Here is a 72,089-nt window from a genome sequence, read left to right as displayed (position 1 = left end):
CATTCTATAGCCATAAAAGTCACATTTTCTCAGATGTGTGATAAGAGAATGTAATATAAAGGTGAATTGCTCCAAAGATATATGCTTTCAAGATGGGTTTGATTATTTGAAGGGAATAAAATTTGAAAGATTGATCATCTGGGGTCTTTGTCTATTGAACATGAAACTTCCTATATAAGCACGTGCAGATTTTTATTATGTGATTTTTTTTTAGCTATTCACAAAAATTCCTCCTAAAAATGTTTCCATATTAGCACATGAGCCATAGTATGGGAACCATGATATTCATTGTTCAAAGCCTGACGATTTTGAGAATTAAACAGAGAGATATTCATAAAGTCAAGACAAGAAGCACAAAATGCATATTTAACCCGGGAAAAACTGAGATTAAGTCAAAACTGCCACAGCCATTTTGTAAATCTATTACTCCACTATGAAATTACCTTCTACTCCTATTTATCTATGACATCTCCATGAGCTATTGTTTTATTGTTTTTTAATATATATTACCATTGGTCTTTATGAACTGTCAACAGTCTTTGTTTCCTTGATATTAAGACATTCCTTTTAGTCTCCTTTTTAGTATTGTTTAAAATTGATGATCATAGTTATACAATATCTAAGATTATTTGATATATGCTAGGAATTGGACTAACCTCTCTCATGTATGTAAATCCACAGTACTATAATAAAGTAGACAGTAATCTAAGTTAAGGTCCTAAAATATTATGTAAATTACCTAAGAACATCCAGTAAATAAGAGAACTTATATCCCAAGTTGGGAATTTTTGACACAAAACACAAAGTTTTGTGTTACCTATCTCATTCTTTCAACTCATTTAGGATTTTAAATTTATCTGTGATGAGTAATCTTCTACATCAACAATCTTAACTTTTGTGTTTCAGGTTCATCTTATCTGTTAAAAAATCAGGGTAGAAAACAAAACCATCTCAGATGTGGTATAAAAAAACTTTCCTAGAGAGTCAGTTGGGTCACCTAAAGGAAAGATTGCCCAGTCAAAAGGGACAGGCATCTTCACCCAGCCACTCATTCAACTCATTAAAGCAACACCCCAAAGTGTAGAGATACATTAACTCAAATGACTGAATTCTAGGTAATGACTCCACCAGGAAGAATAAAACATTCTTGCCCTCAAAGAGTTTATTGTCTGCTCACATTTATAAGCCACATGCTAAATGTAATAAAAGGGTATGTGGGATAATGAAGAGCTAAATCTAAAGGCAGGTCGACTGTGAGCAGCATGGCCAGTGAGATAGGGGGGGTCAGGAACAATCTCTGGAGTATGAATACTATGCTGAATCCCAAGGGTGAGCTGAGAGTTTTTCCTGTTTGTGGAACTGGCAACTCTTCATTCTGGTACATTAATTAAGGAATTTCCCTGAGTTTACCTGAAGGCACAATCCTGTTTTCATCTCCCAAGAATTTAGTTATATAGCCAAGAACAAATAATTCAACACATACGAATTGCTTAACCACTATTGTAATTCCTCCTATTGGTTTCTCTTATTTTCAGTAATGAATAAGGCATGAGCTTTGCCTTCAGGAAAATACTAATCAAAATAAGTATGAAAATGACTCAGAGGGTAAGGATGTGATTTTGCCATTCTTGTCAAGCAAGCCTTTCACAGCATTGTGTACACTGCATATGTTGAAAAATGAGGACGGCTTGATAATGCTAGATCTTTAATGTGGTATTATCTTTGGGGATTTATATGAATAACACAGGCTAGTATATGAATAAGAACTCCTGTACATATACCTGACTGCAAGATCTGCCTACAGGTTTTGGGATGGTGTATGTATTCTGAAGCTGACTGAAATGCAGAGGATAAGAACACTATGACTTCTCAACTGAATACTTACATGTTTTGTCTATATAAGCAAAACAAGGCACTATCTCAAAGAATGTCCTTGCGTTAGCTTTCAAATAATTTAAAAAGATCAATTTAATGTTAGTTGAAAGAGGGGAAAAGAAATAACGATATGTTTAATTACTTTGAGGGAAAAAAAAGTTCAATGTACCAAGAAAAGTCAATATATTTCCAGAGTAGTTGATACCTTCCATTTCATTATATCCTCTTGACTCATGTTACCTGAAGGCAGAAAGTTTCTTTTTGCTTACTGCTATATCATCAGCATTGAACAAGTTTTTCCAGTACAAATTCAGTATTTAATCAATATGAATTGGATGAACTAAATAAGAGATGATTATATACATATAGTACTACATGATTCTGTTTATTTTTAAAGAAAAATATTTCAAATGCAAGATATTATTGAAAATGTATCTCCAAATCTTAGAATTTTGAATCCAGCCTAAAGAAATTGGCAGCACCATCTCCCTACATTATGTATCAAAGGCCCTTTATGTGGATGGAAATTAGAATTTTGCTGAACCTTATTGTATGAGTATAAATGTTCTATATTATATTTCTCTATTTTGCAAAAGAAAATTCTATATAATTTTAGCTAATCTGTTTTTTCTAATCGTTCTTAGGTTTTATTTTTTTCTTAAAAATATTTTAAGAAGCTGTCAAATTTTTAATACTATAAGCAGTAGAATTAATTTAGTTTTGTAGGCATGTTATCAGAAATGTAGCTATTAAAAAGAAGTACATAGAGGATACAATGTATTTTGTGTTTATGGTGTGAAAACAAATATTACTATCAATATAATTTTAAAATATTTTGTCTTAAATGCATAATAGTTAAAGATATAATTTGGTTCTTCTTTAAAAATTTAAAGCATCTAAGTTGGAAAACCCAGGTGGGGAGTTTTTTCTATCCTAAAGTAGACAGAATTTTGACAGGGGCAGGAAATGTGCTTTCTCTCCCTATTATATAGAAATAATCCACTTTCTAAGGAATCATCCAGCAGCTGTGCTCAGGTGGCTATGTAGACTGATTTGTGCTTCCTAGCATATCAGAACAAAGGAGAAGAAAACACATTTTAGCTATCATGCTGCAGATAACTGAAATGAAATATTGCCAAGCAAATTGTTTTTGGCAACACAGTAGTTTCCATTTTTCCATGAATGTGTCACAAGTTCCACTCTGGGTGACGTCTGAGATCCCGATTCAGGATGTGCACTAGGAGGGCTCAGGTCATGGTGACAGTACCCAACGTTGTTAGATTTATTAATGTATTGGCCATTTTGCTAATAAAAAAATTTTATATGAGTATATATTCTTTTCTTCTTTTTCATTATTTTTATTTTAGTTCAATTACATAATCTAACTTGCTTGAATCAAAAAAATATATTATTATAGCTAAAAACTAGTTATAATTGGTTTTGAGGAAGAAAAGCAAAAGACAAAAATAGATATGAAAAAGGACAGGGAAAATTATGTTTCAGGAAAAGCTCAACTTTCAAAATTTGACCATCCTGAATTTAAATCCAGCTCTAAACTTAGCTGTATGGACAAAAGGCTATTACTATGTGTCTTTTAATCCAACCTTATTTATATTCAATTTTGTTTATTTTTAAACTATCATTAGATTGAAACAGATTAGTAACAGTGCAGAGATTAATCCCAAAACAAACATTTTGAAAAAAGCAAAAATACTAATATGGCTAACCATATTATATATATCCAAGTATTTTTTAATCTTTACACTATCAGTAGATTAAAATAGACTAACAGCCATTTGTTGCTCAACTAAAGGGTGCTATAATCAGAAAATACTACATAAAAGTAAAGATGATAAAACAAAACTTCAGTAAAAATCAATTTTTATCACATTGAGATATGGTTTAAAGCATCACCTGTTTGCAACAGCAGTTGAGCTGCCCAACAATCAACATTTTACTTAGGATAACTGAAACCTAATTCTGCTACCAAAATTATTAGGTTGTTTTAAAAGCACTGATATAAGCTTCCTATAAATAGCTTTTATTGAAGTTTTTGTAGTAACAACAGAACACTTCTTGGCTTAGTGTAAACATGTATATCATAGGAAAATTCAGAGTTATAGTTGACATCCTAAGGCAAAAATTATAGCAAAATTTGGGGTGAGTATATATTTTATGGTACAGATTAAAACTGGCTATAAGGCCATAAAATGAATTTAAGAAGTGGTAGAGTATCCCATTTTAAAATATTAATTTTTAAATCTGAGTACAAAGGAGGCTATTGCCTGACATTTTCAAGAGAGAACAATCTGGTTTGATTTATGCTTTTAATAAGATCATGTTGTTATTTTGAGAATACAAGCACCTCACTAAGATAGGGCAGAGGGTGTAATGGGAAATTTTCATCTTCTCCAGTTACCTGTATTTTGAAATGAAGAGTAAACATTTCCTAACTAATCATATGTACAAAGAAGAAAGGAGACAATGATGACAGGGATGCCTTAGGCTGAGCACGGGTACCATGGGTTTCCATCAACAGAGATAAAGCCCCTGGAGAAACAGGCATGATGAATTCAGCTTTCAACATATGCACTGCTTTCTCTAAAACCATTATGGCAGGTGTGTGTTGTTTTTATTTTTGTTAATTCTTTGGTTCTTTTGCTTTTCTGCTATATTATCTGTTTCTTCATTTGCTGAGTTGCTCTTTACTGTTTGCTAGGTTCAAGACAAATATAAAGAAAATTTCATATTAAGGGGATTTGGATTTCCTCTAGAGTGTGTTTACTTTTGCTCCTAAAAATGACTTAAGTTATCATCAAACTAGGATGACCTTAAAATTATTAGTGATTGAAATTAAGAATGTTGCAAATGTGTTTCACCTTTATTCAGAAGTGTAGAACTCCAGGGTCACATTCAAAGCCTAGGGCATTTCCCAACACTAGCTGATGAGACTTTAACCCAGTTTTTATTTTTATGAAATTTTCAAAACCTCTCACCAATTTTTTGACCTTTCCATCACTTCTTCCAGAACTGGCAAATACCCCTAAAGGAAATCTGGAGCTAACCCCAGGTACTAAAACCAGGTATATGTCTTTCTACATTTTCTTCCTTTTTTTTTTCTTTTGAAATTTGACCCCATAATTGTCTTGTTAGCATCTCTCTCTCTCTCTCTCTCTCTCTCTCTCTCTCTCTCTCTCTCACACACACACACACACACACACACACACACACATTCTTAATCCTTCTCAATGAGAAGATTGAACCAAATTATCAGTACCACTGCTAGAAGCCAGACTCCTAGGCCATAATTTTTTTTTTTTTAAAAAAAACCTTAAAACCATGTGGTCATCAACAGACCCATGGCCAGCTGGGATTCCTGAGGATGATGAGAAATTACCTGGAGACCTGCTCTGTGCTCTTCCTTCCTCTTTGTCACTACACTTAAAAGAAATTTATTCTTGGAATGAAACCAGGATATTTATTTAATCTTAAACATACCCCTACCTGTTACACTTTTGTATGTGACAATCACTTTCTCTGAAGCAGTTGCTTATATGAAACATTTTCCCAGTAATACTGCTTTAGGAATACATGGTTTCCGTAAATTCAAATACAAAAAAAAAAAAAAAAAGACAATATTACAATGGAAAGTGAGGATAGGAAAAAAAATCAACATTAAATGTAGGGGTGCCATATTGAAATGTCTAGAACTAGGCTGCACCTCCCAGCAAGGTGGGTGGTGCAAGGTGGGTGGTACAGGAGTTCAGCTGTGCAATCCAGACCTGATCAGGATCTAGTTGAGAGTTGGTGCCACCTAGTGGCAGTTTTCTGCTTGTTCAAAATATCAAAGGAGATAGATGATTCTGGGTCCTTGTTGCTACCTTGTATTTTGTCTTGAATGCTTGTCTCAGAATTCTTGCTTAAAGTAGCCCTGCATGGAGGTGACCTAGTAAGGGTCTTTGTCTTATTCCTGCTGCTACCCCAACAATTAACTGTTGTTACTTAATATTGATGCAAACTTTATGGTGGGGATAGAGAGGTTTCTCAGTTGTCCTATTACAACCTCTCTTTTAGGTAAACCTGTGTGTTTCAGCTTTAGGGGTGGGGTTTCCTCAGCATTTCTTCATCCTCCCTGCAATCCCCCACCCCTCCAATCAGAGCTCTGCTGTAAGGATGCGCGGGTATTGCGCACGATTAAGTTTCCTGCCTGTTACCCATAGATTCATTTTGTATTGCTTCAGAAAGGCAGAATCCTGGCTATAAGCAATTTTGCTTCTGTCACAGCTGTAGGAAAATTCTACTTGTAGAAGAGAATGGTCTAGGATTTCCACCTATCCTTCTTTCTAGGAGCTCTAAATTCTCGTGATAACCATCATTCATTCTTCAAAAATTATTAAAATTGCAGATGCTTTCCTATATGTATATGACTACTGCTGCTTCTTCTCACACTCTGAAGACCAAATAGTTCACATGTTCTTTTGCAGAGGCTTTTTGCCTTGCCCTTTGTAATTCAGGTCCCTTAGCTGCCTCACAGCCTTCTCACTAGGAAAAAAAAATGCTGTATTTGGAAAATTATGCTTTTTCTTTTTCCTTTCCTTTATTTTCTATCCTATCTATCATTTATAAAGTAGGAATAACAGCTCACTTGAGATTTTCTACACCTTGAGGCGAAATGAAATGCACACTAATCCTATTGAACTATAATTTTGTATATGTCAGTTTCACCTCTTTAGTCTTGTAGACTGGGGCATTTTTATATTTTCACTGTCTAGTGGTATTCAATTATTATTTTGTTGTAACAAGTTGTTCATGTCTGTCTCTCTAACTAGACTAAGAATACTTCTGAGACAATGACCAAGTTTTCATGTCCTTATAATAATACAAGAACTCGTATCTATTGAGTGTTTGCTATGAACTAGAAATTCTATATATACTTTATATACATAATCACATTTAAGATCATTACCAAGCTTCTAAAGTAGGTTTTATTATGACAGTCTTATAGTTTAGCAAGGAAACACGGGGAAGGCTTTATCCATGTGACCTCTATACTACAGAATAGGGCCTTGCTCACAGAAGGGCCTTGTACTTGAATTAAAACTCTGCCGTCATCACCTTGAAGTTTGTTTTTTACTTGAAGTTCAAAAATAAAAAATAATTTTTATTTTTGAACTTCAAGTAAACTCTAGGAGAAATGGAGCATAAGATTGAGCAGTGGTACATGCTGGTAAATCCCAGTGACTACAAGGCTGAAGCAGGAGGATCACAAGTTGGAGGTCATCCTCAACAACTTAGTGAGAACCTTTCTGAAAATTAAAAAGAAAAAAAGAGCTGGAATGTACTGATTCAATCCCCAGTACCAGGAAGAAAAAAAAGAAGAATGAGCCCTAAAATAGCCCTGGGGGATCATGTGCAAGTGGAGGCTCAGGATTACTGACTGACAAGTAGCAGGGGCATTCAGTAATGACCTGAAGGCCCAGCACACTATAAAGGCCTCAGGGCAGTCTGGGGGCACCCTGGGAATTCTTAACGACCATATGAGACCCAGGTCAAGATTGGCAGCTATGATGAAAAGCAGTAGAGACGGCAGCAGTGGCTCCAGCCACAAGGGAAGGAAGGACTCCACATTCATTTAAATTTACACAATGATATTTTAATATTTACTCTGATGTTTAGTGCTGCCCAATGGGGAGAGGACCTTCCATTCCCAGAACCCATCCCTGTGGCAGATATGCAATTATCAACTGTTCCTACTAATGGGTGGGCAAGAACTGTCAGTGGCCATGCTGTATACCATGTCAGCAAATTGTTAAAAAATGAAAGGGAAGATTGCATTACATCATATAAGGAACCGGTGAAAATCTGCAAAGAGTTTGAAGTAATTAGTTTTGAAACTGCTAAAATATTGGGAAGCAAATATCTACAGCCTTATAAATAAAAATTAGCTGCATGTAGTATGCACACAACTGTAATCCTAGCTATCTGCAATGCTAAGGCAGGAGGTTGCAAGTTCAAGGCCAGATTCAGAAACATTTAATGAGACTCAATGATAATCACATTGACTGGACAGAGAAGAACATCATTTTCATGGAAACTTCAATATTAATCAATAAGTAATAAGAAAAACAATTTTAAAATTATTTTTTTATTTATGATTGAAGATGTGAAGATAAAATACACCAGCAGGTTTTTTGAATTATATACAAGTCATGAATCCACTTTTATTTCTTAAATTGACTCCACAAGTTACAGGAAATGTCAGGGTAAGTATTATAATATCATTGTATAAATTTAATTTTCAAATAAATTCAGAATTACATGAACTAGATTTGCATTAAGAGTTTAAAGTATTTTGAATGTTCTAGTAGTTACATCACAGAAAGATTCTTCTCAGAATTACAAATTACCAAAAATTACTTGCATGCACCAAGAGTGCCTGATGTTAGTTTACAATATATTATGAGAAAATGAAGTTGGTATATGTGTGGAATTTGATAACTTAATAAATAAATTTGGAGAAAAGTAAGCCACAATATTCTTCTAATCAATGAAGATACCACATTAATAAAGTATTATTTGTTATATTACCTAAAATTATGACACCAAAAATATTTATTTTTGCAGTTTTCAAGTTTCTGTTCATCATTTATCACTATGACCTCTATCACATTTTTAAATCATAAAATATTATTTTAACACTATGTTTCATATTTTTGTAACTTTAACATCATCTTCTCTGCCTTTTTACTAGTTATCCCACATTAATGTTTAGCAGTAGGTCTCACAAAATATATAGCCAGTCATACATACAAATATATTGAACAAAAGCATGCAGCTAGTAGTAAATAATGGAATCAGAATTTGAACCCAGGAAGTCTGGCTCCAAATTTGAGCTCTTAACAACTAACATATCAGTTATTTCTCCTGGAGCAAAACTCATGAAGGCTGATGAGAGCTAGGATGTGATGAATAAAAGCCATAGGAAGACATCTGTCTGGTTGGACAATACAGTCCTCATCTTTTGTAGCCTTGGGTTTCTAGAAGTTACTGGTGACTGCTAAAAACCACAAAATAGTACTAATAAACATACGAAAATAAAATTTTAAAGTATAGAAGCCTTTCAACTTAAGATGTGGCTATGTCATGATGAACCCATTACAAGTTGAAAATATACTAAGTTAAAAATGCTTTTCATACACTTAACAGCTGGAATGTCAAACTTAGCACTGCAGCACATGTGAAGCATCTGCTGTTTGTGCTCATGGGCTCTCTTGACTGACAGCTGTCAATACTGCCTCTGTCCAGCATCCTAAGAGAGTATCCTATGGCATAGAGCTAGCATAGAGAAAGGTCCACATTACAAATCCATACTATAATTCTATTGAATGTATATCAGTTTCACAATATTAGAAGTAAAAAAAAATGGTAAGCTGAGCCATTGTAAATTGGGGACCATTTGTATTTGCCATAGTTTGCTAGAGCTGCTGTAATAAGTACCATAAATTAGGGGAGTAAAACAACAGAAATTTATTAATTAATAGTTCCAAAGGCCAGAAGTCTCACATCAAGGTATTATCAGGGTCAACTCCTTCTGAGGACTATGAGGGAAGAACTATTTCAGCCCTCTCCCTTGGCTTGCCTGTATCTCTTTATATCTCTTTATATCTCTGTGTACAGATTTTCCCTTTTTAATTGGATTTCGAACCTATTGGATTCGCAATAGGTTCTGCTCTAGACACCTCATTTTAACTTGGTTAACCCTTAAAATCCTATCTTCATGGTAGTCAGGAACCAACAACCAGCGAACAGATATATATATATATATATATATATATATATATCTACAGCTTATATACCTACCCTCCTAAGGCTCACCTCCAATGAGCTATTTCCTCCAATTAGGCCTCACTTTCCACAGTTTCTACCACCGCCCAATATTTCACTCAATTATGAATTCACCCAAGGACCAATACATTGATAAGTTTAGAACCTTCAGGATCACTTCCCTAAAGCCCTATCTCTGAACATTGCTGCATTGGAGATCCAACTTTTAACACAGAAGCCTTTGAGGGAAATTTCAGATCCAAACCAAAAAGTAATCTGAAAAATATCATGTTCCAGGTAAAGAAGGGTTTTTCTTTTTTTTTTTTTTCTTTTCTTTTACCTTGAGAATCAAAATAGGGGATAGAAGAAAAAAAGAAAACTTTATTCAGAATACATTTTATCAGCCTCTTTTTTGAGCTAAAAATGAACCTGGAGATAGGCAACATGTTCATTCATGTAAAGTAAGGCACAAAAAAAAAAAAAAAAAAGGAAAGGAAATCTAGCAGGCTGTATACTCTTTACCCAGTAGCAGGGAGCCTTACTCCTGGCTTTGGCATCTTACATATTTTCTACTGTACTTGTATTGTCACTTGATTTCTAGAGGCTCTCAGTGGAATTGTAATGGCTGCAAGGAATTATTTATCTGCACACAAAACAAAACATGGTTAGTCCATTTTCTCAAACTTTGCATTCAAAGGGTAAAGTGTAAATCCATGGAAGAAAATCCTCTAAATCTAAGGATTTGTGATAAAGTAGAAAACATTCTCAATGCTTCAGTGGATAGTTATTTGGGTGCAGTTTTGGTTTTGCTCTGAATATTTAAAATAGAACCTTTAGTATGTCTGTTTTTGTAAAGGAAGTGATTTTGATAGTATTTTGATATTCTCAAGTTTAAAACATTCATTATTTTGTTTCTCAACCATATCTAACTAGGACTAAAATTTATGTTTAAAAAACTTTTAATATTTGCTAACCTAAATATTAGTAAAATTATTTTACTTTCAAATGGACATATTTTCCCCTCATATTTCTGAGCTTACTATATGAGGACAGTGATAAGTAACAGATTTTTAAAAGTGAATCTGGAGCATTTATTTCTCATTAAAGAGAAGTAAGATTACAAATCAATCAATTGTGCAGTTTAATTCAGTGTTTTTAAGCTACAGTGAATACTATGATGGAAACAGAAAACTTGAACTGAGTAAAAGTATTTCATATTGAGAGAATGTATGTCACTTTAGAAGAAACTGGGGTTCAGCTATTTTTTTCCTCCTCTACAATACAAGAGTAGATCAGCAGAGAGAGCAGGATTACTTTGCATGTCAGTCGTGTTAGGCAAAATTCCAAAAGGGGCAGCATGATTCCCACCCCTGGAATCCATAACTTGAATAATCTCTTCTCCTTGAGAGCAGACAGAAACTTTATTTTGCTTTTAATCAAGAGAACATGGCAGAAAGTAAAGGGATTACACAGAGATAATTAAGGTTTCTAATCCAAAGGAAGATTATCCTGGGTGCCTCTGACCTAATCAGGTAAGCCTCTTAAAAGAGCATCCAGCCAGACCCTGGAGGATGAGATTCAAATCAACAAAGAGGCCCTTCTCCTGGCTTTAAAAAAGCAACAACCACACTTTTGAAGTGCTTATTCTGAGGGCAGCCTCTAAGAATTGTGGACATCCTTCCTACATATAAGAGAATTTAAATTCTGCCACTAGCAGGGAAGAACTTGGAAGAGAACCCCCAAGCTCCAAATGAGAAGACAACCCTAGCCAACACCTTCATTAAAACCTCATGAGGACAGAGAACACCCTTAAGCTAGGCCCAGACTCCTGACCCATACAAACCACAAGATCATAAAATATGTCTTGCTATATAGGCCATGGTTTGAATTAATCTATTATAACAGTAACAGAAAAGTAATATTATGGTTATGAAACTCACTAAAACTTAATTGCAATGAGGTCATTGTAAAAAAAAAGGTATTGCCCACAATTTTTACATAGAACTTGAAGTCTAAATATCTATTTCCAGTTACTTATGCTTATACAAATATAGTCACACAATTATATGCAGATATTTGTATACTTAAGAATACCTAAACTGAAAATTTACTGCATTCAAATAACTGTCATTAAATTACAAATTTCATCAAAACTTGGCTGCAGGGCAAGTTCATCACAGCATTTGTACCACAACTTGTAGACACTTGCCTATTTTTAAAACATGACTGTATCAGTATGCTCTCTTTTCTATCTTAGGTCACATGGCATGAATTCAAGAGGAGATGTAATGCCATAATTTTATGTAAATATTGGGTGAGTTGTTGATGGAAGATTTTTGAAGTTTAGACAGATTAAAACTACAAAACCAAGAATAATTTTATGTAATTTGTATCAATAGAGAACAATTCATCAGTGAAGAAAGACCATAATTATTTATAGGAATAAAAAAAATCAAACAAACTGAGGTTCATTTTTGGCTTTAAGTAAATGATAAAATATTAAATAAAGCTTTAGGTAAAAATTTATGTGACTTTTATAGTTAATGTTGAAGAAATACTTCCATGATGATTTGAAATCTTTCTTTGTTAGCTCTGTGGGAATGTCTCCATCACATGATGTTTTATTCTTAATTAAAATACTTCAAAGTATTTTGCAATTAATATTTTCCTACCAGTAATATTCTATGTACATATTTATCTCAAATTAAAGTCTGGTAGGACCAAAATGCGATTTGTTTCACACAAAATATTTTTTTTTGAAATTCTAAAGGTGACACAATGATTTTTGGATCTAAAGAATGCTTCTGGATTGCTAAGCAGGACTAATGCCACTTCTACCTTGTTTTCCTCTGGTACCTTCTAGGGGTCTTATAATTATGCATTTTACATTTAGGTCTACTATTTGTTTTGAGTAAATTTCCATGAAGGGTATGAGTTTTATGGCTAGATTCATTTTCTGGTATGTGGATTTCCACTTGTTCCAGCATCATTTGTTGAAAAACTATCTTTGTTCCATCGAATTATCTTTATTCATTTGTCAAAAATTAGCATATTTCATATGAACCTATTTCTGGCCTCTCTATTAGAAAAAAGAGTATTTACATATGTTTTTTTGGATTCTTCCATAAGAAACACGTATCCTTTATCCCTCATTCATTCATTTAATCCATAATTCATTTATACCAATATGCATTCATGCATATTTATTTTAGTTATGAGTTATGATCCAGTGATAATTTTTTTAAATTTCTAAACTATTGGCCATTGAAAGTTCTTTCAAGTTGGCTCCTGGGTCATTCTGAAATACACAGCACCCCAATTATTTTTCAGTTCATCACCACTTCTGTTACTATATACATGATGACATGATGCTCTTTAATTTTCTCTGCCTTCATGGCAGAATTAGCCATTTCTCCAAAGAGTTCTGTATTTTTTTAATTAGGAAAAAAAGGTACACATTCTTCTTTAAACATCAATAATTTCTTTTCCTAGAGGTAATTCAAACTAAGAATCTCCTACAAAGATTTCTCTTCCCTAATCCTTCTCCCTGAAATACTGCTAATCTAAGATCTGCTCCTTTTTGTTCTATTACAGTAAATGTCACAACAATCCACCCTCTTACCCCCCCCCCCCAGTGAAAAAACCTGGGCTTTTCACTGGGTCTTGGTGTTGTCGTAGGCACATATTGAACAAAATTTTCTTCATTATATTTCATTGCTGTGGCCACTTATCTTATTGCTATATCGCTAACCTTGCCTTATTCCAGCCTGTGTCCTGCATTGCTGCAAAATCATGGTAAACTCTAATATCAAGTGACTAATAGATTCAGAATAATTTGCTCCTGCTCACCTCAGAGTTGCCATCTGGCATCACTTCCTGCCTGCCACCCTTCCATCCAGCAACATTGAGTTTCTTTAAGTCTCCCAAGGTGCTTCTCACATCTCACCTCAAGTCTCACCACTGTCGTTGCCTCTACCTGAAACATTCTTCTCTCCCCTTGACTTTGCTAAAAATCATTCACCTTCCATGTTCTAACTCAGGTTTCACTGCCATGCCCTACACGAACATATATTACTATGCCATCCAAAAAGAAAAGCAGTGATTTATGCACAGTTTGAAATTTGTGATTTCCTTTTTCCAATAATAGAACAACCTATGTTTAATAAATGTTACGTGTGTTAGAAACCAAGAGAGGAGTCAATAGAGCTTTCAAAAATAAATATTTTATGTATTTATGATCCTTTATTGTGTGCGTAATATTTTGTTATTAAAACAGAGCTAAGATTAGAAATAGGGGAATGAAGGGAATGGAGGGGAATAGGAATAGAATGAATTGGACATAACTTTCCTGTTTATATATGAATATACCACAGTGAAACTCTTCATCGTGTACAACTACAAGAATGAGATCCTAATTAGAATAAGTTATACTCCATGTATATATGTCAAAATAGACTCTACTGTCATTTATGTCTAAAAATAATAAAAATATAGAACTAGGATTTTGAAAATTTGTTTTTCTCTATAAATAATAAAAGGTACTAGAACAGCTCAATAAATGAGAATATATGATTTTATTAGTTATGATCATTTCTGGAAAATGGTAAGCTATTATGTGAATGAAACTCTGAGTCTCATATAATATATCATTATGTAACTAGTTAGAAATAAACTTGGTCATTCTTCCTGAGTAGTTGTAATCTTGTGCTTTGAACATTAGAATAAGAATGCTATATTTTCTTCAAAACTTTGCTGTGATAAATTGTTAGGCCAGGCACATGATTCTTACTATAATTGTACTGAGCATTCCTTTTAGTTGGACTTCAAGATAAAACACTGATACACATATTCCATTTTTTTTCATTTTAACCTTTAAAAGCTTGTCTGGGAATCAAAGTTAAAATAAGTGTGTAGCATAATTTAGTCATAAGCAAAGACTTGCCTAACAACAAATAATTTCTCCATCTGCCTTCTCTAGTATTCAAAATTGTTTCTATTATCATGATCTTCAAGTTTTCATAAGAAGACACATAGTTTATAAATATGATTAAGGCATATTATTTCCATTGAAAGGTAACCTATTAATTAAGAGCAAAGAGTAGCAGCCAACCAACAGAAAACATGCTCTGGAGGAAATGGGCTTGGGTTATACTTCTGTATGTATATATATATATATATATATGTGTGTGTGTGTAAAAGCTTTCACTAAAATGAGGGGTTAAAAGGAGTGGTCGAAAGGCCAACACAGCAGTATGTCAATAAATGATAAACATGGCATTTTATCATCAAAACATCCAAATGAACAACTAAAGACTAGTATAAATCTAATCATAAAGTGTATGTATTATGCATCTTTGAGAAACAGAACTATGAATATATGTAACATTTCTCAAAAAAATTACATAGCAGTTGGGAAGATGAGAAAAATACACATAAACCGAGTGCAAATAACACAATAAGGTGCAAATCAAGAGCAATGACTCTAAAAGCCCTAGGAAGTGAGTGGGAAAATATCTCTCAGCTATTGATTTAAAAAAAGAAGTTCATAAAGATCTTACAATCAACATGTTTCTGGAAGTATGAACGAACAGGATAGGATGACAGGGAAAGGGAAAACTATTTCATATGAAAGCAAAAGCCAGCAGGAAGGCATAGAGAACAGGATTAAACATGGCAGGTTTACAGAATAGTTGAATCTTTCTGAAACTCTCCTGTTTGTAAAACAATGTGCCGAGGCCAAAGTGTATTTATACTGACTTTTTTTAAATAACTTTTTCTATAAATTTAAATGTACATTAAATTGCCCATCTGCCTTGGATTCTGCTCTCATACTCCTCTAATTACTCACTCTAGGTGATCACCTAATATAGCTAAGCCTAACATGTTTCATCAGTAAAACTATAATAATTTTTTTCCTGAGGGTCTTGCAAGGTGACTTGCAAAAACTATGTGAGACTAAATATAACAATGTTCTGTGTGTCATAATTAACATTTGAGTATGTAATGCTAAAAATACTATTACTCATTAATTCTAACTTGGATCTTCACATATACATGTTTTAATGTCTTAAATAGGAAAATAAAATAATTTAAAAAGATTAAAAATAAAACAACATGAAAATGTGTTTCTGTCTTCTCTTTTATTTCTTAAGAAATTTGTCAATCTCAAATTCTAAAACTTCAATATCACCATAGCCTACAAAACTGCCTAAAAGTGTCCTTTAATAATAAAGATTCTATCATATCCAGGTGAAAATTCTTTTTAGTTGTTCCAAAAATATCATGGGAAACTTTCAGGCACAGGTAAAAGCATGTCTGAAATTAATATTTCTTTAATAAATAATTCAAAGCAATTATCTCTTATATCCATAGCATTTTAATTCCTTGAAATGCAGATTTTCATTTGAGAATTCAAAACTTTGATGTCAGCTTTCATTTAATTTTAGTCTGCTAAAAAACATGGTTACCTCACTTCAACTCCTCTTTCTCTTTAATCTTAAACAACAATTTATATAGAATTTGAAAGTTTTTTTAATGGTATGTAGTTTTAAAGGACTTTTACATTAATAAATTACAATTGTCTTTCATAATAGCTAATTTCTTTTAACTCAGTAGACTGTTACTGCTGTTTACTCCAAAGATTCTAACTGCTCAATAAAATTGCATAATTTTCCTGTCTGCTATGGAGCTGAGTAATCTATCTTTGTGATATAAAATCACCTACCCTACCACATATTACTTAAATTTCTGAGAAGTGTGCTCATAAACAATTGTTTGTTGGAAAAAGAGATTTTTAGCAATTGTTTTCACCAACTTCTGATCATATCCCCTTTTGTTTGGCACAGTTATTCTTTTAAATATTTGTTCCTTTTTAATTTTTAGCATTCCTTCATTTCTTATAAGCATGTAATCTAACCTTATTCACTGAAAGGTTATATTTTATGCTGAAAGGAAAAGAATTATCAAAAGTAACTGTGCTAAATCAAATAAATGCATGTGTCAAAGTTTCATGTCAGAATTCCCAGTATGTGAAAATATTCTAATAAATATTTTATATTCACTAATCCATCCCAACTTATGTGCAAAATACACACCACAATTATTCCATAAACTAAAGTCAAATTGAGTAAGTTAATTTAATTACTATTATGATTTAGGACATTCTTTTAAAGGTGATGATTCTTAGTAGGGACAATTTGGTCTCCCAGGGGCCATTTAGCAATGCTTGGAGAAACTTTAGGTCTTCTCAATTGAGGAAGTGTTAGTGGCATCTCATGTGTGAGTCCAGGGATGCTGGTAAACATTGGATAGTACTCCACAACCAAGAATTATCTAGCTCCAAATATTAATGTCTAAATTGAGAAACCCTGAAATAGAAGGAACTTATGATTTCCATTAATTCGTCAATTTTATTTTTTTTCTTGATGGAGAAGCCACATATTTGATGTTTTAGTTCCAATAGCTCTCTTGTACATCAGTCCAAATTGAGATGTGCAGTTTTCCACTTACTCATATCATTTACTCTGAAAATGTACGGAACAGGAAAGCTTCCTATTACCTAATGGCATGGTTCTCTCTAAGGTGTTCACACAGAGAAGAGGATGAGGAGCATTTATATGTATCATATCTCCAATCAATGAGGGCTATTACCGTATTATAAATTATGGTAGTGGGCAGTGGGCAGAAAGGCAAGAGAACTGTATTCTACATAATTTATACATTAGTGTAGCACTTAGTATCCCAAACATTTGGTTTGAATTTTAATGACAAAAAGGATGGATGACTATTTTTCCCTTAACTATGCTTAAATAATTTTTCTTGGGTCTGTAGTAAAATCTTGATCTAAGAAGATCTGCCCTCCCTAACCCAAGAGAATATAATCCTCATAGGTACTCCATCATCCTATGTTGCTAACCATACATCTCAAATTAGGTGCATTCACAAACAGTCAAAATGACTATTACCAGTCATGATTTGGTCTGAGAAAGTCTATTAGGAATGCCAGCTAATCTGTGCAAGCTTATAGATAATAAGAAAGTATATACAAGTAAAAATTTCATTGAAAAACTTGTCTTTTTTAATTTCAGCTTTTATATTTTCAATTCATGTGTGCTAAGTTCTTAAAATGTACACTTTAAAAATCCCTAGAGATTTCATATGCAGCACCACCTAAAGTTATTTTCATTTTTGTTTTTTCCTAGGCAAATTACCCTAAATTGTGAATTCTTTTCTCACAATGAGTTCAAAACAATGTCCCTTGTGTAAAACTCTATCCCCTTAAGAGGAAAAAGACAGCCTAAAATGCATATATGATAACCAAGAATTATGTGGGGTTTTTTTAGTCATTAAACCATAACTCTGTAAAAATGTAGCTTTTAATGATTTTCAGTCACTGAGAATAAAAAAAAAATGCAGCTTAACTTTATATGTTCACTTAGCTTCTGTAGTAAAGCAAATTAAATTGGTTATATAAGACTTCATAATGCTACTTAAATGATAAAAAGACAGCATGCTATTTCATTTTTAGTGTGTCTACTGTCCACATAATAGATCCATTATATGCTTTTTAAGCTTATAGTTAAGCTTTCTTCCAATTATAGTATAGATCAATCAATAAACAATTACTGAACACTTAAAATGACATTCTTACTAGCCAAATATTTCCTCATCGCCTTGAATGTAGATTATAACATATTTCAGCCCATGTTATACGAAATTATGCTGTGACTCCTCAGGTCTTTGCATTCTATGTTGACTTTTCGGGCCATATATTTTTATTAGCATATACCAATAAAAGGGTTATAATATAACTGAGTTCTGTTTTTAGACTTTTCTTCAGAGAAACACTATTCTCAGCCCAATCATAAACATTACATACTTCTAGAAATACTCTCTGATGCTTTTTGCTTTTTAAAATTTCCATTGACTTAAGAATAATTAACAGTTTTACTCAACTAATTTTGGTTAATTTAATGATACAGCATTTTGAAGGGAGATTTTTCCTGAATGTCATGTTTAGGCAATACCTTTATAATTCCCTGATGTTATGCCCTGATAGAATTTTCAGTTACTTCTGATGTTAAGAATCGTTACTTGGTATTTTTTTTTATGACTCAAACATGTTATGTATCCTTTAAAAGCCAAATGTGCAGCCAACTATTATTTTGACCTTTCTTTAAATACTTTTCAGATTGCCCCAATATAGGCAGAAGAGATATTATGAAACTTCATTTATTCATGGGTCTTTCCTCAGTAGTAGTTTACATTCCTTAAAAACAGAATACACAAATGTATTCTTACAAAACTCTTAGTTTTGTTATTATTCTCTATTTTCATAAAATAAAAGGGGTTGTTTAAAAATTAAAGGAAAATGTCTCAAAGCATGTCAAATTAAATAATATGTTTATTTGTGTTTATTAACAAATGAGTCATTTTCCTGGGTTTAATCTTAAGTGCAGCATTTGAAATGTGCAAGATATCATGTACTTCAATGGTTAAAAGCCTGGCTTGGAAAGTTTAATTGCCCGGGTTGAAATACCAAATTTGTAGCTTTCTCTATGATTTTGATTAAGTTAGTTAACATGCTCTTTGTCACAATTTTCTCATCAGTAAAATTAAGATATTAATAATGGCAATTTCAGAAGGTGAGGATAAAGATGAGTATTTGTACAATTCTTTAAATAGTAATTGGCATGTAATCATGGGCTTGTGGAAAAGCTGAAGAGGCCATGAGAAAAGTGATCAGAGGCTATCACTGAAAATTCTAGGACTCAAGACCTAGTTTGCAACAATGTGTACATGATATTAAATGAAAGGCAAGTTTCTGAATACAAAAATGTTTTGGAACACAGGAATTCTCTCGGATGGATTTCACAATTTCCCTTTCTTTCCCAGTCTCTTATCATTTCTCAAGAATACAATATATAATTAACTATAATTACCATGTTGTAAAATATACCTCTTGCACTTATTCTTTATATATACCTAAAATTTAAGACAATATAATTTTAAAAAAACAAATCTATTTTTCAAGCATAAAACATGAAAGTTGTACATATTAATGGGGTACCATATGATGTTTCAATACATGTATATGCTGGATAATGTTTAAATAAGGTTAAATATATTTATCCCCTCAAATATTTTTTATTTCCTTCTAGAAAACTTTCAAAATTCCTTCTTCTAGTTTTTAAAATGTGAAGTACATTGTTGTTATCTATAGTAACCTAACTCTCAGAAATGCAAGTCAAAACAACAATGTGATATCAGTTCCCCCAGGAAGAATGAGGATTATCAAAAAGATTAAGGATAATAAATGTTGACATGGAGTGGACAAAAGGCAACCTTGCTCACTGTTGGTGGGAATATAAATTAGTACAAGCATTATGGAAAACCATAAGGAGGCTCCTCAAAAATTAAAAATAGAACTGTATGATCCAACAATCCTATTACCAGGCACATATCCAAACAATTGAAATAGTTATATCAAAGAGACATTGATACTCCCATGTTTATTATAGCACTATTCACAACAGCCAAGAAATAGAAACTGAGGTGTCCATCAACTAATGAGTGGATAAAGAAAATACAGTAAAAATGTACAATGGAATATTATTCAGCCATAAAGAGAATGACATCCTGTCAACATGGATAAAACTGGAAGTTATTATGTTAAGGGAAATAAATCAGCCACAGAAAGACAAGCACTACAAATTCTCATTCATGGAGAATTTAAAAGATTGGTCATACAGAAGGTTAAATAAAGACTAGTGACCAGAGGCTGGGTAGGGAAAGAGAAGAAAAGTTGATCAGGGCTTCCAATTTACAGTTAGATAGAAACAAAAAGTCCTGGTATACTATTGCACAATGTTGTGATTACAGATAATAAGACAGTACAAATTTACTAATTCCCTCATTAAAAAATTAAATATTTGGGCTGGGGTTGTACCTCAGTGGTAAAGTGCTTGCCTAGCACATGAAAGGCACTAGGTTCAATCCTCAGCACCATGTAAAAATAAACAAATAAAGGTATTGTGTCCATCTACAACTAAAAAACAAATTTTTTAATTAAATATGTGACTAGTGTAGTATTCCCTTTTAATAGGAAATGCATGTATGTCAATTGTTAGTTACATATTTTTATGGTGGTGAGAGAATCAAACTTTATTAATTATATTTTTTGAAACCAATGATAGAATAATTTTTAGGCTAGAATTAACTGTAAAAAAATTTTGCCATTTAAATTCCTACCTTATAAATGTATGGAGACTACATTAAATTTAGAGACGAGGTATGAGAGTGTAGCTCTATGATAGAGCACTTGCCTAGCATGCATGAGGCCCTGAATTTGATCTCCAGCATTGCAAATAAACAACAATACAAAGTAGGATAAGAAGCAGAAAATAGAAGGAAGTCATGAAAGCAAATTTTAATAGCATAGGTGAGCTACAATAACCTGCTTAATATCAGGACTTGATAACTGATTGATCCATAGTGGGTTGCTTTTATAAATGTGAACTTACTCATTTAACAAATATTTATTGGTACTTAAACCTGCCTGAACTGTTTTAAGTCTTTTATAGCTATCAGGTCATTTACTACTCAAACCAAACTTATGTGAGGGTTCATCATTTTTCACCCTTTACATATGAAGAAACTTAGACATGACATGGCATTGTAGCATGCCCAGCATCATACATCCAGTGAATCAGGGTTTGGACCCTAGGAGTTGGTCCTGATGTCCATATTTTTACTTGCCACACTATGATGCCATACAAGGGGATTTACTTTTCATTATCCATCTACAATTATTTAAATTTTTTGATGAAGGCATAAAATCATTGGTCAGATTAAAGTCTATAATTCATTTTTATCTTCAATTTGACCTACATATTCCATTATCAAGTCTAGTTTCCAACAATGATGTCATCATCCTTACATCATCATCATCATAATTTTTCATAACATCTTAATAATTGTATTTCACTTGCTCACATTTAACCAAGCATTTCCAAAAATTCACTGGATATCTGGCTATCAGGTACTGTGGAAATTACTTTGACATATATCATGACCACTTTGGAACTTTTCTAAAATCATAGCAAAAACTTAAGTAGAGAAGCAGTTATACAATTGCTCCAAAAGAACCAACAGTGCAAAGTAATTTATGTTACATGTTGAAATGCATTATATGCGATGAGAAAACACAAATTTCACTTTAAGTGCTCTATTTCCTAGGCTTAACATAAAATTATACTATCATTCACTTCAGTAGTAGTTAATAAGAAGAGAAAGTTATTTTCCCCAGTGTGGAACTTTGCCTAATATGGAAAAGCTAACATTGATCAGAAAGCCTCAATGAGATGAATCCACAGTATAAATCAGTTACTAAAGAACTGTTGCTCTGTTTGATTTAATTATGTACTAGTTTCCAGAAAAATTTACATCATTGATAATTACACATGTAGCTTATTTCATTAACAGTGTCAGAATATTAATGATATTAATTAAAAATAAGATTACAAGTGAAGACGTGTTTCAATAGTGTTTGCCAGGCATACTGATGCAGAGGAAAATCAGTGATTATTTAAAGGTAACATTTAATTTATTACTTGCAAATACCTTTATGAAATCAAAGGTTATTTAGTCTCTCTCCACAACCTCAGCTTATTAAGATATTAAGAACTGCCAGTTTTATCAGGCAAGCAAACAGAATTGCAATTGATGGGGGAAATTATTAATAAAAGTCAATGAATTTTAACTTTATATAAACTGTTGGAAAATTACTGACAATTAACTTCAAGTGGAGTGCTCTGCTGAGCATTGTTTATAGAACTGTAACCTTCCAACCAGCTTCTGCATTGCCTTTCTCCTGTTACTGCTATTCAATCCATTCTGTATAGCAGGTTCAACTAACTATGTGATTATTATTAAAGCATCATTTTATTTATGGTACCTCTAATTTTTAATTTATAATTTAACTCTTGCAAACAAATATAGATGACATTATGACAACCACCCACATATCTACCAACTAGTTTAAGAAAAAATAATTATTGATGAAATGTAAGCCCCTATATATACTTATCCCAAATATCATTTCCCAGGGACTCACTCCTCTAAATTTGGCATATGTTATTCCATGTAGTTTTGTATTGAAAGCATGTGTGTGCATTCACAATGAAAATGTAAAATTTATTTGCGTGTTTTCGTTTCACGCTTTGTTTTGGAGGTTTATCCATGCCAATCTATAATTCTTTATTTTTTAATTTTTTAATTGGTTTTAATTATGCATTTATGCACTTTGATATATCATACATAGATGGGATATAATTTCTCATTTTTCTGAGTGTTCAGATTGCAGAACATATTGGTCATGCAGATATATATATATGTATATATATATACACACATACACACACACACACACACATAATAATATCTGTTTCATTCTTTTATCTTTCCTATCCCCACATCCCCTCCCCTCCCCTCCCATCATTTCCCTCTAGCTAATCTAATATAAGGCTATTCTTCCCTAGTGCCCCCTGCCTTATTGTGAATTATCATCCACATATTTGAGAAAACATTAGGCCTTTGGTTTTGTGGGATTGGCTTATTTCACTTAGCATGATATTCTCCAACTCTAACTATTTACTGGCAAATTCCATAATTTTACTTATCTTTAAAGCTGAGTAATATTCCATTGAATATATATTCCACATTTTCATTATCCATTCATCTATTGAGCAACACCTAGGTTGATTCCATAGTCTAGCTATTATGAATTGAGCTGCTATAAATACTGATGTGGCTACATCACTATAGTATGCCGATTTTAAGTCCTTTGGGACAATCTGTAATTCTTAGTCATTTTAACCAAAAATTTTTCCAATGAAATCCCATGTATAGAAAATTATCTATACATTTTCTTACTGATATTGATAGCTATAGATGGATTAATAGATGAATAAACAGATATAATTACAACAATATGATGACTTGTATTACACAAGTTGCTAAGCACACAAACATGTGAAATCCTGTAGGAAATAAATGCTGATCTTAAATTATAATATTCAGGTTTCCTACATGTTGCCAGATTGCTTTCTAAAGCACTATACCAACTTATATTTCTATCAGCACTTTATGATAAAGTTTCTATTTTTCCACAACCTTTCCAAAACTTTGAAATGTGGAACTTAGTATTTTTTCCAATTTTTAAAATTTTTCTAATTAGTTATACATGACAACATAATGCATTTCAATTCATTGTGCACAAATGCAACCTTTCCTTTCTCTGGTTGTACATGATGTAGAGTCGTACCACAGGTGCAGTCATAATTGTACCTAGGACATTTTCAGTCATTATTTCTCTAATGTAAACTCATTCCTGCTTCATGTTTTTATATTTTAAAACTCATTGATAGTCTGAGGATTGTGGGATTGAAGAAGGTATTATGGCTTATTAAAATTTATGAGCCTGTGCACACACTTGACATAAGAATTTAAAACCTTTTACAAACTGCTCCTAAATTGCTTATACAATTTTTGTTTTCTGTACTTGTAGTTCTTAATATGTAGGACTGACGAGCATCGGTATCAGCTGGGAACTTCTTATAAGTTGCAAATTACAAAGCCCTTTATCTACTGAGTCAGAACCATGGTTGGGGGGGATATAGTTCACAGTATTTATTTAAATAAGATGATTTTGATGTAACTTCAAGCTTCAGCACCACTGATGTTAATCATGATTGTGCCTGGTTTCTCCTGGTACCTCCTTGTGCTGCCCCATTCCCAGCCCTCATCAGGGCCACTGGAATGCTTCACCCATGCTCTCTCCTAGCATGATAGGCTTTCCTATCCATGTCCCACTAATTTTAAACTTTAACTGGACCCTGAAATCTTTGCACTCCCCCAGAAATAGAGTAAATTTGCTCTAAATCCCAGCCATCTGAGCTTATAGACCCCATATATAATACTTCTATTATATGTTTCTGGGCCTTTTACTTTGTGAAATGCTCTGCCTTTTATGGTCCATGAGAAACACCAGTATTTCACAACAGGTCCTCCCTGGATAGCCCTATACAGAACAGAAATGCCCATTTTCTCCTTTGTTCCTTGTCCACACCATGATTCTGACAGCATTTACATAGGTTGGCCTCTATTACATTCTAACATGGGACAGTACAGCCATAAACTTGTTTACACGTCTTTTTACATCTGGATTACGACTTCTTGTTTTGGTACCTCATAACCTACTTCACAGCAAATGATCTGAATTGCACATGGTGAATGAATGAATTACTAAATTCTGTTCTCAACAAATGACAGAAAGCAGGGGACAGAGTGGCTGTGATTATTAGTACTTATTGTTACCCAAACATTCAATTCTTACATGACTCCTTTTTCTCAGAATGCAAAATGCCACCTGCCTATAATAAATATTTTGGGGAATCTGAATTATTTATTTATTATGTACTTGGATGTGCAAGGAAGGAAGTTGGTTCCTTTAAAATAATAACATTGTTTGACTTAAATAGCAGAAACAGCACTCTCCCATCCTTATTTATAGACTCTGGACTCAGTTCAAGCACACAATGGCACATTAGAGATGTACCTTCTGACCTGCAGACAAATATGAGGGTCAAAAGATCAATTAAGTAATCTTAACTCGTGAGTGGTAGGGAAAATATTTCAGCTGAAACATTGATCTTAGTTCTGAAATGTAAGTCAGCTGAGCTAAATAAGCTCATGTATTCACAGATAATAGCATTATTTCCTGGCTTATACTCTAGCCTTAGGGGGATGTGACTGATGAAAGACAGATCTCCCAGGTGAGAAAAGAAAAAACAAATGAGTATCAAGCACTTACTTTGGCAGGCACCCTACCTGGACCTTCCATACAGGTAGCTCATCTAATGTCCTTCAATCCTTCAATCTCTGCTCAACATTTCTTGTGTGAAAAACAAATCTGATTTTTTTTTTCTTTAGTACTGGAGATCTGGAAACATACTAGAAAGGATACTGGTGACTCAAGGATCAAAGTTCAGGCATCCTCGCAACTTAGGGAGACTCTAAGCAACTTTGTGAGAAGCTGTCTCAAAACAAAATAAATAAATAAATAAATAAAAAGGGATGGGGATGTGGCTCACTGGTCAAGTGCCTCTCGCTTAAATTCCCAGTATAAATAAATAAATAAACAAACAAACAAACAAATAATAGAAGGGATACTAAAACATTGATCTTATCTACAAGTTGCTTATAGGATTTATCCTCTCCAGAAATCTTCCTTCCCTGGGAATTCTACCTTATGGTCATGTTTTTCTATCATATAGCCCTTTTAGAACTTGAAATCCAATGAAGTTTGTGTACAATCCAAACACTTGACACAGTATTTTAGCTGTTCCATGTGTCAAGCCTATTTGTCTTGAATCAGTTGTGAAGTATTTAAAAGTAAAATTTGCACTTTTATTTATTTTACTAAGTTCCTATAAGGCCTACCTCAGGGTTGGGCCTAATTGCCATTCAACAATTTCACTTTGAATTTTATGCAATATAACTTTATTGTGAAAAAAAAATAGAATCACATTACATTTTCTTTTCATATAATTTAAGATTGAAAGTATATTACTTCTTAGTTATTCAATAAATCTAGGCAGTTGTATATTTACCCAACATGATTGGAAATAAATATATATATAAAGCTTTGTAAGTATTTCTAGCCACCATAAATGATAATTTACTTATACAATTGCTTTTATGGTTTTCAGGATTGAAACAAAAATAAAAGTAATATTTTTTTCTCATTAGATTTTTTCCAGAATCTCTAGTACAAAAGACATATGATTTTCTTCAAATTCCATATTATTTATTACCTGCATTACTACTAATTACCATTCATAATTATATTGCTAAGATTATCAACACTGTTATAAACTACTTAGCCAGGTCTGGGATTTTATCTTAGACTATAATAACAATTTCTAATAAAAAATAGTGTCTTATGATTAATATAATGATTCTCATTTTGGATCAACCCTTTTTCTTCTTTATTATTATACCCCTTTATCCAATATATAGGGTAAATTGGTCCTTAACAAATGTTTGATGAGCAGCTCTTTAGCTAGATAGACGCCATAATCTCATTTATTTCTGGTACTAATCCCATTTTTGGCTTATTTTACAGATAAACACATTGAGCGTGTAAGAAATTTAGAAGCTGAGAACACAATTGACCAACTTATTAGTTTCTTGGTCCTGTGGTCCTAAATACCCTATCATACAAGTGCTGTCCTACTATCACCTGTGGTAGCTTAAATAAGAGGTAGATATAATAACAATGACTCAAAAAAAAAATGGTACCTGTAGTGTCCTTTTGAGACCTGAGACTTGATTTGAATCTTCTTGATGTGATGCAGTTTTATTAAGTGCACAGATATGATATTTGGTTTTCCTGTTAATGGTCATGAATATCAGGAGATACACAATGGGAAAGAAATAGAGCAAAAATGTTATTGGAATACAGCATATCTTTCTAAATTGGTCCCTGAAAATGATTTGTATCAAACAACTGGAACAAAGGGAGATAAACCATTAACTCTGTAGTACATAGGAGAAGCAGTTGTTCGGTTTCCTGTGGCAGGTTTGTTACACCTGCAGGTCTCACAACAGATTGCAGGAATTGTTACACCTTGGGTTGCCAGCTTGGGACTGCAAATTTGAATTTTCTCCATTAGAGAAGTAAATTCCCCTGGTGCTTTGCAAACTTTAAAAGCTTCACTTTTCCTTTGCAACAGCATGTTTTTGTGCTTCAAATGTATTCAATGGGCTGCTACAAATCAAAAAGTGAATTTGAAAGTGTTGATCCCAGGGGCAAGGGTTTGTTTGAAACAGTGAGAGCAAAGGTGATTTCTTAGCATTATGCCTTTTTGAAGAGCTTGCAGAGGAATGCAATATAGCACACTTCAGCAGAAGTAAAGTCAGCATGTTATGTATTTTCTGGGCGATATAACGTATTTCAAGGTGACAAAATGACCATTGAATCAATGGGCTCAAAAGGAGAGGCAATAATGAAAGATGTAAGTCAAGGTAGAAGTAGTGGGAGAGCACAGTTTGGATTTTGAGTGCTTCTTTAAGAGGACTATTGCTAAAAGTTTCTATAGTGCTTGGAATGTGGCACTAAGAGAGAGCAGAACCAGACCCTGGTATTAAATTGAGCCCAAGGAAGGGAAAGCTTTACTATGAAAGTCATCTGATATCTTACTCTTAACACATGCCAGGAACCCCTGCAACCTTCCCCCTGCCCCCCGCCATCATAGAAATTTATCTTGAAAAATCAACACTCTTATTCCTCAATACTCAATAGGAAGACATTATAACAAGAATTTATTCTACTACTAGATCTGTTTTTCTTTAAAAAAATATCTTGCTTAAAATATGATTAAATAATAAGGATGATGTCTATCCAGTTAACTTCATGCAATATGTACTCTAACTTATTGTGAGATAATTTATTCTATTCAAATAACTATTGCTCAAATTCATCTGTTGCTGCAGGGAACAGAGACCTTAAGCAGGGCACAAACGACTCATTTGATAGGATGCTTTGTTAATGCATTGTCTTGTGTTTGGTTCTCTATAATGGGCTTGGAATGAACCTCTAGACATTAGATCATCCGTTCTGCTTGAGATAGGATGGATTTTTCACTGTACCAGACTACAAGGCGTCTATCATAAGTCTCCAGGAAAAGAGATCTACAGTCTCCCTTGGAAACCTGTTCCAGTGCCAGTGCTCCTAATCCCACATCAGTATGTTCTCAAACAGTTATTGCTCACTAATCCATACTCTAGGAATGTTCTGTCAATATTAATAGCAATGATCATGAGCATCCTAAATCCCATCAGATAAAATTTAAGCCCATCTGCAGATGGATGGCTGCTTAACAGCATCCTTTTTATAATAACTCTTTATATGTTTAAGACATTTAATTGTCCTTGGCAATGGATATCATATAATGTAATGCACAATTCTGGAAGCAAAGACGATGCTGACTGTATAAGAACAATATAGCCTGTATCAGAGCTGTTTTTCCTCTAATGTTTGTCCTTATGCTTCTACCCATTCATAATCTCTCACTCTATCTACCTGTGGCCAATGACATAAAGTTTAGAGATAGCTAGCTGGGATTAAAGTACAAAGTCTTTTTCTTTGTAAGGTACTTTATTTTAATTAGCATAGTGGTCATCCAAGCTATAAAGCTTTGGGGGCAGAGAGTCTGGACTTTTTATTTCTCACAGATGTGGTTAACAATTGGAAGAGGCACTTAGGCAGCAATTGTGGGGGGAAAAAAAAAAGAAAAGAAATAAACCAGGGTTTTGAATGGCTATGTGATATTGTTCTTTTGTACCACATTGGACAGCATTATGACACAGACAGGAATGAAAACCTAAGTTTGCACCAAAACTGAAATTTGAATAATCAGAATAAAGTCACCCAATCATCCATGTGCCTTTATCTTTTGATATCTACAGAATTTTTGTTTTTTATCTTGGGGGTCAGTGAAGGGGACTAGAATGTTTCTTGTTAGTGAGATTAGTATTTGGAATTAAACCATATACACTATATATAATATACTATAACGGATAAGGGACCATAATTTCATATCATTTTTGTCATTGAAAAAACTGATATTTTGTATAGTATGCATTTTTCTTAATTATGAATATAAGTGGATCTCTTTAGAAAAGTCCCACCTTTTCTTGCCCTAAGCTTCCTGGGTAGGGAAGTTATTTCTGATAGAAAGTTGTCTTTGCTTCTGAATTTCTATCAGTTAATTTCTATGGGAGTGTTTCCTTCCCCAACCTGTTCTCCTGTCTTGCTGGTTAATAGAAATAAATTTTGTAGTAGTTCATTATGAGTTTTTAAACTAAGTTTAAGCTTTCTATAAATTATATATATATTTTCCATTCTATGTTATTTTTTTAGCACTTTGGCAAAGGTTAGGGGTATTTTAAAGCTGCTTTTGTGAAAAGGATCATTTCCCCTTCTTGAGATATAAAGTGAAAATAACTTACTCAATTGAATAGAGATCAATGTTTATTTTATACCCATTAAGAGTTCCTTATCACACTTATAGCAGAGTAAGTTTCATGAACTACATACCTAGTAAGTGTTAAATAAATGCCAGTGTGTCTTCTGTCAAAAACATGTGTAATCACTTAAGGGCCAGACTTCTGATCTTATTAATGCAATTTTATTAAATTTATTATAATCTGAGAGGATAGAGCAATAAAACTCTACAACAGGTAAGCTCAAGAGCCATTAGCATAATTCATATTTCCTAAGATTCCTAACCATGCTCATTTATATTGGGACAGGATGGTATTAACCAGTAGGTTTCATTATACTTCCTTCTTGCTCTATGATTATTCTCAAACAAAAAGATAAAGCTCAAAACAAGTAGAATATGGGAATGTCCATCAACAAGGAAACTATTGAATAAAGCACAGTAGAGAAGCAACCCTGAATATCATACAATAAAATAAAAATATAGCAACAGGAAACCTACAGATGAATCTGCAACTCATGCTACCCAAATACTATGTTCAATATGATATTATTTTTACTAAGTAGGAAAACAGGAGGGTATATAGTAGGGGAGACACATGTAAATGAATTCTCATTACTAAAATGTTGTTGTATATTCATTATGCAGGGATTCTAGGGATCTATTCTACCACTATACCCCCCAGGATATTAAATAGTCGTTTACATGTGTAAGTCTTTTCCTTTCTATCATCTGAAATGAATTCTGTTTTTTTATATATATATACTAATGAAAGAAAGAATACGAGTGGAAAAAGATACAGAATGATTCTTCAATAAGTCATTCAAAACAATTTTTTATTAGAGAACTGATTTTGTAATAGACTTAATGTAATTAGAGTTACTACATAAGAGTGAACACCAGAATAGTGCTAATTATAGTGACCAGAGGATCACTATAAGTGGGTTCTCTGAGGTTCAGGAAGTTCTCTTGATTTATCTGGAGCACTGTTTTAGCAACTCAGAGTTTCAAGGAGATAATGCATGTAAGACATTATGAATACTACATCAGTCAGCTGGCCAGCACTGCATTGTAACAACCACTGAAAAAAATCAGTGACTTAAAAAGAAACAATTAGTCATTTATTTTCAAGCTCACAGGTCTACTGGGAAAACTGCTTCAGCTATAGGTCTCTGGGTTAGCTACATGAATTTACTGATCCATGTAAACTTTTTTCCAGGGGAATTGGGAAGGGAAGGGCCCAAGTTGAAGATGGAGAGTTATCTGATGGGTTTCTGTTTGTTGGTTGGTTGGCTGGTTTTATTTTGGCAACAGCAAAGGTATAAAAGGGCAACCAAAACTGTGCAGGATATTTTGTATTACATCTGCTAATATTAGCAGAAGTGAATCACATGGCCAAGTACAAAGTCAAAAGGAGGGAAGGTGAACTTGAATGTGGATTTAGGTAACACTACTATAGAAAAGTTAAAAATGAGCATCAATAATTTAATCAACCACACAAATTTACCAAGGAGTTAAATACCTTATATATTATGTTAGGTGTTTCCTCAGACTCGTTGTTCACCTGGGATCTGTTCTCTGCCCCCAAATTCTAAGAACTCTTTTACATGCACTGGGTTTTTCTGCTTGTCTGCTGATCAACTTCCAGGTGGTTCTGGCCAAAGTACCCCAATAGGAGACTGGAGGGCAGGGGAAATAAAGCTGGGGATAAGTCTTCCCTGCACGGATAATCACATTCCTGGGCAGTAGCTGCATCTCTTGATTGTAGTTCTCATCAACTGGCTGAGATTTCATTGCTGTGTTACCTCTGGAGATGACAGTGGCTTCCCACTGTTGTCACTAAGTGTCTCTTTATTCTGGTTGATGTTCTTCATTCTAACAATCCACACTCATGTACATGGTCCTCTTACCAAAGTCTTGCTCTCTACCATCTCAAGTGAATTCTGCTTTCTTCCATGACTCTTACTCATACATATATATAGCTAATTTCAATATGTATAGAATAGATATGTCCTTAGTGTCCTTATTATTTGCAAATTCTATCTCAAAATGATTTGCTAAATTTTTCTAAAGACTAAGAGTCATATATGTTTGTTTTCTATTAATGCCATATTATGTCCTCTTTTATAACTTCTAGGGTATAAGATAGGTAGTGGCTATTTGACTAATACTCAGGTTCTATACCAATTCTTCAACTAATACATGACATGCTTTTTTAAATGAAGGAGGAAAGTTTTCTACTTCAGCTACTTTTCATTCTGTGCATTTATTCTGCATTCACTTTCCTACATTCTCAATTGTCTTTTACTAGGAAGCTAGCCACTGACTTTTTTTAAAAAAACACTGAATTTGATCACCTGCCCTTATCTTTAAAAATTCAAAATCTCTCATTTACCAAGTTAATCGCCATGTTTCACAACATTTCTAATTACAGCTGATGACAACTTCAATTTACCATATGACTATTGACATTACAGGATTACTTAGTGTCTTCTCTGTCTGCATTGTGTGAGTTGGTATAGACTTTACTCATCACTGAGATGTACAGCATAATGCCCAATCCCAGGTCAGAGTGACCATGCCAGATTCATCTTTCATAGATCTTATTTTATTTTTAATTATCCATTATTACATGGCATCCTTGGATCTCTTTTCTTGCCATGTTTCTGTTTGAAGGAAAAGTTTCCTAAAGGTACACTTACAAAATTTGCTTCTAAAAATCCTATTTTAAACATCCATCTTTGCCACTTTTATGATTAAAAAGTAAAGGTTAGCTAGGTATATTCACCAAGGTTGAATGATAATCCTGGATATGTTGAAGGAAGCATGATGAAGAAGGGAAACAAATTTTTAAAGAGATAATTAAATCAAGGCACAAGTTATATGGGAAAGGAGATTAAAAAGTTACCAACACATGAAGCCATTCAGATTATCAAACAGAACACTCATTTCAGAACAAAAGTGTACCCTATGCAAACATGTCCATGATCAGAGGTCAGGGACATATGACTCAACGGGATTCGCATGACTTGAAAATGGTCTGCAGTAAGCTACGGTAAGGAATAATTTCAAAGCCTTAGAAATAAAACAGCCCAATTTACGTAATAATGAGAATTGAGAAACATATATTAGCATTAAACATATTTGGGAAGGTAGGGAGAAATGAAAAGAGTAGTAGCACAAACTCTAATTACAAGGTGATCTTTATTTTCCTTGAAAGATTAAAAGTAACTTGGAAAAGACTGTTCAATATTTAAACTTATAAGGCTCAATTTGACTACTATTGCACACATTCTATTCTGTATACAATATAATTAAGATCCAATATGTAATAAAAATGTTGCTTTCTTAGCTGGGCGCAGTGGCACATGCCTGTAATCCCAGTGGCTCAGGAGACTAAGGCAAGAGGATCTGGAGTTCAAAGCCAGCCTCAGCAACAGTGAAGCACTAAGAAACTCAGTGAGACTCTGTCTTTAAATAAAATATAAAACAATGCTCAAGTGCCCTGGAGTTTAATCCCCAGTACCCCCCCCCCCAACAAAAAAAATGTTGTTTTATTTGAAATGGTTGCCAACATGTATTGTAGTACAAGTAATACCACAGACACCACAAAATAATCCAACAAGGCCACATTATTGATGTCCTGAACCACGCTTATTAAAGATATCCCTCAGGAGAACTGCGTTCACAGTCACTGAAGAATAAATACTCCCTCATCTTTCATTCGGTGGTAGCAGAAGTTTACCCTCAGATATGTGTTTCTTTTTTCTAATTTGTTCTTTTTAGTTATACATGACAGTAGAATGTATTTGGGCAGAATATACATACATAGAGTATAACTTATTCTATTTAGGATCTCATTCTTGTGGTTGTACATGATGTGGAGTTACCCTGTTCATGTATGCAAATACAAAGGTAGGAAAGTTATGACTGATTAATTCTACTATCTTTCTTATTCTGCTCCCCACTCCCTCTCTCCATTTCCCTTTTTCTAATCCAGTGGTTCTATTATTCCCCTCCCCAACCTCCCTTGTTTTGGGTTAGCATCCACAAATCAGAAAGGACATTCAGCCATTTTTTTTTAACTTAGCATGATATTCTCCAGTTCTATCCATTTACCAGCAAATGCCATAATTTCATCTTTCTTTACGGCTAAGTAAAATTCCACTGTGAGTGTGTGTGTGTGTGTGTGTGTGTGTGTGTGTGTGTGTTTTAACATCACATTTTCTTAATTCATTCATTTGTTGAAGGACACCTAATTTGTTTCCATAGTTTGGCTATTGTGAGTTGAACTGCTATAAACATGGTTGTTGCTTTGTCACTGTAGTATGCTGTTTTTAAATCCTTTGGGAATAGACCTAGGAGATGGCCAACTGGGTCAAATGGTGGTTCCATTCCAAGTGTTGGTTTGTCTGGTTCTTCCAGAGGATGTCAGAGAATCCTTTCCTTGCATTTTCCAGCTTCTAAAAGATCCCCATATCCCTTGGCTTGTGGCATCATGGTTGATCTGTGTTTCTGTGAGATTTCTTTCTCACATGTATCAAGCACAATATGATTAATATCCCCTCTATACTCCACCACAATTTTCTTTACACATGCCACTATTCAAGCATGTATGGTGAATATTATTAAATGTGTTTCTTCTGGAAAGAACTCTAAATTATCAAAGATGATGCTTAATTCCCTTCTGAAAAAGCTTAGCACAATATCTAAGATGTAGTAGGTGCTCCATAAATGTTTATTGGTTATATTAATTGAAGAACTAAAATTATGTTTATGTACCAGAAATAAAAATATAGCTTTCTATAAAGGAAAGATAAATGCCATGATGTTTCAAATTTTTAAAACTTGTCAAATGTTACACACAGATTTTGATGCTTCTTGATGAATAAAATTTCTCCACAATCTAATGTATTTAAAATTAAATAAGTTGGCATCATATTGCTGATGCCTACATTCATCTCACTTATAATTTTGATCTTAACCAAGAAAAATAGCATTTTAATATTCTTGTATTTCATTTTTAACCAAGATAGGAAAATTTTATTAGATCAGACATAAAGTTAATTACATTTATTCACCAGTGAAATATGATATGTTTCTGTGCAGTAGAGATTTAGACATTAATCTTTGATTGTTTTAGTCTAGGATTTTTTCTAAAAAAAAACACATAAAGAAGATTAATTTATATGCACATCATTGAGCATTTGTCTTAAAAATGTAACCTTTAATAGTATTTGAAAGAATAAAAATATATCTGTGAGTAAGTGCTAGGATCTCCTGAAAATTAAAGAAATACATATAAATGGTTCTAGCAATCATTCTGGAACAATCCACCAAATGCAATACTTTCTTATTTTATAGTTGAGTAGTAGCATTTTCCTTTAGTTTAGAGAGTGTCTCCTTGGATCATTCATGCAAGGAAAACTAAGTTCCAAGTTGCATCCTTCTTGACATTTATTGTGAATTCTCAGCTCAGTTATAGAATGTGGGAGTTAGTGAAATAAAAGAGCTTTGTCAAACTCTACTGCACTTTTATGAAGTCAGGACAAAGTAGAAATTTACCTCCATCTTTTTGATCTTTTTCATATATTCATGTCAAAATGTCATACCTGCCAAACCAAGGAAAACTTGTCATTTCCTTGGCAATTTATTCAATTTGAAATTGAAGGAAAAAGCTTGACATAATTTTTTTTTTCATTTCTGAAGTTCTCCTGGGGACAATTTTACCTAATCAAAATTAATCTTTATATTAGTTGGTCTCGGCAAGATTGATTGCCAATATGAAACAGATAGAAAACATCAAGACTCCTTTTTTTTGTCTGAATTAATCTTAATATGGGGCCACAATATGCAGCTGCCAGGAAAAATATTTTTTTCAAATGAAAATACTTAAAATTTATACTACCATCTTGTTCAATTAAAATAATTTTTTTTTATTGGAGTACTATTTTTCCCATCTGAAAATACAGAGACTACCTGTATTGTATAAACTCAGAAATATTTCCTACACCTCTTATTTAGAATGCCAAGAATTTCCTGAACCACAACATTAAAAAAAAAAAAAAAAGAACTAAAATGGCAAACTCATAAGCATCACAAAGCTGGCACATAGTTGATTTTCCACTTCAAACAAGGTATCATTTTCTTTCATTAAGCAAATCATCATCCATCGGCCTACTCTGTCTTTAGCCCTGTGCTTTATTTCAGAATTCAGAAAGTAGTAGATTCTTACTTTGTAGAACATGATATACTGCTTACAGTGATACCAAGTACAGTCTCCAAGTGAACCTGAATTTTTTTCCATGGACCCATAGTGACCTACCCATAATTATCTTGAAAATGTGAATACTAAAAATCAGTTTAATTGGTGAAATATATCTTGGGGAAGTAAATATTTACTTGCAAGGGATAACGAGAAAAAAAGCAAATATAAGAACAGTTGAAGAAAAAGGTAAAGCTATGATTAGCACTAAATGTGGAAAGTATGATTTCTCCTTTTAAAATCCCCAGGAGTCTAACAATTCTCAAGCAGCTAAAGGCATCCAGGTAATAGCATATTCACACTTAAATCAGCTCTCTCAGCATTCCCTCAAGTTGTGTGAGAGCAACTTGGAATAGAAATAGAACCAGAAACATAGAAAAAGGATAAGAAGTACAGTTTATACCAGAGGAACTTATATTGGAAGAATACTGATAGAAAGATTAGAAAGTTTGCATTCTTGCTTAAATAATGGAACAGAGGGTCAAATATTAATTCATGACAAATAATTTTCATTCTGTGCAATTCATCAGGCACTATATTAGCCCCTGGACTTGTGACCATGAACAGAAATCAATACATCACTTTCTCATTCACCTCAGTGTTAGGAGAAGCTCGATCTTTGGTGGGAAAACAGTAAAAAGAGAGAGATTTTAATTCACATGAATATATTCACCTTCCCATTAGCTGAGATCTGAAGAATAATTAAGAATGAACAGGGTAGGGATGGATTAGGGGAAAGGGTAGTTACACCATGCAGAAAAGGAAGCTCATACACAGGTTCTGTGAATAAATGGACTATGTAACTTTAAAAAAGCTAAAGTAGACATGAGCACAAAAAGTGGGTTAGAGAGTGATGTAGGATATAGCTCTCTGGCATCACTACCCAGGGGCTCCTAAGCCTTCAAAGGAAGAGCTGTTCTATGTCCAGAACAAAATTAAACTCATTCCTATGTTTAATGAGGGGAGAGGAAACACGACCACATTTGCAATTTGAAAAGATCACTCAGACTCTAATAAGAGAGCTCAGAATGATTTTAGGGCACTCCATTAAGCAACTAATTCAGTACTATGGGAAAGAGACAGTATAGCAAAAAAACAACCATGAAGAAAAAGAAAAGTGCAGATATTCAAGGAATAATCACACAAGGAAAACTGGTAAGGCTTAGTGAGAAATAGGACAAGGTACATGAGCCACAGAGAAGAGTGTGAACAAATATACACATCAGTGTCATTGGCTGACACAGGAGACAATGAGAAAACAATAAGTCTGTGAACTCAGGGTCGGACTTTATTTTTTCTTTGCAGTGCATTTGAGATATTCAAATAGAGATATCAAGTAGGCACCTGGATCAAAACAATACTTGCACCTAATAATATAGAAGAGTTTATGGTGAAAAGCCATTATTTCCGATTTTTTTTTTGTTTTTTTTTTCTTTTCCTAAGTAACCTCTTCTAAACATTTCAGGATTTTTTTTATTAATTCTGTTATTTAATATGTAATTTCAGATAATTAACTAATATTTCTTTTTCTTGATTTATCTCTTTTAGTTAATATCTAACTGCTATCAGAATTAATATGAAAGACAACACCTCTCATCTCAGTGCTGATGTTTATATTTTTACTTTTACAAACTCTTACTAAATACATATTGGTGATTAAGGAGGAAAACTTTCATGGTTTAGTTATTTGTATTTATAACTCTGATGAAATTATTTGCTAAATTTAAGCTGTTACAATTAATTCTATGTTATTTGTCTAGTTTTCCTAAGTTACTCTTCTTACTGCCTTCTACAGTTCTCATATGAAAATAATGATTTTAGACAATCTAGAAAGATGGTGGAAGACAGGAGTTTACTTTCCAAGCTGCGCCAATGGTGTGAGATCAGGAAAGCTGATAAACAGCTTCTCTTTGAGGTGGGTGAAAAGAGAAACCTTACTAGGATTTAATAACAGACTCTCAGAACAGCCTAGGGCCTCAAAAGTGTGGATAGAATAAAATTACAAAATTTAAAAAGGAAGAAAAAACTCACCATTGGTGCTGGCGGCCTCTGATGCAGATCCACAGCAGGTAAATCAAAGAGGAGGACTGAGAAAACCCGCATGTCAGGGGGCACTGTGGAGTATCTTAAAACAGAGACATCGGTGATGGAAGACATTGTTGAACAAATCCAGTGGGTAAGCTGCACTATGTTCTCCTGTTGAAAAGCACTGCATGTCTCCAAAGAGCCCACACAGAGCCAAGATAGGCATCTGCCATTACCTCCTGCAGAGCTACAATAGCCAGCAGGTGTAGGTATTGTAATTCCAGCTGGGTCTGATAACTTAACCAATCGCCCACCACATGGCCTAGGGGGCGACTAGAAAACCAGGTGAAATTCAGGCATGCAGACTGTTGTACCCAGGAAAATTTGAAAGAAAAATGTTTATAGTTTGAAACTAGAAGGGTTTATAGTTTGAGAGTTTGAAACACTCAGACACAAGATATTCCTGGTATCTCCCACCCTTTTAGTCTAGCAGTTCACAGGACTAGCTGGGAAGGATCAGGAACTTGATGGGGTCGTGGGGGGAGTAAGGCAGTGAGTGAATGTGTGCTTCAGGACTGAGCCCAAGAAGTCTAGAAATACAGGAGCCAAAGGTGGTGGAGGGGGGAATGACTGGCTCCTGGCCGCATGAGCAGAACCCAGAAGAGACTCCAGGGGTACAGACTCCTGGCATGGATTGGAAGCATCCAGGCTCTGAGGTGTGCTGATCTGTGAAGTAAAAGATGATGTAAGTAGTGAAATCAGAGAGAAAAATCCAAGAAGTGAAAGATCACTTCAATAAGAAGATAGAAATCCTGAGGAAAAAACAATTGGAAATTCTCAAAATTAAGGAATCAGTAAATCAAATTCAAACTCAATAAACTCAAGTGGTCCAGCAGACTAGACTACTTAGAGGATAGAATTTCAGGCAACAAAGACAAAACATATAATCATGAAAATAAAGTTGACCATGGAGAAAAGATGTTAAGAGACCATGAACAGAACTTTCAAGAAATATATGGGATAACATGAAAAGACCAAAGGTAAGATTTGTTAGGATAGATGAAAGTTCAGAAATACAAACCAAAGAAACGCACAAATTTTTCAATGAAATAATATCAGAAAATTTCCCAAATCTTAATATTTAAATGGAAAATCAAATAGAGGAGACTTACAAGACTCCAAATATACAAAATTACAACAGACCTACACCAAGGCATATTATTATGAAAATGCCCAACATGCAGAATAAAGATAAAATTTTAAAGGATGCTAGAGAAAAATTACCAGACACATTTAAAAGGAAACAAATCCAGATCTGAGCTAATATTTCAACCCTGACCCTAAAAACTAGGAGGTCTTAGAATAATATGTACCAAGCTCTGAAAGAAAATGGATGCCAACTATGAATACCGTACCTGGAAAAATTAAGCTTCTGATTTGATGATGAAATAAAAACCTTCCACAATAAACAAAAGTTAATGGAACTCATAACTAGAAGCATTCACTATAAAACATACTTAATAAATATTTCTTGAAGACAAAATTGAAAACCAGCAAAAGTGGGAACTACACTAGAAGAATAGTCAATCAAAAAAGAAACTAATTCAAATTAAAAAGCAGAAATAAATCCAAATAAAAGGTAATCAAAAATTCTCAATAATAACACGGAATGTAAGTAGCCTAAACTCATCAAGGAAAAGACATAGACTGGAGGATTGGATTAAAGAACAAGACCCAACAATATGTTGTCTCCAAGAAACTCACCTGATAGGCAAAAATATCTACAGACTGAAGGTAAAAGGACAGGAAAAAAAAAATATCATTCACATGGATCATATAAACAAGCAGGGATTTCTATCCTCATATCAGATTAATTGGACTTTAAGCCAAAGTTAATCAGAAGTGACAAAGAAGACCATTACATACTGTTTAAGGGAACTTTACATCAACAAGACATAACAGTCATAAATATTTAGGTCCCTAAAAATGGAGCATCTATGTACATCAGACAAACACTTTTCAATTTTGAGAATCAAACAGACCACAACACAATAACAGTGGGTGAGTTTAATGTGTCTCTCTTATCACTGTATAGATCATGCAAACAAAAATTTAAAAAGTAGGGATAGAACAAAAAATACAATTAAAAGTTTAGACTTAATGGAAATATGTAGAATAATTCATCAATAACTGAATATACTTTCTTCTCAGCAGCACATGGATCATTTTCTAAAATAGACCACATTAAGTAGGAACTCCCAATTATTGGTGATTTAAACCAACAAAAATTCGTTTCTCCCTCTCTCACATTCATTGCTATTTGGTTGGGGCTGTCTTCCCATTGTTCTGCCCCTTAGATCCAGGTTGATGGAGGAGACACCATCTGGAATGCTGGTTGTCCCCATAGCAGAGGGAAAGAGACTGGGGAACTTCACATACAGCTCTTCAGGCTTTCAAATGGAAGTGTCACACATCATTTCTACTTATCTGCTACTAACCAAAGCAAAATACAAGTCCCACCTAACACAAAGGGAATTGGAAAGTGCAATTCTAACATCAAACATGAAAGAGAACTGGAATCATTTGGTGGTCCTCATTACAAAAAATGATGTCAGTTTGATCTTTATTACTTCCGTTTTGTAGATTAAAAACTTGATATTTGAGAAATCTGGTAACTTTTTCAGTATCACAGGACATTCATGAAGCAATGAACTGTGTTGCAAGACAGATTTTACAATGTATCTTACAGTAAATTTACATGGATAAAACTCAGTTGTCAAGGGAAAGTACAATGAAATTATTTTCACATGTGTTCTATTGTCTTCATTTCAAAAGGATTTTTTTTTTCAGGAACCAGATAGTTTAACCTTGTATTGATATATCTCAAATAGTGTACCATCACATCTATAGGTCCTACTTATTGAATTGATTCAGTCTTTTTAAAGAAATGTAAGAATTTCCAGTGGAATAGGCTTTAAATTTGATGTTTTTACTAGAGTTCTAAAAAAACTATAAAACATGATATTCTTTGTCAAATATGACAGCTACTTTTATAAATCTACATAAACATATTTCCATATACTATCTTTTAATGTGTATTTATATATAAAAGTGTTGAGTTCTATTTTAGCATTATGATTTTATGAAAGCAATTATTTTCAATTATTTTAGCATATAAGATAGCAATAAAACAAATAGAATTTGATGAAATTGAACATGAATTATACTACCTACAGGTTAAATACAAATAACAGGAAATATCATAAATTAATCATCAAATTTTTATATCCTCTGATTATTTATGTGTTCAATCTATTATCATTTTGCCAGACGAGAAATCATTATAATAAAAAAAAACACATATCCAGGCATTCAGAATAAATAATAATCTAACCAAATATGGGTTAAATTTTAAAAATGTTAAATGCTTTGCCATTTTATTGTGAATGCAAAAAGAGAGAGAGAAAACATGTACATAAAATGAAAATAATATAAATAAGAATGAACATAAGAAAAATTAAAAACTTGTTTTTAAGAAGCTAAAATCTACACAGGGAGATACAATTAACTTGCATGAATGAACTAGATAATACTAAACTGATAAATGTGTGGAAGGAATTTCAAAAGTCAAGAAGAGGAGTTCAGAGACTGAGGGGAGATGGATTGTGACAACCGTTTTTCTGTCTTGAGTCATAGTTGCCTGTATCATTTAGGACAAGTGGTTAAATCAGCACAGACTCTAAGTACAAAGTTTTATTACCTTCCTTTTGGTAGAAATAGAAACTCTTTACATTTCTCATTTAAGTGGCTTAGTCATTGTAAAATCACTTAAAATGAAAAATCTAGAAGTAAATGTTAGAAAAGATATAGTATATTTCAATATTAAAACTGCAAATGAAATATGTGATCAAAAACATGACTTCATGAACTGATTCTGAGAGTATAACCTGGTCCCCATGAACCTGAAATTCCTAGTGTGTGTAAATTCCCAAACAAAAGCTGAACATCTGACCCCTGCAATGATAGCAACTGATAACTGTGATTCAAGGCATCAATTATTGAAATGGAAATTTTATGTCATTAATTATGAGCACAAATTTTGAAGAGATAATGTATTATACATAGACAATTGAGGATAATTATACATCTGCTAGATCATAAAATCCCATCAAGCTTCATCTATGAACACAGAGTATAATTTTGACTCAATGAAAGGTTATTATGACCAATCATTCTACTACTCAATTTTAGAATTTTTTTTGTAGCCCTTTATATAAGTGATCCAAATGACATTAAAATTTCTAGTTACATGGAATTTGTTACCTTCAATGTACAACAAGAAAAATGTCTGAAACTAGAAATGGGATTTTTAAAAATACTCATAATCAGGAAATTCTATATTCCCACCAAGATAAGCATATATTGTTTCTTTTATTATTATAAGGAATTTCAAAAAAATTAAGTAATATGCAAAATTAATGTACTGATATAAAAAACCTTCCCTGTAAAATTTGTTAACCCTTTTGTTTCTAGTAGTGTTCCCCATACTCTATCATAAATTAATTCAATCTTACAACTTCAAACTTAAGCAATCAATTTCACACCTAAAAGACTAAGTAGAAAACAATTCCTTATTTTTTTATCAGGAAACTAGAAGTTTCTTATAATTAATTTCAATCTTCAGAGGTTAATAGCCCTGGATTGCTTTCCTTTCTCTATGGTGTACTGATCCAGGATAGAATAGCACCTTTCTGTGTCAAAGCATGATGGAAAAGTCAGTGGCATCCCAGTGTTTCTTATATATTTGGCAATTACAGAATTTTTAGTCTCAGCTACCCTTTACCCTTCAGAAGATTTTCTTGACTAAGATCTCTCATTCTTTAGCTTTCATTTTGCTCAATATCTTTTGTACTTGTTTGTAATAGTATCAGCAAACATTGACAAAGCCTTTACAATGTGCTAGCAGAGTAACAACTGAATTACATGTGCTATTTCTCCTAAGTAGCTATGATTCCATTTTGCAGATAAAGGGAATGACAATAGAGGTTTAACAAATTTTCCCTACTTACCACTGTATTGAGCTTACAATTAAATGTGCTTGTGTATATGTGTTCCCACCTTATATGATTCACAAAAGATTGATTTTATTTGCATAAGGTATGATAACTTACATGTCATTAAGTATTTTTATTTGCTCAAAACATAACCAGAAAAAAGACCTACTTCATTCAATGTTACCTTATATAGTTAAAATTATTAGAACTCATGAATTAATTATTTTTGTCATAATAGAGGAATCTAATATTTCCATTAAATCTAATCCATATAAGAATTTCATATCTCTCTCTCTCTCTCTCTCTCTCTCTCTCTCTCTCTCTCTTATTTTTATTTTTATTTTTTTTTTGTAGCTGCCAACTTTGTTTTTTTTTTAAGAACATTCCCTGGAGGAGGAGAGTGGATTTCATCTTTGTGTCTAAAATAAATATTAGGAGACCCTGGGCTTCCCAGATCTGAGCCTAGGGTGCCCAAAGGAACTCAGCAGGCCCTATGGGCAGACTGAGAATAATTCAAGTTGTGTGGAGACAAGGGTGGATCTGCCTATCACCATGGGTCTCTTTCATGTATTTTATATTTTGAGGGGACTTGGCTTTGTGATCAGGGAAGAAAGAGCTGAGGATAAAGGTCTAATTGTACTATGCACTCTTATAGAAGAATAATCATCAGGCCCAGGGTTGCAATTTATAAAAGAATAGAACATCCCAAAATCTGAAAGTTTGTTCTCAAGAGACAGAATCTTTTAAGAGAATCTGAGAAGCAACCAACAGATAATGACTAGGTTACAATTTGACAAGAAAGCAGGTATTCTGGGAAGCCAGGTCTAATGGCAGTCAGAGCCCCTCTAGGGAAAGGCTCCTAGGATCCACCCCTTATTCTGGAGAGGGAGAAAGGTGGTTCAATGACCCTGGTTTCAACTCTTCCCTGAAAAGATCTTGGTACTTAGTATCTGACAATTTCGTAAGGTTCAAGGCCACAATTAAATTATCTTTCAAAAAGCTAAGCAATAAAAGCTTTGTATCTTTTCAAGGAATTTTTTTAAAAATATAACTGTAGTCCTGGTGATAAAGAAAAATACAACAACAATAAAAATATACTTCCTCTTCCTTATCAGCAGTCAGGTCAAATTAACAACTAAATGATTTTATTATATCCACTGCCAGTCGTACATTGTTTTCACAGTTCACTTGGATGGAAAAATGAACAATTAAAGTCTTTCCCAGAGTCATTTAAAAGAAAACCTGAAACACAATGTTAAACTAATTAGTCATATTTTAAGATGAGTATTTTAATGATGATCCTAAATGCCTTTGATTCTTTTTTGAGAGGTAAGTGGGTGTTAAATTATACTCAAAATTACTTCTCATAAAAGAAATATTTTATTAAAAATCTTTTAAAAGTTCAATATATTCTGATAATCAAATTCCATAAAAGAATAATCTGACAAAGAATGTTTTAACATTTCTAGTTGTGGAAAAAAAGAATTTTCAATTAAATTTTACCAGGCACAAAATCTAAACAAAATATTTGAGATATTTCTGGGGAAAATTTTTATTCATTTGAAAGAAAAATAATTTTCATATTTTATAAATTGAGTACAAAGGAAGATGGAGGGGAGTTTTTATATAAACTTTCAGGTAGCCAAAAGTAAATATGAAATTTTAAGACAAATCATCCCTGGTAACAGGATTTGGAGAAAAATAGAACATGTTTTCAAGCTAAATCTGTTCACAATGATAATTATAAAACTTGTAGTAGAATTCACAACTAATTGTTCTTTAATCATGTTCCTTCCTGAGCCTTCCTCTCTTGAACTAAAAAAATTAGCATTAGTTTACAAGGACCACTTTCTGAAATAGATAGGTTTCTATTCAGATTTTGCTTCCAAGTTTGGAGTTTAATGGAGCAAACACTGGCATTTCTCTAACAATAAATAAATGTGTCTTATAAAGTCCACTAGTAATGATCAGATTGTTATACCTTTTTTACCTCTTTCCCTAAAATTTATTTCTACTGAGCAGTAATATTTATTTTGTGTTACAACTTGAGACAATTATTTATTGTTTATGAGACAATTAAGACAGAATACCTCTTAATAAGTGGTTCACAGTATAGATGGGGGAAAATGTTTTAAAGAAAAATGGATCTTTTCTCTGTTATTATTAACATGGAGACACAGGAGAGAAATATGCTATAGTGTCTTCACTATGTTACTGTTAGCTATTTACACAAAAACTCTATAAGGTAAATATTATATTTGATAATTAAATTTCACAATTGAGATTACTGATGATCTTAGAAGAGTTAAGTAATCTGCTTAAAATCATAGTTTTCATTGAAAATTCTAACATGAACCAAGAAGATCCCATCTCACTCATGAACCAGGCTATGTTTATCTTCCTTTGAAGACAAAAAGCATGAGATCAAATTCCTAAGCCCTTGGCTTCCAAAGCAGAAGATAAGCATGCATCCCTCAGGGGCTCAAGTACAGAACTTTCCAAGACCTACTGATTATAATTTAACACCGTTGTTATTAAAATTCAGTGTAGATTTAAATTATGGTGAGGTACTGTGATTGCAGTATACAAGGACTTCAAGACACAAGTCTTTGTGATCAGGCAAACTAGGGTTCAAATATGAGTTTTTAATTCATTAATGATCTGGAGCAAGTTAACTTCCTTGTACATATTTCCTTGTTTGTATAACTGGAAAAATACTGACCATTCCACAGTGTGCTTTTTTGTACTTGTTTAATGATATGTAAAACTCTTAGTACATGTTTGAATGATGTCTTAGTAAAGTTATTTTTGTTGTTGTTATTGTTTTTGTTACAGCTACAAGTATTGTTGCTAAAAACACTCTAATGCATGCAGTATTATTATATAGAGCAGTGTTGAACGTTAACCTGAATAAGATAAAAAGTCAGTTCATTCTGCAAATTTCCAAAAGGGAGCAAAAGAGTTGAAAGAATTGAGAATCCACTTCAACATTAGAAAATTTTACGGTACTTTATTATATATTGTGATATATAATTCAAAAAGTGTTAAAAAGAAATCAGTTAAATTATAAGATTAAGTTAATTGCTTATGTTAGGCAAAATTAGGACTCAGAATTAAATATGCTGGCAGAAGTCATAAGAAACCCAAAGAGTTGACTTATCTTATTAATCACTCTCTTATATATCTATGATATATATACTACAAATGCCATAAACACACAGACTTGGGAAGCTTTAATGGTACTAGTACCTTTTGCTAAGATCACTATTTTCATTCCTAAAAAAACAGTTTTCTACATAATAGAAGTAGAAATAATTTGAGAAAAACATTTATTTTAGAAATACAAAAGCTCTGTACAACAATTTGATCCCTTTATTTGCACAAGAGTAAAAAGATCAGGGAGAGTTAGAAGAATTAGAGAGGAAATGGTTGGAAGTTGACTTTCAATTAAGTTTGACTTTTTGTTTTTTTTTTTTTTTTATAATTCAATCCTTTTACCTCCATAATATCTTTAGTAAGTTAAATGCTTTAGCCAAACTCTTGTATACAGGAAAAACAAAAGTTTCCTCAAGTGCCTGACTACAGATTCCAAAATAAGAAAGTAAAGGAGTCAATAAACAAATAAGCAAGCTGGTGTACTGGAGTAAAAATAAGAATTTGATGCCATAACTGTGAATAAAAACCATAGGAATGAAGAGCCGTCAAAGGTAACCAGATTGAAGATTCAAGTCAGAATTTGGAGGTTTTGGTCCTGGCAGAAGCTTCATTTAGTGTGTAATGCAGAGCCTGCATGTAAAATCATTGAGGTATGGAGGAAATAGAGATTCTTGGATTCCTCTTGGAACAACATGAAGTCAGAGCATCAAAGAGTTAATTGATACTGATATGGACAGTCTGTTGTTAGTGACAGAAAAGAAGCATGAAAGAAAATTCTGGACAAGGTACTCAGGCCTGGTGAAACTGAAAGAATATATTAAATGTCAATGGATGGCCAAAATGTGAAAGGATAGTATTAGAAGTGAAAGACAGAGGAATAAAAAGAGAAGCCATTGGCCTGATGTAACACAATGATAATAATCTACAAGCAATACTTGAATTAAAGAGGTAGTTGACTTCATTTTGCCCCACTGACAGAAGGAATGAGAAAAAAAATAGATGCTTCATAAGAGGGGCTGGGCTATGCAGGGAGTATATTAAATTGAATAGTGTCCTCCAAAATTTCATGTCCACAAGGAACTTCTGGACAATTAAAATGATAGGAGGTTATATTGGAATAGGGTAAGCCCCAAATCCAAAAACCGGTCTTATGAGAAAAGAAAAGGACACACAGAAACACAGAGAATGCCAAGTGAAGATGGAGGCAAAGACTGGAGTGAACATCTGCTAGAAAAGGAATGCTTAGGATTAGTTGGCCACAACCGATTTTCCTGTTCAGACATTCCACTGATTTTTGTGACATATCAGTTGGAAGACACTGGTTTTTATTTTCAAAGACAGTGCTCTGATCGCAGAACATTAGAACATATTCTAGCCTACACCCTTTCTGAGGTGTGGCCAGCTCAGTGAAAATATGCTGATGACATGAGAGAGTATGTTATTAATGACATATTCTTGGAACATTGCTGTATTTTAATCACATTTTGTCATTGCACAAGTGTGTTCATAAAAGTAACAATAGATTACTCATCATGGGAAATACTCAAAGCATAAACACTTGTGTATTATCTCTGATTTATATTGCTCCCAGATGTTCACACATAATAAAAGAAGGAGCAATGACTCTCTGTTTAGAGTAAAATAAATAAAGCTTCTGATACTCTTGGATAAATGAATGAGATCAGAATTATAATTTTAAAACTACACTCTTTGTTGATAAATAGTATCTCTAGATTAGATAGAACAAAAGGTATCTACACTGTATTTTCCAGTTTCCTTCTTAATATTTTGACTATATGAACAATTTTCTGACACTTTTTATGGAATGAATATTCACAAAACATTGGACACTAAGTCAAGTTCATTCTTTATCTCTAAATACTACTATAACATGTTTTAATCCTTCCCTTCATTGTTCAAGAAATAATTAGTGAGAAATTACCACATTCTGTGCACTGTTCTAAGCACAGAGGTTACCATTGCACACTAGCAAATGACATTATTGTCCTCAGAAATATGACATTAGGTGAAGTCAAGGTGAAATGGGATGGCTAAGACAGAATAAAATTGAGTAAAACTTTATGTAATTAGCAAATGTACATACTATAGAACATCCCATAAAAGAGATTAAGAGTGCTCTTTTGGCAATGCCACAATGAGGGGGTGATACTGGAGATAAGATGTGAATTGTTTCAGAAATAAGAGAAATTATTTTAGAAAAATAAATGAGCTCTAAGAATGGTTTCCCAAACTAAGATTTAGGAAGCATGAACAAGTCTTTGTATCTTAGCTTGGACTGCCATAATAAATTATGAAAGAATGGATGGCTTCATCAACAGAAATTTGTTTTCTCTCAGTTTTGGAGGCAGGAAATCTGAGATCTGGGTGCTGCCAGGATAGGGGTTTCATGAGGTCTCTTTCCTGGCTGATAAATGCTGCTGCCTTCCTGTTCTGTGCTCACATAGCCTTTGCTCTCTCCTCCATTCTTGTAAGGTCACTAATCCTATCAGATCAGGACTCCACCCTTGTGGCCTCTTTTAACTCTATATCCAAAACACCCATCTCCATATACAGCTACATTGGGTATTAGGGTTTCACCAGGTAAATGTGGGTGGAACACACTTCAATCCATAGCACCTAAGAAAAGAGTTCAATGTGTAGAGAGAGCATAAAGAAGGTCAAAATGGCAGAAATGAGAAGGTAAACATCAGGACAGTGGTAGGAGCCAAATAAAGTAGGGTCTCTAAGACAAAACTTAGGAGTGCAAACTTTATTTTAACAGGGAGACAGAGAATAAAGAGTTTTAAGTGGGAGAGAATGCCTGACTCAATAGATAGCTTAAAAGTGAGTTTGACTCAGGTTACAGATATAGCTCAGTGGTAGAGCACTTACCTAGCATGTGTGAGGCCCTGGAAAAAGAAAATTATTTTTAGTCTGCTGAGCATAAAGCAGAATGAAAATATAAGATCCTCTGTTCAAGAATTTCACAATGGTGACAACAAAGCACTAATTCAACTGTGGGGCCATTTTGTGTGAGACATCATGGTTATAAGAGTCTTAACCCCATTAGTGAATTAATCCCCTGATAGGGATTAACTGGGCTCTAACTGTAGACAGGGTGTGACTGGAGGAGGTGGGTCGCTGGGGCTGTGCCCTTGGGGTTTATATTTTGTCCGGGTGAGGAAAGCTCTCTCTCTCTCTGCTTCCAGGTATGCTTCATGTCCTCAGCCACTTTCCTCCAACCCACACTTCAGCCATGATGTTCTGTCTCACCTCAGGCCTCAAGGAATGGAGTCAGCCATAGTCTCCCAAATAAACTCTTCCTCTACTGATTTTTCTTGTCAGATGACTAAAACACCCTTAGGAAAAAGGAGTACAGTAAAACATTATGTCCCTGAAGTGCTCTCTCCATTCCCAAAAATCTAGATAAGTCAAGGGAACAGTGAGAGCAAGTCTGGACTGGAATTCTTGGATAAATATTATCTCAAAGGACACTGGTTTTCTCCCATGTATGCTGGGAGTTAGGACAAGATAGTGTTATCTAGCACACCAAGATCTTTGGGATGCGGGTCATACTAGAGGACGAAGCAAGCTAAACTAGGGATATCTAGTAGCCTCACTTATAAAACCCCTCTCCCTGAGGTAACTGGTGCTGAACTGAAGGTACAAAGGGGAGAATAAGTGCCAGTCTTCCAACCAGCTACCAGTCAATCAGGCCTCAGAGGAATGCAAGTGATATTTTCTGACAAAGCACCATGAGTAAGGGATGGAGGAGCTATTTGTCAGCCTGTTGCCACTGGACTTTCTGGGGATAGCATCACAAAAGACAGAGGTGCCAACTGGCAAAGCATTATGAGAAATAGAGGTACTGTATGTCCAGTCTGTCAGCACTGAGCCTTCCCCATAAGCATTTTTCAACAAACCTAATTTGATTCTGGGTACGGTCTTTGTTCTTTCATCAAACTGTCCTAATGGCCTAGCCCAGTTGAGCTATTGACAATACACATATCTATGAAGCCAGATCTGGATATAGGAATAGAGGCATAGAGACACACTTATCTATCTCATTTTCCAAGGTGAATAGTGATGATGCTTTGGAATTGGTTGTGGCAGTGGGAGCTTGAGAAATGAAGAAATGCTTTTGGTAAGAGGAGTGGATATGGGAGACTGGGGAAAAGTAGGATCTTAGCTTAAGCAGCTGGATGAATTCCAGTATCATGCTGTGAGCTGGAAAATTGAGAAACAGATTTGCTGAAGGTAAGGATCATGTATTTTTATTTGGAATGCCAAGTTGGAATTCTCTACTGGACACTTTAAAATATTAAAAGTATATCAATTTTCCTGTCAGTTTTAAAATTTCTGTATCTTTGATTTGCAAACTGACTATTAAGTATATATGCAGTATATTTGCTCATTCAACCTTCAAATAATCAATATAATTTCAAAATCATTGTAGATCAATATTTGTGTAAAATACAAAAACATTTAATTATCAGCAAAACAAAATTTTGAAAAGTGGGAAAAGTCCCTTTTTTAATTCAAATTAGTTATACATGACAGTAGAATGCATTTTGACACATCATACAAAAATGGAGTATAATTTCTCATTCTTCAGGTTATTTTTACAATTATATAGAGTCAAAAATTATGTAATTGTTATGATAACCTTCTAGAAATATTTAAGTGACTGATTCCACTTTTGTACTTACCTCATTGCAAACTGAATCAGAGACTTCAAGAAGTACTATTTTTGACTACCTCCCATAGCTGTTCTTTCTATCTCCCCCTAATCCACAAACTCTTGATGCTTTTCATTACTTTGTTCATACTAGAGTATTGAGAATACTAGAGGATTGAGCATGCTCTAGGTCATACTAGAGCATCTGCGAGCTCTAGTATGACCTAGAAATTTCTAGTAGCCTACGCCAGCCAGATGGCACGCATAGGCTACTAGTAATTTTTAATTCAAGTTCAGTTATATTACTGATGAGAAGCAAGAATTAAACAATCAACCCTATGTAAGGAATAAGTAAAGAAGCTTGGCAGTTGAAGCTCAGCATCGATTATCTAGAAATAAAATAATAATAAACTATTTTCACATTGTCATCTGCAGTACTAATTGTACTAAAAGAGGATCTGCTAGGCACATTCGTGCACATCTGACATCCCAGCAACTTGGGAGGCTGAGCAGAAGCTGGCAAGTTATAGGCTAGAGTGAGCAATTTAGTGAGGCCCTAAGCGACTTATTGAGCACCCGTGTCAAAAATTTAAAAATAAAATAAAAAGGGCTGGAGAGGGAGCTCAATGTAAAATGTCTCTGGATTCAAGCCCTAGTACCAAACAATAAAAAAAATAAAAAGTATCCACTCGGGGGGGGGGGGTGGGCAGAGCAAATTGAATCCTAACTGACCAATTTTGTAAGAAATAATTTTTCTGTGCAGTATGGAGAATCCTTGAAAAACTTAGAATGGAACCACCATTTGACCCAGCTATCCCACTCCTCTGTCTATACCTAAAGGACTTAAAAACAGCATTCTACAGGGACACAGTCACATTAATGTTCATAGCAGCACAATTCACAATAGCTAAACTGTGGAACCAACCTAGATGCCCTTCAGTAGATGAATGGATAAAGAAAATGTGGTATATATAGTCAATGGAATATTATTCAGCATTAAAAAAGAATAAAATCATGGCATTTGCAGGTGAATGGATGGAGTTGGAGGATATAATGCTAAGTAAAGTTAGCCAATTCCCAAAACCCAAATGCTGAAAGATTTCTTTGATTTAAGGATGCTGATCCATAATATGATGTGTGTGGGGGGGATTAAATGAACTCTATATAAGGCAAAGGTGGAAAGGGGAGGAAGGGGAAGGGAAGGGGAATAGGGATAGGAAAGACAGTGGAATGAGATGGTCATCATTACCCTGAGTACATGTACGAGGACATGAAGGATGTGACTTTACTTTGTATACAACCAGAGATATAAAAAAATTGTACTCTATATGTATAATATGAATTGTAATGCATTCTGCTATATATAACAAATTAAAATTAAAAATAATAATTTTTCTGTGATAAAATAGATATAAACATGAAAAACACCCATTATGAAGGAAATAGAGAGGAAAAAAAATAGTGACATTTGAAGAGTGCACATTTTTTAAGAGTTACGTTTATCTTATTCAAGCATTTGAGTTGCAAGGAATCAGAGTTTACTCAGGTAACAAAAAGGGATGCTTTTTTGAGTACTTGGCAAGCAATGTTATACATATGAAGTAAGGTAAGGAATTATGAGACGTGGTTCTGGGAGTTGAAAAACAGAAACTAGGTCAGTGATTTGCTAATAAACATGCTTTGTAGCATTTTCTATAAATATTCCTGCCATAGCAGCCTTTACCTATCCTCTCAATCATGGAGTTGGGACTGGAAACCCAGAAGCACACCATTACATTATATACCAGAAGTTCACCAATATATACAGTATTTCTACAATTTAGATACAATACACATAAATGATCTAAAGAACAGATAATAGTATAAAAGAGTAAAATAATTGGGAAATATGAGTTTGTAGTATATATTTGTTTCAATACATTGTATTTATGTACTTTAATTTTTAGTAATGTGTGGTTTAATAGCCAACTTATTAAATACCTGAACATTTAATAATCAGCTCTTTTGAGTCAGTTCAAATGAGCTCTACTATACCACTAAACCAGGGTCCTTCTATTTCTTACTCCCTCCTCTTCTCTCTCCTCTTTCTCCATCTCTTTAGCATTACATTCCCCCTTCTTTTTCTCTCTCTCCTCCCACACCTTCTTTACCTACTGATGGCTGGTCTATTCTGCTTACCCACAATTTCTACTTCCCGTAATTAGTTTGCCATGGCTTTAAATTCAGATCAAACTCTACATTAAGTTTCAACTTTAGAGTTCATAAGGCACAGAATACAGCATAACCTAATGTTTTCTCCTAAAATTCCAAAGGAAAAATACAATTTATTCTTCACTCTGTAATAGATACTTGTATTCTAGATTGATCATTCCTGTTCATAAGTGGGAGTATCATATAAATAAATAATGACCTGTCCTTTAATAAAGTTTTTCCCTTGGGGGGAAACTTGTACTGAAGTAAGATATGACTGTGGTAAAAGTTACAAATATATCTGGACCTACCTTTGTTTTCCTGAGAAAAGTACAAATTTTCATGCAATAAAGCTAAGTAGATGACCACTCTCATTAAAAAAGTAAAAATTATTTATTTGAAATAAATAATTGATAATTTAACTTAAAGAGAACCACTGAAATATTTTTATTTCCATGACACATGGTCAAAAGAAAAAGGTTAATTATTTGTTTTAAAATTTTTATACACAGTAGATAACACAAAGAAATTGATAATAACTAGCTGCTTGTTACCAAGAGAAAACTATTGCTGGTCAAATTGTAAATGTTTGTGTATCCTATAGTTGAATCATTATATCCTATTCACAGACCAGTGTTGAAGTATGAACTATGCATGTGAATAATAAAAAATATGTTGGCGATGGTATTTTTCAGCCCATGTACCACTGACATGACTTACTCCATGATTGAGAGTCAGTAAAGACAATTGTTTCACATTTCAGCCTAAACTATCAACTAAAGGCAATGAATTTCACTTGGTCATAGTCTGATTCTCTAAGGCCAGACTGATCATGAAAAATCCAAGTGGTTTTGAATATGAATTCACCACAGTAATATGACAGCAATTTCCTACAGAAGCATGTGGTCTTATGATTTTTTGATTATATAGTACTCATGCAGATTTTAACTTTTTCAGCACAGAATGAAGAAAAACAATGAAGATGACCAAGATAATGAATTTTAAGTTATTTTTCTTATCTAATTGTGTGTTCAGTTTAACATAACAAATTTGCTATTCTTTAAGTTTAGTATCTCTTCTAATTCGCAGGCTGTCTTCATTAGAATCACAGGGTGGTAGGCAGATGGGAGGAGGGCCTGATATGCATCCTGGGCTACCTTTGAAAGCCTACTTACTGAATCAGAATATTTATGGTTCCTTCTACCTCCCTCTCATTCTCACTGCCTGGGGAAGTGAATGTGATCTAAGCATGAATCACAGAAAGAAATAGTTTCTCCTCCCCAACCCTTCCACCTACCATCTAGTTCATGGTGTGCTCCTGAACCCTGGTTTCTTTGAGAGTTTTTCTTTTCCAGAATGACTAGAAATAGAAATACTTATGCCCTTCAGTGGAAATTCAAGACTGTGACCTTAGGCTCTGGACTCATCACGACAATTATACCAGAACACAGTATACAACCGAATACATTCAGGTTACTCAGACTCACATTGCCTTGAGATTTGGTCAGTGACCTCAATTCCAGATTGAGTTACCTAGAAAGTCAGGCCAAATGTATTGGGTCTTTCCCAAAGATTGTGCTACTTGTCCATTGGCATTTTGTAAGACCTCTCTGGAAGATCTCCATCACTGTGTACAAATGAAAACAAACCACAGTGGTTCTATAGGCACAGTGTTGTATTAATCCATTTAAAATCAAAGTTCTTTCTCAGTTTAACAAATGCAACAATGTCTGATGAGATTCATCTTAGACTCAACCACATGCAATTTACATAATCAAAAAGACAGAAAAATGGGGATTTTTCCATTTTCCCCATGAATAATAGACAGTACTTCCTTTACATTTCTGAAATTGCAGAGACATTTTTAAAGTGATTTTTCTTCCTAAATAAAAGTCTATTTCAAAGGCAATTTACACCTCCACTTCTTGAGAAAACTTTGTGTAACTTAGAAAGGAGAGTTTTTACTGATTGCATTCCTCATTTAAAAAAAGAAACAAAGGTTAGTTACCATTTAAGAGCATGCACATATATCCTCTAGTTATAGAATTAAAGCATATATTCTTTATATATATACTATTCATTCTTCTTATTTGCTTGTTTGACCAGCATTTTTACGTAATTAAATGTTATTACTGAACTTTATTCTAACGATTACATAATTTGTTTTCATCATTCATTGTAGAAGTATTTAATGGATGTTCACTATAATGGCTCATGATACCCACTGCCTTCGGGGGAAATAATAAGAAAGGCATGTCCTAATCTTCAAAGAGCAAGCAGTTGATATATGTGCTCTTTGGGTAAGCTTTGATTTATAGAAAATAATGTTGGGGTGGCCCTTTAAGCTAATATTCAAAAAAACTATTTATAAATTTAATACAAAATTAGTGTTTTAGCTTTTAAATTATCCAACAAATACTTTCTTATCATTTATAGACCTAGTAAAAATGTTACAACTTCCAATATAAAATTAGAAATAAAAAAATCACTCACTAAATTAAAATTTTATATTGGGAACTCAAAACAAATAAGTTAGTGTCTCTATTGTGCAAATTTTTATTAAGCTTTAATTATATTTAAAATATAAAATAAAATATACAGATTATACCTACAAATAATAAAAAATAACATTATTTCTAAGGATATGATTTAATTTACAATTCCCATATTTGTTATAAATATTGATTTCAAATATATGTAACACCATGTGAATAATTCTCATCCAAATTCATCAAAATTAGACTGTTTTCTGTTAGTGTGTAGATTTCATACAAATCATTAAAAATTCCCAACACATCACAGGATTTATATTTTGTCTGACTCAATAGGAACAAGCAGAATCTAATGTTTGTTGGATAAATAAACCAAAAAACTGAAAAACATTACAAATGATCTTCATGTCCTAAGGTAAGCCATATCATCTAATATTTTTTGAGTATTCAAAAGTCTGAACTCCCACTAAAACTTTTGCTGCTGCCCTTGACTTCTTCATTTGCATTTCTTTGGTTCTTTTTAACATTTGTGATTCTTACGTCTATAAAGATCCAGTATTGTACTTTTATAGAGTCCTTCATGTCATTTTTTTAATAATCTTTTGATTCTCTTTTCTTATTTGAGCATTTATACTTTTGCCTTTTTTAAAATTTTTTTCCCCACATTTTCCCTGCTTGGTGGGATCACAACTTATATAGCTATTAAAATGATACCATGCTAAATTATTTTACTTCACATGACTTGGTTCTATAACATTTTTCATGCTCATACCAGACAAGCAAGAAAATAGTCAATATCAGTAAAGGAAAATGTACTGTGATAAAGGAAGTTTGTCTTCTCCACAGAATATATATTAGGAGCAGCTGCTCATCCTGACTTAATGGGGAAATACAGTGAGCTTAGTTTTATCTTAAGAGCAGGTATCATGTAGTCAGTAAACCAACAGAACTACAATTCAAAAGTGAAAGCAGGGCTGTAGATAGTGGGAGCCAGCTGACTAGGGAATTAGAAAGGCTTTCCTGGAAGGATTGAAGTACTCTCTGGGGTAGGATACTGTGAATTTGAAGTGGCCTAGATAAATCCAAATGTCTCCAGCAGTATTTACTTTCCCTCGTATTTCTATGGAGGTTGTGACCGGCTGAATTCATCCTTGTGAAACATTATGCTATTCCATTACAGTGACAGAACAGCCAGGTAACAGGTGAGATGATGCTGTCAGGTACTGATGCATGAAATTAAGCTGATGAGGGAAAACAAAGAATATAGGATGTAACTATTGGGGGAAAACAAATCAAGGTTTTCTCATGGTTTTCATGAGATCAAAGAAAATTGTATGATAGAAGAGAGAGGCAAACAGTAGGATAGGAGTTCGCTGCTAGAAACAAAGGTGTCTGAATTCCCTATAACAGGAATGGACTTCTGTGATGCCCGGTTTTGACATTGATATATAGCTCTGGCAAAAGTAGATGACTAACATGGGTGCATGTGGTTATTAGAGTAAGCCACATCAAATAACTGAGGGGCTAAATTTGCCCAATATTGTTATACTAGATTTCAGTCAACCCAAATGATCATCAGCTACAAGCTCTTAATGGGTTTCCTATATTGTATTGATGTACAGATTTAGTATCCCCAATATGAAAATGCAAAGCCAAAATGCTCCAAAATATGATTGTTGACATGACTCCATAAGTTAAAAATTCTCCACCAATAGATTTTATTTCATGCACAAAATTATTAAATACATTGTATAAAATTACCTTCTGGGTAGTCATAAAAGTTGACTGTGAAGCATAAATGACTTGTTTTTAGACTGTGTCCTATTCCCAAAATATTTTATTGTATTCACACAAAATTCCTTTAAAAATAAGTGCTGGGTAAAAATGTAGTAACATTTTTAACATTCCAAATTTATCCAATTTTTGAGTAGTAATTTTTGAGGACTCCTTCTTCATACATTGGGTTTTACAGTGTTAAATAATATTTGATAATACATTGGTAACTAAATACATCATTTTAATTTATACTTCTTTATTCATTAATAACATTTCCCATATCAAGTAGTTTGCTTGTTCAGGTTTTATACCTAATTGGTTTTTGAGGCTTAGTTTGTGGGGGTGTGGGTGAGGGAGGCATTCACAAAATACCATCAGTACTTATTAATAATGCTTTACATATATTTTTGAAGTTGATTGGCTCTTACATTTTTATGATTTTAGCCTATAGTTTTGATGGCACATGCACATAAGAGTACATATACATATATGCATATATGTTTTTAATCTGGCATTAAGATATTTTCAGATCTCCTTTTTCTGAACTATTTATTACATGATCACATGTACTACATTTTACTTCAATTCATTATAATGATTTTAATTAAAACGTTAAAATGTACAAATGTTATTATTTCTAATAAATGGTGGTTTTTATAGATTTTATTATGCTGCTTTTAAAAAAAATGACTAAAATCTCTGATTAATTCTGTATTGTGCTGATGCTCTTTGAGTAAATATCATTCTAGAAAAAAATATTAGGATCACTTTCCTTAAGTGAAAAAGATATGTATGTGTTAAATACTCACATATTGTTCTTATTTGAAATGGAATTAATTAATGGGGATTCAAGAGTATATGAGAATGGGATCTATGGTCTTTTTTTCTATTCTTGTTTTCCAGGAAGTCAATTGTTACAATAAGAAAAAGTAATCTTGAAGTTCTTTTCTGAATTGTTAGCAGAATCATCAACCCAATTTTTGCAGTGACATTTACTTGATATTTTTTTCAATATTTTAATATTACCCAGATCTAAAAAACAACACCATACCTGAGTTGTTATATTTTTATTTTATTTTTTTCTGGTTTAAAGTTGAAGACTTCCAGGGTGCTAAAACGATTCTTTACTTTTATGGAAGCACTCAATGAACAGGAAAATAGGTTCTTGACAATGTATATAAATCCTGTTTATTGTTAATATCTTTTTCTGAATAAAAATTTTTAAAAAGTAGTTATATAATCTCTAAAAACAATAAAAATGTATAGTCTAATAACTATGAACTAGTCTTTTTTAAATGGTTACTTATTTATTATTTTTATTTTTGCAATTCTGAGGATCAAATCCACTGCTTCTCACATGCTACACAAGCCTATACTACTAAACTACACCCAACCCCTCAATTTACATTGTTAAAATGAAGTTAATCACATAGTCATTCAATTTTCATGAACAATCATTATGAAAGAAATGACTATTTTCTGCTCATATTTCAGTCAGCCTAGTTCACAAAAAAGAGAGTAAACTTTCTAATACTTAGCATTTTATTTATAAGTAATTTGCTTAAAATAATTTTTGCATATTTTACTTAATCTAAAATATTTGATTCTTAGTAAAATAAGACTAAAAGTTTAAAAGTCTGAGTGTTACTAAAATAATCATGAAATTAATTGTTTCATATTAGTTAAATGAATTTCTATTACTAGGATTGTATGTTCTCTTCAAGGGCATGCTTAGGAATGATGTTATTTTTAGGACCAGTATATAGTTTAGATGAGGAAGATCATTTACTGGTTGACCTACAAATGAAGAATCAGTGCACAGACCAGTCCCATAGTTTATTCTGATTTATTCTATCCTAATCTACTCTATTTACTCTATTGTAATTTTCTTCCCGAAAGTATTTTTCTTCAAAATTATGGATAACTTTAATACTTCATTTTTATTAGAAAAAAAATCCCTTACTTTTTTTTAAGAACTGTGTATCTCAAATGTAACTTTCCTCTGAAGTCTTCTAGGCAGGCTAAGTCTTATCGTCCTTCATAACTCTTCTTATAATTGTCCCTCTGTTTCAGTGAAAGTTTACAAGACCCTTCTTAATCCTTCACTCTAGGACAGTATTTTATTTATTTTTATTGTGCCAATAACATTGTGAAGAAAAAATAATATTCTGTCAAATGAATGCATAGGTATGTGTATACACTTTTTCTTACCTTTCTTCCTCTTCCATCTATCATTTTTAATATAAAATTTATTTCAATAGCATAAATGATGTTTTTACATCTTTATAGAAATAATATACTTTATAAAATTATCTTCATGATTATCTTATATATTGACTTTCATACACTCCTTTTCAAGACCTTATATACTCCCCTCAAACCCTCATCACCATATCCCCATACTCATTTTCATCAAAAGTCTCTATTTTACTTAAGAGAAAGAAGAAGAAGAAAAGCAACAGAAGAATTCCTGCCATTTCTGAGCAAAATAATTTAAGAATCCTCTTTTATTTCAAAAGATATGCTCATTCCAGGCTCCTGAGTAAGACCAACACCTTCACACATCCCAGAGATCCTATCCTTTGGACCTACTTGAGGATATAATTATAACAGTTCACTCCTCTCCAGAAACATCAGATTCTCTCTTTTTGGATTATTCTCATCATCATATGCACTGTTTAATTTCCTCCATCTTAAAAATATCCTTCTTTGGCCAGGTACTGTGTAATTACAGGCACACCTATAATCCCAGTGGCTCAGGAGGTTGAGACTGGAATATTAAGAAGATATACAGTCAATCAACAAATATATGAAAAAGTGTTCAACATCTCTAGCAATTAGAGAAATGCAAATCAAAACTACTCTAAGATTTCATTGCACTCCAGTCAGAATGGCAGTTGTTAAGAATATAATGGTGAGGATGTGGGGGAAAAAGACACACTCATACATTGCTAGTGAGACTGCAAATTGGTACAGCCAATATGGAAAGCACTATGTAGATTCCTTGGAAAACTTGGAATGGAACCAACATTTGACCCAGCTATCCCACTCCTCGGTCTATACCCAAAGGACTTAAAAACAGCATTCTACAGGGACACAGTCACATCAATGTTTATAGCAGCACAATAACTAAACTGTGGAATCAACCTAGATGTCCTTCAGTAAGAATGGATTAAAAAAAAGTGGTATATATTGACAATGGAATATTATTCAGCATTAAAAGAGAATAAAATTATGGCATTTGCAGGTAAATGAATGGAGTTGGAGAATACAATCTAAGTGAAGTTAGCAAATCCCAAAAAAACAAATGCTGAATGTTTTCTCTGATTTAAGGATGCTGATTCATAATGTGGTTGGGGGGGCATGGGAAGATTAGATGAAATCTAGATAGGGCAAAGGGGAAGAAGGGGAAGAGAGAGGTTATGGGGGTAGGAAATATGGTGGAATGAGATGGACATCATTACCCTAAGTATCTGTATGAAGACATGAAGGATGTGACTCTACTTTGTGTACAATCAGAGATATGAAAAATTGTGCTATATATGTGTAATATGAATTGTAATGCATCTGCTGTCATATATAACAAGTTAAAATTAAAAGAATTTAAAAAAAGAGTTCAGAGTCATCTTTAGCAACAGAGAGCAGCTAAGCTACTCAATGAGACCCTCTCTATAAATAAAATACAAAATAGGGCGGGGGATGATGTGGCTCAGTGGTTCAGTGCCCCAGAATTAAATCCATTGTACCTAAACAAAAAATATATCCTTTGACCCAGTTTAATTTACATTATCCTATTGTTCTATTCTTTTCATAGGCAAAATATTTCTCTCAAAAGGCAGCTATATTCCCTGTATCCAAACTTTATGTTGGTACGTACAATTCTAATATGGCCCCAAGTTTCCCTGGCCCTCTGGCGTATGCAACTTCCATAATCCCTAGAACTACAAATGGGATGGATTTGTTTCTATATTAATTAGGTTGTTATATGGCATAATTAATGTTAAAATAGGTAGACAGTTCAGGTAAGCCAGAACACTTACATGAATCTTTTTGTTTGTTTTTGGTACAAGAGATTGAACCCAGGGGCACTTAACCACTGAGTCACATCCCCACATCCCCAGCCTTCTTTATTTTTTATTTTGAGACAGATCTCTCTAAATTACTTAGGGACTTGCTAAATTGCTGAGGCTAGCTTTGAACTTGCAATCCTCCTGCCTCAGCCTCCTGAGCTGCTGGGATTATAGGCATGCACCACTACCCCAAACAAAAAGGAGATTCTTATCTTAACCTGTGGCTTTAAAGGACAAGTCACATGGAAAGGAATGCAGGTAGCCTCAAGGAGTTAATTGAAATTGTTAGCTGATAGCCAGCAAGGAAACAGGGACTTCAGCCCGAAATCATATGAAGTAAATCTTGCTACAACCCTGTGAGTTTAATAGAAGCTGCAGATTAAAACATGTACTGGCTGATAGTCATGCCATGCCAGATATTTTATCTAGAGTACCATGAACTAATAAATAGATGTTGCTTTAATTCACTAAGTTTATGGTGATTTATTCCACAATAATAGAAAACCAATACCCTTCCCATTTTCCTTTGGGCCATCCCAAATTATATTTAGAATCACCATTCCAACAAAAGATTATCAATGATCTTTCTATTGATCAATTCGATGCACAATATTTATACTATCTTTCTAGAACATTAGCAACATTTCTTCAAATTGACCCCTTCCTCCTTTTCCACTGAGATGGAAATACTATCCCATGGGATACCATCCACACAGCTTTCCTCTTACCTCATCTGGTCTCATTCTGGCTCTCTCACACTTTTCTAACTTTGTTTCTGAAACACCATTCCCTCTAGTCTTTCTTTGTCCTTGTTCTATTCTCTTGTACCCCAATAAGTGGTTAATTATCTGTTGGTATACTCCTTAGTAAATTACCTAAGAGGGTTGTGCTGACCTCATAACAGGGGTGGTTTGTTGATAAGGGAAGGTCCTGGCAACCTGGTCACAAGAGAGAGAGCAATGTGATCTAGAACCAGCAGTTCCCTTAAGAGATTATAATTAACTGTGACTCAGGGAGGTTCTGACATACCAGGCCCCATTTTCCAGAAGTTTTTCTACTTGGATAATGTTCCATTGGTTATAAGTACTACCTCCCCCAAGAGATTATAATTATTTATGGGTTGGGGAAGGTTGGATATCCTAGTTCTCACTCTTCAGATGTTCGCTTGCCTGATAAAGCTCCCTCTGGTCTGTTTTGTGACTCATGGATTTTTCTTTCTTTCTTTTTTTTTTTTTTAAGAGAGAGAGAGAGAGAGAGAGAGAGAATTTTTTAATATTTATTTTTTAGCTTTCGGCGGACACAACATCTTTGTTTGTATGTGGTGCTGAGGATCGAACCTGGGCCGCACGCATGCCAGGCGAGCGCGCTACCGCTTGAGCCACATCCCCAGCCCCTCATGGATTTTTCTTAATGCATATGTCTATTATGTCTTCCCTGAAAGTTAGTGCCCTTTCTTGTCCTTCCCTCTACCCAACTATTCATAGCTGACTAACCTACCTAACAAGAAAGGCTGAGATTCAAAGAGCTTTCTAAAGACTTCCTAAGACTAGGCAAAGGGAAAGGATATGTGGCTGTTGACCAAAACCATTTCCTTTTTCCCCACATTTCCCAAAAACCCCTGTGCTTCTCTATTCTCTTTTTGCTTTCTCAGAGGAGAGATGTCACGGGTGTTGCACAGAAGGCTCTGGAGAGCAGGTGATGTACATCTATTCCTGACTCCATCTTCGGCAGTAGCATGTTGGTAGCTCAAAATAGGCCATTATGGGAACTTTCACATCATGAAACTAGGAACACGCTAAAAATCACTGTCCTTTGTGTGTGGAGAGCCAGCAGTCTGTGTTGCAAAGCATTTACAGAACACTCAACCCTACAAAATTCAACCTTCCAAATGCTTTCAATACTCTGCCAATCTCCAGTGTTATTCTTTGCTCCAAAAGAATATTTTAATTCTTCTTCTTTTACCAGTCACTCTTTTATAGACTATTATCAGGTCTAGTGGCATAGCATTTATTGCTTCTAATTCCATAAGAGTTTTCAGCTCTTAATTTTGCCATTTTACTATTTTTTTTCTTGGATTTCAATATGCATATTGAAAGGTATATTGCTTATCACGCTTCCATGCCCTTCTTATCCTGAAGTCCCTGCTGTGATTTCTGTTTGTGTATTAGAATCCTCTTTCAAATATTTGGTCAAAGGGATGGGACAGTTGAAAGAAGAATGTACATGTATAATATATATCATATGTAAATAATTTTCTTTTCTATAAAATCACAAATAATGAAACAGATCCCCTTTGAAATTAAAAGCAACTTCCTGATAACTGCTTTCATTTCCTCACACTGGGGACAGACACGAGAAAATTAAGGATGACGTATTCTCTCACACAGCCTAGCTAAATCTGCTTTTATTATTTCCTGCCTTTTGTTCCACTGTGCCTCCTCTTCTCTTATAAAAGGTTTATGTGTCCCTGAGCCCCTGAAGATGCCAATTTGACACACACAAAAAAAGCTATTTTCTATATTCCTCAAACCTGGCTGTGATTGAACCTATTTTCTTGCCAACCTGACTTCCGAGTCTTTATGGAATGTTACAGGTGGGAAAGCCAAATGCCCCTGGTGTCCTTAAGATATAGCATGCCCATGGCTAATGATGATGATGATTAAGTTAGTCAAAGGTTTACAATATGTCAGGCATTGCTTATATCACTTTACATTAAAAGTTTAATTCTCATGATGAAATAGTTATTATCATTAATTTATTTTATTTTAAATAAACTGATACAGAGAGATGCTAAAGAATTTGTTCAGGATGGACCCTTGATACTTACCCCGTGACAGTAGAATTGAGAACTCTTTCTTGTTTATTTGGAATGTTTTTAAGACATCTTAGTAGCAGACAAGACTATCACTTATTCTTTAATATTTCAATTAGAAAAAAATATTACTTATATTCAGTTTCATGGCAAAAAAGACATAAATTGTGTTTCTTAGGTTGTCTAGTTAATGAGGTGATAAAAATGTTTACTATTCAATATATGCTAAATATTACTCTCGATCCTCATTGAGTTATTTATTAAAGGAAATTAGTAATTTAAACACACTTAAAAATTAGTCCTTTCAAGTGTGTTACCTATAAGGTGTTTGATATCAAAGTATTCTTGTTAAACCTAATCTCACTCCATACAAAGATGGAAGGGTTACCTCACATTTTATTATTTATTAAACTCATCCTGTATTTTTTTTTCTCATTCAATTTTGGAACCATCTGAGTCATGGGGCTAGTTATTAGAGACCAAAAGTACTTGATCCTGGCCACCCCGACCCATCCCCACGCCACCTTGCCGGACTTGCCACCAAGAGCCGCACCTTAGTAAAAAACACAGAGATCAAAACTGAAATGGAGCATTCTCAACAAGGCAAAAGCATACTACCTAGGGATGCTCAAGACTTGCCTTGCTAAGCTTTGTAGAGATCTCATTACTCCAAAAGGTGGTGGTAGTGGTAGTCCAGGAGAAGGTTGTGACATGGCCAAGACTGGTGATGCTGGAAATTTGGGGGGTTTGTGGGTTTTCCATCTGTGGGGAGGTCAACACTATTGAGTAACCTAGCTGGGGTATATTCTGAAGTGGCAACCTATGAGTTCACTACTCTGACTACTGTACCTTATGTCATCAGATACAAAGGTGCCAAAATACAGCTTCCGTAACTCCCAGGTATCACTGAAGGGGCCAGGGAGGGGAAAGATAGAAGCCATCAGGAAACTGCAATGGCCTGAATGTGCAATTTGATCTTGATTGTTCTGGATGTCTTGAAACCCTTAGGACATAAAAAAGTAATTGAAGAATGAAGAATTGGAAGGCTTTAGTATTCACTTGAATAATAAACCTCCCAACATTGGCTTTAAAAAGAATGACAAAGGAGGCATTAATCTCACAGCTACATTCCCTCAGAGTGAGCTGGGTGCTGAAACTGTGAAGAGCATACTGGGACTTTGCGTAGTGATGCCACAGCTAATGGCCTCATTGATGTGATGGAATGAAACTGTGTTTTTATATCCCCTGTATTTATGTATTAAATAAGATTGATCAGCTTTCCATTGAAGGGTTGGGTAGCATCTATTAAGTGCCTCAGTGGGTAGCCATCTCTGCCCATCACTGCCGGAATTTTGGTGATGTGTTAGAAAAAAAGCCGGGACTATTTGAAACTAGTGAGAATTTACACCAAACCCAAAGGCCAGTTACCAGATTATACATATCCAGTAGTACCTCCTTACTCCAGGACCACATGGAGGCTTTCTGCATGAAGAGTCACAAAAATCTTATCAAAGAATTTTAAAATGCTGTGGTCTGAGGTCTCTCTGTGAAATACAATCTACAGAAAGTGGATAAAGACCATACATTGGAGGGCAAGGATGTCATTCCGATTGTGAGGAAATGAAACCTTTTCCTTCTCATCTGCAGGGGCCAACCACAGCAGCTTTCTCCATGAGTGAGCACCCTACTTCGCCCCTTCTGCCTTTAGGTAGCCACTGGATCAGAATTCAGGGGTGGGAGATGGAGACCCCCAAACTGCAACTTCAGTTGCCTTACTTTGGTGTCACCTTCTATGTTGAACTGTCTAAAAGATCTGGTGGGCTTATTGGCTTTGTGCAAAGAGAAAAAAGAGAAAGTGTAGTAATTTCTAATATTTAGATAAGGATAAGATCTGTTTTTCTTATTGAGGCAAGAAAACGTACCTTGCATTATGGTTGTCTGTCTTTCAAATAACGGAGCTATTATTCTACTTTAGTAATACATCATATTTCACCTGCACAGTTTCAGTCACTACCTACCTACTCTTCTAATTCAAGTTACATTTAATTCTGTAAAAACTGTCAATCCATCTATACTAATCATTCTAAAACAGAATTTATCATTTCACTCCTTCAATTAGAAACATTCAGTGATTTTGTCTCCTAACAAATTAAACAAAATTTCTCAGCCTTCTATTGTAGAGTTATTATAATACTACTTAATCCTTTCTACTAACCTTATCTGCCACAGGCTCTAACTGAACCCAGTGCTCCAACACATGAAGTAGCTTCTGATCTTTCCTTTTCCCCGTGTTTCTTATAGATAACTTGCATACCCTAAGGCATCTTTAAATTCACTGTCAAGATGCCTTTCTCCCAAAGGCAATCAATGACTTCCTGATTTTAACAAGTATTCTCCCTTTTCATAACAATTTGCAATTCACTTTGATTAATAGCTCTGATTTTTTGTTACCTTTCTTTCTAGAGTAAATCCTGGAAACAAGGTCAGTGTCTTATCCTACACACAAGCTATACACACTGTCATGCATAATTTTAAGAAATATTAATTGAATGGTAATTGAAGTCTCCATTTGACTTAGAAGATGATTCAAATATAGGCTTTTAAGTTGATAAAAATTTGATTCACTATATTCATAACTTAGTCATTGAGTACATTTTTGTTTAATATTATTAATAAATTATTCCCATAACTTTTTGAGAACTATTAGAAGTTGTAATTAAATATGTCTTTAAAATCTAGCATTCTAGAAATGAAGATGCGAAGATTTATTTAAAGTCTGTGATTTGGGATCACACTTTCTGATTTGAAAACTTACTACAAAGATACAATAATTAAAACAGTGAACATACAACAATAAAAAACACAGAGAAGGGCTGGGGATGTGGCTCAAGCGGTAGCGCGCTCGCCTGGCATGCGTGTGGCCCGGGTTCGATCCTCAGCGCCACATACAAACAAAGATGTTGTGTCCGCCGATAACTGAAAAATAAAATATTTAAAAAGTTCTCTCTCTCTCTCTCTCCCCCACACTCTCTCTAAAAAAAATAAAATAAAATAAATAAAAACACAGAGAAGCACCCTTTGTACATGGAGGTTACATTCTAGTGAGGAATACAACTAGTAAGTCAATAAGCAAACTAGACAATTTCAGAATTTAATAAGTTCTATAAAAGACATGAATGAAGTGCAAATTAGAAAACTACATACTATGTGATAAATTCATACCTGTGTTCAGAGAGTCTATTTTAATTAGCAGTGCTTACTTTTTTCAGAATCATTAGTACATGTTAATTAAAAGATAATTTTATTTCTCCCTAATACTTGTGTAATATATAGCTACAAAAAGTAGTTGTGCTTACATGTTGGTAAAAATGTACTAGCCAAGTTGCAACAGCATGAAATGAACTTTTAGTCTGCTATTCAGATAATAGATTACAAAATTTAAAAAAAATAGATCTCCGTGCAATTATAGTGTATGAGTCTTGACTACGCAGTAAAATATCAGACTGAAGGCCATTCATAAAATAGTCTGGAAGATCAATATAACTCATTACACTTGAACATCGTTAGTGAAAAATTGGCAACATGCTGTATACTTTTTAATGCAGAGGAATAAAGATTACGGGGGAGTAGATGATTCAAGAGATCATTAGTGAACATTTCCAAGCTGAGTCAAGTTTCAACTCCAGTTCTTTGGGGAACAAATATTACAAGACAGCAATTGTTTTGTAATAATGTAATAAAGTGTTCTTAATTCAGCTGCAAATAAATCATAATCCATATTTAAAAACCAACTGTTAAGCTTAACTGAACTTTATTTGAAGCCCCAAATATTGTAACAGATTAACATTTATAGATAAGGGACACTATTTCACTCAACAAAACCAATGAACACTGGAATTCACAATCCAGATCTGAATTCCAATGCACTGATCATCTCATTCCAAGGAGTATATTCTCAGGGGAAAATATATCAGTTTGAAATTATTTATAAAACATAAAAATTTACTTTTATTTGAGTCATTCGTCACAGGAAAATGCATAAACAAACAACTCTAAATTCATGGTCACACAATGTATTTTTTTCCCAAAATGTGAATAAAGAGTAAAAATAATTATGATATTGAGAGAAACACAATCCAGGCTTTAGACTTCTATGTGTATAGTTCTAGTCATTTTTGGAGTTATTCTAAACTATAACATATACAATATGTAGATATATAAATACATACTCACATGTATTTCATATAATCTTCAAGCCCTTCTCATCTCTTGCGTACCATTATCTTCTAAAATGTGACAAGAAATAAATTTCTTCACCTATTTCTAATCAATTTGAAAACTATTCTTTTTTTTTTTAATGAGGTGTTATTCTTGGTAATATTAAGTAAGGACTCTTCGTTATTGCTACTCTGTGCTTTTCTGCTCTCCACGTTTCTCAAACTTGTCCTTTAATGTAAGGTAAGCAGGCATTGAACTGAGAGGTGATTTTCAAGAGACATCATCTTCAATGATGAGGACATTTAAAAGTAAAGTACATTTAAGAAATTCTCATCACTAAACTTCACACATAGCTAATGTCTTTAGGGTACCCAGGGATATAATTTTTAAAGATATTAGGATTTTTTTTCTAGGTTTATTGCCTTTGGTTCACTGTTTCCACTTATATCATGGATGTGACTCACCACAACAATGAAAACAAGAGTTTCTTAAGCTTAATTAGAGTAGTTTGCAATCAAGGACTGAAGAAGGGAGAGATTTCTTGATGAGAATAGAGGCAAGTGTGAAGAGAGTATGTCATATGCACATAGCAGTTGGTCATGATCTTTGGACAAAGAAATGGGGAAGAGATGACAAATCTGACATTTAAAAAATCAGTTCTGGAGCCTGAGTGGATACTCACTCACTCTAGCTTAAAAGCTAACAAAAGTTCTGTTGCTGACAACCTCATGGTGAATACCCAATTTGCCCTATTGGCAGCCTAACATCCATGCCTCATAATGAGTCTATCGCTCCAGCTGGATTTAAATCCTTATTTTCTCTCTCCACACACCTTGCCAATGATCACTCCCAGGCCAACTGCATATTTACATCAAGGGTGCCTTATTTCTCTTCTCCACTAGTTTTGCTTTTATTCCTCTTCCTTTGGTATGAAAATCATATCTTCACAACCTTATATCAACAGCCTCACTGATCTCTTCCTTTCCTTAATTCAAAGAATAGAGAGGATTTATCTTAAAACACACACTGATTTGTTATGCTACCATTTTTTTGATGCAACACTTTTTCATTTCATTTCTATCATCTCTGTTACAAATTTCTCCCATTTCTTCTCCAAAACTGCATTTCCAGTTTTTTCAACTTCTATCATTTTTTTTCTCCCTTTGTCAGGGATCCATTCATCTCACGCCTGAATGATCACAAGACCTAACTAGCAGAGCTCCTTAGTCCTAAAATAAAAAGAGCTACTATTTGCTGAAAGTCGCGTGTCAGAATCTGGAACATCCCATTAAATCCCCATAACAAGCCTGTTATCCCTCTTTTATGGATGAATAAAGTGGCTGAATTTCTTCCAATTACAAAATGAAGGAATTAGAATTTAAGCAAAAGTCCAAACTGTAAATATGTGTTCTTTACACTATGCACAATTTCCCTTTCAAAGCATCTTTCACATCATTTCAGTTTGCAGAAAATCTTACTTTTCTTATATTACAGGGACAACTGAAAAGTAGACAAAAAACAAATTAACTATTGTGATAATTCCCCTTAGAACAACAATGTAATTCAATTTTTTGAGTTAATGAACATTTTTTTGTTTGAAAAAATAAAGAACCACAGATAGACAATGGTGAAACAAGGGAATACTTGCTTGTTTGCTCTGCTTAACACAAGGGGCAAACACTTTGCATTTCTGTAAGACACCAGGGATAGGAGGAGGTGAGTGATCTGAAACAGAGGGAAAGATAGGGGAAACTTTGTGAGATAGTGATGGTCCCAAGACAAGTCCTATGTAGGGAAATCTCCAGCATGAAACTTCTCAAGACAAGCAATAGCCCATGGATCTCTATAAAATGGTAGGTATTATATTGATTTTAAAGTTCTTTCTTGCTTGTTTCATAATTCTATCATTTACTCCCTTGAATTGAGTAAAAATCATTACAAATGACAGATTGCCTTGAGTTAGGGGTGACTTGTGGAAACCTTTATAGACCAGAAATTCTAGGAAACTAAAGAGGACCCTCAAATCCATAGAGAAGCCAGGAGACAACAGGAAATCCTGGCACCTGCTAAGCTAACTGCTGCTTTTCCCCAAATATAACTATAAAATGTGACCCTAAGAAGGGGGTATTATGATTAGACCTTCTATTGAACAGGAGTTTGACTCTCCCCCACAAAAAAAAAAAAAAAGGCATTCTGAAAATCTGGATGAATGGAGTTTATCCAATTAAAATATTAGTATACCAATATTCCTTTCATGCTAAAGAATCTATAATAACTTTCTTCAAATTCAATTTTTTGGCTCATTTTAATCTTTATGTAATTTATTTTATACTCTATTATATATCCATTCCTATTTTAATCAATCATCTACTGTCTTTCATACATATATTCACATATTGCTAACCTATGTATCTGCCAGGGTAGAGTATCGTAGACAAATTCATACACACTTCCAGCCTCCGTGCTCATTCTGTCTCATAAATCTAGTTCTATAAACTGTTTTGTTCATGATGGGACTACTTTTAACTTTCCTTCATTCATGGATTTTCCATTTTTTTTCTGAATGATTTCTTTATTCTTTAAACATTTAATTTCTTTATTATTGACCTGGTCCTACATTATTAAATTATCCTTTATTTGATAAACAGGATTCCTATTGGCTCCCAAGTTGTAAATTATGGAGGATTTACACTTTATGTTTCTACATCTCTAACAGTAACACAGAATATTATCTAGTATGATAGGTTGAAGTGGCCCTAAGATGGTGGAATTACTCTCTGGAAACTGTGAAGGTTACCTTGGATGGGAAAAAAAAAATGGCTTTTCATGTAATTAAGTTATGAATTTTAAGATGGAGAGAATATCCAGGACTCTCTGAGTGGGCTGTAATTATAATCTGAAGTGTCTTTAAAAGAGGCAGGTAAATTGATTGCAGTGAAGGGAAAGCAATGTGACCACAGTAGCAGAAAATGGAGTGATGTAGTCAGGAAACAAGAATCGTGGATGGTTTTGTAAGACAAAGAGGCAAGGAACAGATTTTGCACCAGAGCTTCCAGAAGAAACTATACTTTCTGACACTTTGATCTCAATCCTGAAGTCTAATTTTGGCCAGAGAAGCACCCAAACAACAGGAGAACAAGTCTGTGTTATTTTAAGCCTCCAAATTCGTGATAATTCATTACAATGGCAAGAACAAACAAATACCGCTGAGTACTTATAGTAGTTATTTAATAATTGCTTAACTGACCTTTCGACTTTGGCAGTGGTAGAGACTTTTGGCAAGCACTCTTCTACCACTCTAGAAATAAGAGTCAATTCTTCATCATCTGCACCTTTTACTTGAAATGAAGGAGTATAATCTATCTAGTTAAAACACAATATAATATAATTTATATTATTATTTTTCTTAGATTATTTTCTTACTTTTAACCTAGTTCTATTCATCAGGCAATAACCTCGATTTATGATACATTTATTACCAAAAGCCAATGCTTCATATTATGCATAATCACAAAAGGAAATAATAGCCTACCCTTTGCTGTTCTTGCAATTTATTCCTTACTCTTTAGTGTTTACTTTTCCTTCTAA

The 72,089-nt window shown here is 33.7% G+C and overlaps 1 pseudogene; it reads left to right on the top strand.

Moving 5' to 3' along the window:
* The first annotated feature begins 38,131 nt into the window (after positions 1-38,131).
* Positions 38,132-65,907, top strand: LOC143398538 (developmentally-regulated GTP-binding protein 1 pseudogene; annotated as a pseudogene).
* Positions 65,908-72,089: the final 6,182 nt, after the last annotated feature.

This window comes from Callospermophilus lateralis, chromosome 4 (assembly GCF_048772815.1).
Source record: "Callospermophilus lateralis isolate mCalLat2 chromosome 4, mCalLat2.hap1, whole genome shotgun sequence".
In the NCBI taxonomy this organism is placed as follows: Eukaryota; Metazoa; Chordata; class Mammalia; order Rodentia; family Sciuridae; genus Callospermophilus; species Callospermophilus lateralis.
The sequence above is the reverse complement of the archived record's forward strand: the minus strand, read 5'-3'. Positions and strand labels throughout refer to the sequence as shown.